This window comes from Diplotaxodon limnothrissa, linkage group LG6 (assembly GCF_057381915.1).
Source record: "Diplotaxodon limnothrissa isolate DT_005_m linkage group LG6, D_limnothrissa_male_GT1.1, whole genome shotgun sequence".
Classification (NCBI taxonomy): Eukaryota; Metazoa; Chordata; class Actinopteri; order Cichliformes; family Cichlidae; genus Diplotaxodon; species Diplotaxodon limnothrissa.
Window position 1 is genome coordinate 10,404,688 of NC_140601.1, and position 64,462 is coordinate 10,469,149.

At 40.3% G+C, this 64,462-nt stretch overlaps 2 protein-coding genes and 1 pseudogene across 2 annotated transcripts; all 3 read left to right on the forward strand.

Annotated features, from left to right (window-relative positions):
* The first annotated feature begins 22,907 nt into the window (after positions 1-22,907).
* Positions 22,908-26,069, forward strand: LOC146630117 (uncharacterized). Its single transcript, XM_085356779.1, has 2 exons — positions 22,908-22,959; positions 24,850-26,069. Exons 1-2 carry the CDS (start codon positions 22,908-22,910, stop codon positions 26,067-26,069), a joined length of 1,272 nt encoding a protein of 423 aa, XP_085212905.1.
* Positions 26,070-38,008: 11,939 nt separating this feature from the next.
* On the forward strand, positions 38,009-42,263 carry LOC146630118 (ras-related C3 botulinum toxin substrate 2-like; annotated as a pseudogene).
* A 13,932-nt stretch (positions 42,264-56,195) lies between these two features.
* LOC146630119 (uncharacterized) lies at positions 56,196-58,900 on the forward strand. Its single transcript, XM_085356531.1, has 2 exons — positions 56,196-56,247; positions 57,711-58,900. Exons 1-2 carry the CDS (start codon positions 56,196-56,198, stop codon positions 58,898-58,900), a joined length of 1,242 nt encoding a protein of 413 aa, XP_085212657.1.
* Positions 58,901-64,462: the final 5,562 nt, after the last annotated feature.

The following is a 64,462-nucleotide window of genomic DNA, read 5'->3' on the forward strand; positions in this document are numbered from 1 at the left end:
AGCAAGATTTAAATAAAATGAAAGATTCAATATTGACGCTGAGGAAGACTACTAAGGTGTACGACGTGCTCTGCCTTAAATCTTCAGCAGCGTTGAGACATGAAAACCTGAAGGATGGGGGGAGCGTGCCAAGCTCCATCGACAGCGCAGAGGGAATCTAAGGATGACATCATGATTCTGTGAAAAGCACAGGAACCAGAAGCTATGGTGGTGATAACGGCAGTTTCCTATGAGGTCTGCAGCTTTGGAAATAGCTGAGACCTATGTTGACAAACAACAAAACTAACTGGTATGTTTGAATGTTTATTCTACATACATTTGGACTCTGGTCCTATGGACAATGATGGAAACAACTGGAAGAGACATTTATGACGCCCTGCAGAACTCAAACCACTCTGGAGAGAGACATGTGATTTGCACACCCGGAGGAAGCATCACCAAGCTGAGATGTTTTTGAAAATGTTACTTTTTATTTTCACTATTAAATTAACAATTTCTTTGTTTGCTTGTAGGATGCAGGTTGCCATTGGATGAGATTAATGAGGAATGGGATAACTGCTAATACATTTGTTAAACTGTGTACTTTTACAGTAATTTAGGGTAATTTGACATATGCTGAGTATAAAAATGTTTGCATTAAAACTGTCAGTCATGAGGTATTCATAACTGGGAATTCTTCTAGCATAAAGGTCAATAAGGGGGGAAATGTTAGATTTGTATTGTTGATTGTCATTTATGCTTAGAAACATTTACCCACATATGCTTAGAAGTGTATAATCATTTGTAGATTGAAAGAATGTCTCATCCTAGGAGGTCTGTAACAGCTCTGAGTAGCATGAAGGGGGAGGGCGTTCACTCCCTCTACAGAGTGTTCTGGCATAGATCACACACCTCCTAGGAGAGGTCGTATCTTCTCTTGCTGATATATGGTATAGCAAACACACGTATATCTGTTTAAGTATAAGAGTCTTTTGTTCAGATGGACCCGCTCCTGGCACCAGCGTTTGGGGAGTCTTCACAGGGTCACACCTTGATCTCACACACACACACACACACACACACACACACACACACACACACACACACACACACACACAGTATTCTTTGTTCACATGTATACCTATGTAAGATGTCATATGTTAATGACCCTATGCATATTCATGTAACCACAATAAAAGGAGTGCTATGGGGAGCCTGGCTGAGACTGACGGGGGCTAGGTGGTGGGACGACACTTGGCCCCAGCCAGGTTTCCCTCATGCATGAGTAAACCAGCCTGCTTGTGTCTTGCTTTGCAGTGTAACTATATTGTCTTCAACGTTCCAGCGGATAGGTACAAGCTACAAACCTATCAAAAACAAAAAAAACCCTCACAGCAGCAGCTCAGGATCACTTCCTGAACAGTCTCTATGTGTGTGGGATTCATTCACAATTTCTTTTTACAACTTTACTCACTGAAAACACTTTAATGGAGCCACACGTGTGTGAGGTCAAGGCAACAGAACAAGACAGGACACTGTTTTCAATAGTGTCTACAACAGTGTACAAAATAGCATGTTTCCCCTCCTCTTCCCCCTGTTTTTATCTTAGCTCATCTCTGTCCTGACATCATCCCTCCTCCAACAGACTGATCAGAAACTGTCTGACTGAAACTTATCCATCCATCCATCCATCCATCCATCCATCCAACCAGCCAACCAAATAAATAAACTGGGTGGTTAGGAGCTGTCCCTGTATAGATGGATAAGCAGCATCGCACACAGTTCAACTTCATACATACTTAAATGATTGTATTCCCTTTTGCCTTTCTCTGTCTGATGCTTTGGTATAAATAAAGTTGCTATCACCATGTTTTTGGGTGTTCGTATGTCATGATGTTAATTTACATAATCATTTAAATGATTTAATTAACATTATATTACAAATTTTTATTTCTTACACACATTCTTGTCAAAAAAGCCATATTATACTCACAGTAACTCCATTCATAAAAATGATAAAAGAGCAAAACAAATTTACCATGAAAACAGGTTATAAATAAAGTAGATGTAAGATATCAAATAGGTCAATTTAATTACAATAGTTTATAAATTACTGCAACTAAAAACAAACAAATCAATCAGCCAACTAAGTGTGTTCATATTATTGTACAAACACCGCGTGTTACCCATGATCACTGCTGGAACATCTCCAGCTCCTAAACTCTGTTTCCTTCATAGCTCCTCTGGGATCACAGGCCTCGCTCCAGGCAGTAGATCTGTCAGAGTGAAAGTGTAAAGTATGGAAGGTGCAAGTAAATTACAGTATTACATTATAAACTACTTTTCCCATAAATATTATTCCCATAAATATTAAATAAATACATTATAGATAAATACATAAATAATATGTATTTTATTTTTAAATGCACATTCATTTATGTGTTAATGTTTCACAGCAAGACTGTGACTGAAGGGGACTCCAATAAAAAATGAAACAAATAAATAAATAAAAACTCTAGAAAGAATCAGCTGTGCTGCACATTAGCTGCAAGGCAGAGTCTGCTGTTGTTATCAGACACAAATATAAATGTGCCAAATTCTAAATGTTGCACACAGGAAATATTTCTAAACCCACAGGACATTAGGAAAGAAAATGGGGCACTCAACATGTTGGCTGGACTAAATAAATAAAGTTGAAGTCTTTAGAAGTCCAAGGAGCTTGGAAAGAAAAGCAACTGGAATTTTCTTAGGACATCTCACGTCTCATCCGAGAAACTTCTTCAGTTCTAGACCAAATTGTCATGATCTGAGTGAGTGGTGGGTGTGCCTTCAAGGCTGGCTGTGTTTTCCCAGGATGCACCTGGAGGCAGATCCCAGGAGAATCTGTTTCACCTGTGTCTCATCAGCTGCAATCAGTAGGCTGCATATAAACCCAGGTGTTGTCTTCTCTCCTTTGAGAGTCTGTCAGCTACTAATGGTGGTATCAGGCCACATACCTCAGGTGTTTTCTTTGGGTTCATGTGCATTTGTCTTAACTCATCTCCTTGTGTTCACAGTCCTGGTTTTACCACTCGCCCCGACAGTAGTCTGCTGCCTCCAGCACAACACCACATCAACCGTCTAGCCTCGCTGTCTGAATTTAGGATTCTCTTCACCTCAGCTGCCTGCCCTCCTGCTCTCCAGTCAGCTCTGGAAGTTCTCCACCTCAGGACAGACAAACTCACTGCACAGCCAGCTACTCACTCTGTTTGCGATTCCCTCCTCTAGCCGGAGAACATCCTCCACTGCAAAGAAGCAACCTCTTACTCTCAAACATGTCCCAGACTCTGGGACTCCACCACTAATCCTGTTTTCCCTGCTTTCTAGCCATTCTCTGCTCCAGCTCCGTGACAAGTCAGTTACTTCTCTTCAGTCCCAGTGTTCAGTCTACCTCACCCCATTCATTTCCCACACATTCTTAGTGTTGTAAATAGTGTGTTCAGTAAGGATTTGTGAATCTGATCGCTGTTCCTGCATTGGTGTCTGCACTTCTCAAGGTGGCCTTCGGGCCGTATGACACAAATGGTGGAGAGTCCCAGATTTTAAGATGTGAAAAAGGGTGTGGTTCATTATCAGCAGAGAGGTTTTGGGTGAAACCATTATGAGACCTTGCCTCACCCTATCATGTGACTTGCTGAGGTCAACTGAGACAAGATGTGAGTGGGTGTTAAGGTGCCTGGGTAGGGATCTCAAAACTGGATTATAAGTGGCAGACAGCTGGTGTTTTAGGCCACCCCCTCTGTTCTAAGATGGTCATTCACAGTGGACAAAAAAGGCTTGTTTCACTCCTTTTTTCAAACTATCTGCCTTCTCTGTCCAAAATGTGAACACTGGCACCCTTGAAAGAGTGACCCTCCTTCCGACACATCTTCACTCTAACATGGGCACACATTCAGTCGATTAGAAAAACTTTTTTTTCCCCTCAGGAAACATGCACACCACCAAAAGTTCTTGAAATACTCCTAAAATTGATGGATTTTGTGATATTGAAATATTGTTTTGCTGAAACTTTCCTGAAACATAGATGAGTTTAGACCTTTTGTGATATACAAAAACAAGATTTATGGTGTGCACATAGCTAATAATTACACCAGCTGCTTCTGTAAATGTGTCACGTGGTGAGAGGAGGACGACCCAAATGCAGACACTGAGGTGTGAGTGAGTTCGATCAGAAGGTGAGCCGTTTTTTTGGGCTGATAAAGAGTGATAAAGGTGTGGATACGAGGAAACCTGGAGACATGGCGTGAACATAAGAGATGACCTGACAATCACTGAATGATAGCTACACACAAATACACACGAGGGTGATGAGGGAAAAGGAAACACAGCTGGGATAAATGAGCGTAATGGGAAGGAGGAGGAAGCAAACTGGACACACTGAATATGGGACGCAAGACTGTCAAAATAAAACAGGAGACAATGGAACGCAAGACTGACACACGAGCTTGACACAGGAGTGGAGGAGAGGCAGACGAGAGGGAGCGAGGGGACACGAGAGAGAGAGGATGAAAGAGACAGGACGAGCTGGAGAAACATGGATGAAACCCACTGAGGGGAACACGGGAACAGAAGATGGAAAGCAAGACACAAGGAAATCCACAAGAACACACAGAGAGGGACGTAGAGGACAGAGACACAAGCAAACCCAATAAACAGGGAACTAAACAGAGAATAGAAACTCAGAAAGCTGGGTGAAAATGACCCAGAACCATGGCAAAATGTGTGTTCTTACATTGTTTGGATAAATAAAGAAATTAGCAAGTAAATGAAAAAAATAAACATTCATAATAAACAATCAGTTTACAGAAACAACAAGTGTGATATGTCCTGTTTAATGACCAACCAGGCACATTAGCCATTATATTCTGTTTGCAACCTCTGGCTTAGTGCGTCTTTTCTTTTTATTAAAAGTAACAGTGGAACAAACGAGTTCTGTACGAGAGCTCTGCTGCTGACAAACACCATGTGCACTAGCTGCATGTTAGCTGCATGCTGTGTGCTTTTGGTGCCCATAACAACAACTGTGGTTTTCTTGTTGTCCCTGCTAGCATATGTTGGAGCTTAAACTAATAACGCTCAATCAGTCATTTCGTTTTATGTCCACAGCTGGACTTCACATGGAACAGTCTCTGAAAAACGTTGCTGCCTCACATTGGTGAACCGTCGTCCTCTCAAAGTTCTCATAGTTTGGTTTCATGGGAGGCTAAGTCAGCCTCTGATTGTTGCTGTTTGGTTTTACTGAAAACACGAGGCTGAGGAGTAGCAAAAGATTGGGAACACGTTCCTACAGCTCACCGTCATTTTAACAAACTCCTTTAACAAATTTCCTGATGTATTTATTCTGCTCTGGATATCTTCAGACATCAGCTCCTCTTTCCTCTGTTCTGACATTCTTTTAGTGGTAAACTAGACATCTGTCCATTTTATGTAAATGACCTCTGAATAACTGCAGAATATTTCCTCTTTCTAAAAACGTCTTCTTACTTCTGCGTAATGTGTCTGTACTTTAGTTCTTGGTATTCTTCCTCCCCTGATATCACCTTCTTCAATCTGCAAGTCAAACAGCACATGTTCTCAAGCTCGCTGTAAACAAAATGGCCCAGGGCAGATTCAATACCAAGCTTCTGCAATAGCAATAGCTTTACAGCATATGGATCACATGCTGAACCAGGTGATCTATACTAGTGTCCACTCTGGTTTAGTTATAACATGGCAGTGGAAGTTATCAATACAATTGGTGAACTTACTGACAACCTTTTATTGCATTTCTCATTATTTGTTGGCATGTGTAAATATTTGAGTACATTTGGGTGATGACTCAGCAAAACCTTCTGCAATGAGAACAAACATCTGCTCAATGCCAACTTCTTCTGTGAGAGTGACTCTTTGTTCTTTGTTCTTCTTTTTCTTCATGTGAAATCTGTTTGTTCGATCTGCAAGTCAGGATGAAGAGTCAAAACAGCACATTCTCTGTAAATCATCTTCATTGAAATAAAACAAAGGTTATTGTGATTCACTGTGACACACAAATACCTTGTTACTCATTAGGAGCAGCGGCAAAAAACAGAGCGAACGACCATTTTAGCTAACAGTAACAGTGCTTGCTAACTAGCTAGTGATTCATTGTAGAAAACTATAGATTTATTTTTCATTTTTTGGAAGAAATTTTCTATATAACTTCAAGATGACTGCAGGTACATTAAAAATGAAACTGGATCTTTAAGTTAAAGGATGCTCTTAATGAGATGATGATGTTAGCAGTAAATCCTGCTGTTTTGAGAAACCGTTGGTTTCAGTAATTCAGTGTGGATTCTCATCATTCAGTAAATCTGTTTATTGATTAAAGCTGTTTACTGTTTTGTTGTGCCTTCCTTATTTAATAAGCTACAACAACTGAGTCATTGAAGGTTAAAGGGTGGTTTTGTCTGCTGCTACCTTCCTGTTACAGTCCATGCCCGTCTAGTCTTTTAGGTGAGGGATTTCAGCAAGAGCTGAAAAAATCAAAATGTCTGCTGTGTGAAATGTTTACGACTCTGAGTGATTTGGTGAAGAAGATGATGAAGATGAAGAAACATGTAATGTAATCATGTAATGATCGCTTATATCAAGCTGACATCATGCCCTCTATAACCTCTGCCAATGAGGTGATGTTTTTGGTAGCATAGCATCTGTGTCATTCTGCCTATAAACACGATAGCTGGAAAAGTTTTGATTGAATTCTGATAAAACCTTGTAGGGATGTAGAGTGGGCTGATGTTTACAATGCATTAAAATTTTCTTTGCTTCCACTGAGATTGTCAAGATCTACATGATCATTTATTGGTCACAAATGGACAAAAGCATCATAACTAAAAAAAACAGTGATTCTTACAGGTGTGGTGAGTATTGTCAATATGTCAATAAAGGTCATACAAAGTTTTAAAATGTCATGTCATCATAACAAACTCCATGGCATTTTTCCTGATGTATTTATTCTCCTCTGGATATCTTCAGACATCAGCTCCTCTTTACTCTGTTCTGACATTCTTTTAGTGGTAAACTAGACATCTGTCCATTTGATGTAAATGACCTCTGAATAACTGCAGAATATTTCCTCTTTCTAAAAACGTCTTCTTACTTCTGCGTAATGTGTCTGTACTTTAGTTCTTGGTATTCTTCCTCCCCTGATATCACCTTCTTCAATCTGCAAGTCAAACAGCACATGTTCTCAAGCTCGCTGTAAACAAAATGGCCCAGGGCAGATTCAATACCAAGCTTCTGCAATAGCAATAGCTTTAATATCTTTATTAAATGATCTGTGTTGCTGCTTAGGTGTAACAATTAAGTTTAACATTCAGGCATCCATGAAAACAGAATTTATGAAATTTAACGGAGTTAGAAGTTAGCAGGAAGTTAGCGTGCTAGTTTCTACCTAAACATGATATACCATGTTCTGACTGAGAGATTTCTGAAAAAAATAAAACGTACAGCTCTGCTATCACTTCCAACATAACCCATATGGAAAATATATGTATAAATCTTATAAATTTTGTATCTGTCTTGTGTGAAACTTGTATGAAAAGCACACAAGAGTGAAAATAGATATAAGATCCCTTGAAAAATTCTACAAATGAAACTGGTATGTTTTGGATACTTACTAAAACAATATATGAAAGTAATGAGAAAGTGGCCACTTTCATGAGTTAATCATATAAGCCTTATATGACTCACTATATAAAGTAGGCCAAATCTGATGCAAGTCTTTTATAAGTTTTTCCTATTTCTTTTCCATATGGGAAATGAAGACAGAACACTAAACAGCAGTGACTTTTGTAGGGTTACTGAAGTCTGACTAGCTGGTATATAATGATGTGCTACATGATTGCTAGCGACACAGCTTTGTTAGCATAGAAACACAGTGAAGCTGTAAAAGTTAGCATGAGGGTTTCTGGTGGTCAGGGACAAATGCAATCGCATGGCAGGATGCTGTAAACAGATCAAACTTCAGTCAGGAGAATAACTGAGATAATCCATCCACAAAACGAGGTAAGTCATTAATATACTACAACAACATGGGAATAGAGCAGCTGCGAGAGAATTCAGCATTAATTAATTAATTACAGTGTGATAATGGGGCCACATCCTGAGCATCAAATAAGTTTGTTTCTTATTTCGGTCCAATCCAATCTGTCTTTATTTATAAAGCACTTTAAAATACCCGGCACAGGATGAAAGTGCTGTACAGTAAATAAGTTAAGAACAATGGAATAAAACAAAACAGTAAAAAATAAAACATAATACATAAAAATTAAAACAGCCCTATATTTAAAAACAAGATAAAACAGCATTGAATCAACTAAAACAACTGAAGTAAAACTAAAACTAAAAACCAACATCTCACAAGGAGTGAAAGGCCAGGGTGAATAGATGGGTTTTCAGGAGTGATTTAAAAACAGGCAGAGAAGGGGCCTGTCTTATCTCTAAAGGCAGATCGTTCCACAGTTTCGGAGCTGCTACAGCCAAAGCACGATCTCCTCTAAGTTTACGCTCAGTCAGATGCATTTAGGAGCAGCTGATCAGCTGACCTGAGAGAGCGGGTGGGTGTATAAGGCTGCAGCAGCTCAGAGAGATAAGATGGGGCTAGGCCAGAGCTTCCCAAAGTGTGTGTGGGGGGGTGCAGAGCCATTGCAGGCTGCGGGGGGGGGTATGAAAAGGGGAAAAAACCAAAATCCTTGGACACTGCTAGCACGGGGCGCCTACACAAACGCAAAGCAGGAGATGAAGCATCGCTGAATATGTTTCCAAACCAACTTTATTCTAAGCCAAAGATGAGAAAATATGGTGAAGCATATCTTCCCTTTGGTTTCACCTGCACAAGTGCTGAGGTAGGTCTCCCCTGCAGAATTGGTTTTCCCTTCGTCGGGAGCAGCGCTGGGCTGTTCAAATCACGGACAAACAGTGTCCCACATTCTTGATTTTTAGTTCACAAACACTTGTAATGACTAACTACTCCTGACATTTTGGAGATGTTAGCTCTTTATACAGTAAAGTTAGAGTGCGATACAAAAAATATCAGGCTGATCCTGCCACGATTTGTTCCCCCGGTTCAAATCACGGAATAACACTATCCCACAGTTTATGTTTTTAATCCCATTTTGCACAGAGAAGCATTATTTGAATAATGTATTGATAGCAATGCTGAATATTATTACACAGTAAAAAAACAACTACATGTAAAATTACACCGTAGGGGTGTATGTCTAAGGAGCTCAATGAGGTAGCTTGGAGCTATATCGTTAATAATTCGGAAGGTGAGCGGCAGGATTTTGAATTGAATGCGATACTTAACGGGAAGCCAATGCAGGTCGGCAAGGACAGGGGTGATAGAGGCATTACATCGGTCTTTCCATCACATTTGTGGCTTCTTCTCCGCTGCTTCTAAGTGGAAATTGGTACATTTAACTTCCCACGTGTGGGACTAATAAAGGTTATCTTATCTTACTACAATTATCTGACATCTTTAGTTGTTTTTTTACAGATGAAGATTTGTGCTCATGAAACACATGAAATAAAATTTTGTTTCTGTAGTTGATCAATCAGTTATTTGACTTGCATGAATTTAGCAACTATTATTATATGTTCAATCTTTAAAAGTACTTACTGTTGATATTATTTTCTGTAAATTGTTCAAAATCATAAATGTGTGAGAAGCACTCAATCAGGGGCGACTCCAGCATCAAACCTTTAGGAGGGCTCAGCTCAGTCTTAATGTCATGCTTTTAGTGTTGCCTTCAAAAGAAATGTAATTTTTGGATGACCTACAGCAGTGTCTAAGAATAACAGATTTTAATATAATACATCAGCTTTACGGTGGTCACTTTAGTTTAAAACCCGATGCAATGGCACAGTCATGTTGACCAGTAAATTTCAAAAACAGTTTAAGAAAAAGCAGATCAGAGGAGAAACCTGCACGGCATTGTTTCAGTCTCTTAACCACATAGAGGCCAGTCCACCAAATCATCAAGTATTTAAAGTACCATTATACAATACAGACAGTTCAAAATCCCCCTGCGACTCCACCTGCACAAGAAGCAAACTGGTAATAGAGCTGGTTTTAAATGACAGCTTTTGAATTCATGCAAACCCAAACACTTTGTTGAGCAGACTCAGCACAGAGACTCGTGTACACCAATTCAGAGAGTGGAGAACAGATTTGTAGTCTGTCACATCAGTATAGTAGCATTCATCCTGTTCAAGTTTACAGTGATGTGAATGCTGCTAAATGCTATTATTCACATTAATAGCAGAGTGCTACTGAAAAGCACACAACGCATCCATTTAATGCATGTAGATTGTGTGAAAAATCCACCTGATCTCTGTTAGTTCCAGTCTCTCTGTCCGCGCTTCCTCTTTGTACTGACAATCACACACAAACATTTTATATTCAACTAAAACAATAACGAAAAATATATTCTTGTAATAATTATTTTAAGAGCATCGTTTGATAAGAGCATAGCACCCTGCTTAGTTATGAGCGATCACCATAGATGAATGTGGGCATATGTAATATCAGTTTGCTGCTGCTGGCGAGGGTGTTGCTAGGATCTTGAAGCATACAGGGCTTACAACAGCCCTGAAGTCTTTTGAATTTTCACTCAATAACAGCACCTTTTAAAGTTATTTGTTTTTATTTATTTAAACATATAGTAAAATTAATATAAAGTGGTAAATGTTATGCACTACCTAAAGTGTGAAGTCACAGAATGATACTATTTAGTGCAGTTTTTAATCATTACCAGTCTTCATCTTAGAGCTTGTGCTCTTATTGTGCCATGATGTCTCCTTTTAAACTGTGTGGATGTTCACCTCTTCTTCATCCTTCCTGTTCCTTTCACCAAACTGCTCACTCTTGTTCTCCTCTGATCTCACTTCCTGTTCTGGTTATAAGAAGAATGCAGTCAGCATGTGTCAAAGACACTCCCTCCAAATATATGATTTTTGATATGATGATTAGATATTTAACATTTTATTTATCAACTATTTTATGCACTAAATCAATTATTAAACAAATATCATATTGTAGAAAATCAAATAATAATGCACTAAGCAGTTTCATGCCACAAGAGCTAAATGGTCACGTCACTGTATTTATTTCCCACAAACTACTATACCTAGGATCTTCAGGTTTCCACTATATTTCATTAATCTGCAGCGACTGTAGAACATAAAGTATATTGACCTCTATTGTTTTCTTTATGACTTGGCCTGAATACACACACATACACATCTTTGAATAGCACAACAAATGAGGTAATTTTCCATGTGTTTTAATAGGTTTAAGTGATTTATGGGTTTTATGTATGTGTGTGTATTTTGGTCTTCGGTGTAAATTTATACAAACTGTAATTATTTCAGATGAAAGATCCGTTATTTAATGTTGCTTAATGTTGACTCTATGGAGAATAAAGCCTTACATGAGTGTTGCTATTTTTAATTGTGGAGTGGAAGACCTACTGTACTTGTTGTTTAGTCTGTGATCTGAATGATGAATTTAACCAAACTAATAATTATCATGTAACTGCAAGAAGACTTAATGAAACTGAAACAATGCACCCTAACACAGGCATTTGAACTGTACGCTATTGAGTGCATGAAGTGTACCTCTACAGCTGAAAAGAGTTTGACTGTATAATTTCTGGATCTACTGATTTGTTTCTGATGTATCTCTTCTTTTATTTAGCCTGTATTTGTATAGCGCTTTACTAGTCCCTAAGGTCCCCAAAGCGCTTTACACAACCAGTCATCCACCCATTCACACACTGGTGATGGCAAGCTACATTGTAGCCACAGCCACCCAGGGGCGCACTGACAGAGGCGAGGCTGCCGGACACTGGCGCCACCAGTAGGCAACGGGGGAAGTATCTTGCCCAAGGACACAACGACCGAGACTGTACAAGCCGGGGCTCGAACCAGCAACCTTCCAGTTACAAGGCAAACTCCCAACTCTTGAGCCACGATCGCCCCATTATGTACAGAAAGATGATGAAATCCTCTTTATTTGAGAAAGTGTCCTTAAACTATTTTTCCTCCTTCTTACTGAGTTTCCGAGCTACCTCTTTGTTAAGTGATATCATGGCATTTATGATGATACAGTGTGTGTGTGTGTGTGTGTGTGTGTGTGTGTGTGCGCGCGCGCGCGCGCGCGCGCTCGGCAGAGGGGAGGTCAAGACAGGAGCTCAGTTGACCTGGTACATCAAGTTTGGATTTCCCCAGTTGTTGATAAACAAAAAAGATTTAAAACTTAAAAGATTTTGAGTTCATGACACTGGAAAAAAATTCTCTTCATCACAATCATTTGTTTAAAAATATGGCTGTTTTACTGATCTATGGTTATTATTAAAGAGGAAGGAAAGAAGAAGAGGAAGCCTGAGCCCAGGTTCTGTCCATTTTCATAACAAGTGACAGCACAGACATCTGAGCTTTTTCGTCATAAAGATTGTGATGTGAAGCATCAGCAGGTAAAGTGTCGTTAAAGTGTCACTTCAATAATGCTGCTGGCAGAAAGAAGTGTTGACACATACTAGCTTTGAATAAAAGGCTTAAAACACAAACAGTCTAATCCTGGGTGTTGCTTTTAAGCTTAAAGAATATAATAAGTTCTAAGACAATTCAGTTTACTTCTTACTGTCCATGTTGTGTTGTGGTATTTACTTTATCATGAATGTACGCTACTTTGTTCGAGCGACTGTAAAAAATAATTGTATTCATGAAATAAACTAGACTTTCACAGTCTGCATCTTCCACAGTTTTTATGCTTTTGTTCACTCCAAATTTGACACAAACCCACAGACAACCAGAGTTAACTATGTGAAGCAATCACAGACACTGTAATGGCTGATTTTTCTAATAAACACAATCAGGTTAACATTAAGGTTTAACATTGAAGGAGATTTGTTCCATAGTCACAGTTATACTTGTATTTCCTTTACTTACATCCAACACTACTATGTTCTGTTTCAGTCCAGGTGCTGGCAGTTTATCCTTTGTTGTTTGGACAAATAAGCTTAAAGCTAAACCTTCATGTTTTTGATGGGAAAGTTTGTTAAACCATTGCTCAACTTATGTCTGCACAGAGCAGATAATTATGATGTACTTGTAAAAAGACTTGATAAGCAGGTCACAGCTGAATCAAGGGGTAATAAAAATAAGACCACGCGGTCTCAGCACGACTACACATGCAGTGGGTTATCGCACACATTTGAAAGACTCATTGTGTAACTCAGGATGTGACCCCTTATAAAGGAGACAGAGAAGTTCTGTTGTTCAGTCAAGTAAAACCTGGTGAAAGTGCAATTCTAAGACTCTGGTCGTTGCTTAAGTGTATAGATAAAAAATCTTTTTTTCATGCATTATTTTCTTACTATATTAGTATAATCGCCAAATCAATCATTTCATATTTATCTCCTGAAACGATCTACATTAACTTTTCTATCCCTAGAAATGTGTTTCCAGAGTCCCAGGTTTAGTGACTTCCTGTCCACCATCACATCAGCTGAGTAGTTGTCAAATTTGAGGGGAGCAGAGAAGATCAGACACCAGTCAGCAGGTCAGAGGCCATCTCTCATTTCACAAATCAATCACTTGATTTATAAATGGAACAAACACCCCATCAGACCAGGTAATGACCCATTATGAGACAACAGCCGTCTGAGAGGAGATGTTCTGTATCACAAAACATGGGAAACAAACAAACTCTAGGCATTCTGAAATATATAAAGCTCAACAAAAAAACAAAACCATATCAGATCCTGATGTAATTCATTTTGTTGTTGTCTTTATTAGTCATTTAAAAAGGTCTAGAAAAAGTGTCCAGGAAGAGATTCTACTATTTATGCAGCACTGCCCCCGTGTGGCCACAAAGACACACAACAGCTTCATTTCTCAGCCTGTTGCCTTCTTTTTCCTTCATGATGTAAACAGTGAATGAACTGAAAGAAGTCAACCCATAAACTGTTAAACTGATACAACAGTCATGATGATTATGTAACAAGTTGTAGTTGACTTTCTGGTGGTGGTTTTGGTATACAATTTAAAAGCCATTTTCTTTTATAAATACACCATACACTTTGTTCTTGACCATTTCTTTTCCTCATATCCTTAATGGACAGTGGAGGAACACTACATCTAGCTTCTGTTTAACATTTATCCAGGCGCCCCCTCACTGTACCTCTACAGAAACCAAGGGAGAGAGACAGACACACAAAGATTTCCACTTGAATCTTGATCTCAAAATAGAAAAAGTTTTATCACAAAATAATTACAAGAGCACAAATAAAAACCAAAGACAAATGAAATAAAAGGCAAGGCCCTGCGACTGAACACAGCACATCTTGCACCTTTAAAATTCACAAATTTCACTTTTCTTTGTCAGTCTGTGGTATTAAAAAAATCTCAACATGATGACCAACGTTTGACCTTTCACCTCTAGCATAGTTTTCTCTGGATTTCAATCTGGCCACTCCAGAAATGACATTTATCAGTGTATGTACAGCATCCATTTTTGGTTTAGACAGTCTGACACAGACCGTCTCCATGGCAACCTCCGAGACTCTTCTTTTCCTAAAAAAAAAAAAAAGTCTCTATATGACCACCAACAAACCTGTTACACCATATTTTTTTCACCAGCTCACCTTTGCTGAAGGTTCTCATACAAATCTAAACATCTTTTGAGAAAGTCCACATCACTCTGATCTGTAATGAAAACAGAAAAACAATGACAACACCAGCAGAGGCCTCCGACATAAACCTGGCAACATAAATCCAGATAACTTTGCTTATTTATCTCTTAAAACATTCAACAAAGATTACATTTCTAACAAATATACCAATATCAATATATATTCCAGAAACAGGACATTCCAGTTAGATCCTCTCCAAACTTACACTGGGCAGCTCAGCCCATCATCCACTTTTACAAAACAGAAAGCCGCCTGATACAACAGCCCCAAAAGTGACAAAAATCCACCTCCAAAAAGCAAAACTTCTCATAATGGAAAAACAAAAAAGATTGTCAGTCCTATCAAACACTTTCTCTTAATCTAAAGAAATTATTCCAACATCAAACTGTACAATTTACAAATAACTACCAAGTCTCTCATGAGAAAACTCTTGTTCACATTAGAGCTGTGTGGTACACAGTACGACTGATCTCTGTGAGTGATTCATTTCACAAAGTGTTTCGGCCTGGTGGCCAGTACCTTTGAAGGAAGTTAGTAATCTGTGCATAACAGAGCCACGTCTCCATTTCTAAGCAGAGACAAATCTCTGTTTTTTTAGGGAGAAGAGAGAGCCCCACACGATGACTCGATGCCAGTAACAGTCTTTTACAGAAGTCTGCAGGCAGCCCACCCTGTGCAGGAGCCAGCTGACCAGCAGCAGCACTAATCTCCTCCAAAGAAAAGTTAGCATCCAGGACAGCTCTGTCCTCAGAGCTCAGCTGAGGAAGCCCCTGCAGCAGCTTCTCCACGCAAGCTTTGTTACTTTACTCCATCCCTAACATGGTGGTGTAAAAGTCCACGGCATACTGACCTGCTCTGCATCCAGGAAAAACCACTAACGCCACATAAACTACACTAACAACACCATACACAATTACACTAACTCATCATCAGCCTCACAACACGCCACACATAAAAAAAACACAACTTTCAGCCAGACAAACCACACAGTCCACCAAACTTCCATCATTCACCAGAGAGAGGGAGAGATATAGAACGAGAGAGTTTAGTGGATGTGTGTTTGTGTGTGTGATACACACAATTTATGAATGTACTCTCCAATAAAGGTTATGTAGTTGATGAAAAGTGGGTTAGATTAAATGTTTACATTTCTTGTGCATGAAGTAAACTATAATATTTATATGTAAAATTCCACACCTACACCTGTGCGCCCTCACACTGCAGCACATTTTACTCCCCTGGTTGCAGAAACCGTTCTATATTTTGTCACAGCTGCAAAAGAAGCTCCACTCAAAGAAACTCAAAGATGATGGAGAGGAAGAGATTTCAGAACATGAGGCAGGAAGGTGGGGAGAGAGTGAGGCGGTATGGCACACAGGAAACGGTCGAGGGCAGACTCAAACCCAAGCTCCTGCAGTGGGAACTCTAACGTTTAGTACATGTGTCCCCACTCAGCCAGGTGAGATATAGCAGAACCATCAATTCAGAGTCTGACAGTAAGGGTGAAGACGAGCCTGACTGTTGGTCTGCTCCAAAACAAGCCCATAAGCAAGCTTTGAAATAATATGTTACAAAATTGTGAAACTGCGACATGAAATTTGATTTGAAAATGAAATTCATCCTGATCAGGAGCTGTTATGATCTAAATGGTGTTCTAGATCCAGTAAGCATTCATTCAACTTGTCTGCAGCAAAATTAAAAAATAAGTTACCACAAGTTGTTTTTTAAATTGGTAAATAATTGATAAAATGTTAAAAGTACTGGTTGTGTTTGACCTCATCACCAGGATGAGTTGGAAATACCTCAAATTCCCTCAGGTGGCCTTTTGCTGGTTGGATTGCCACTACAGTCTGTAAACTGTGGAGGTAATTTTGTGAGCTCATTGGATGAGCAGTTTCTGAAATACTCAGACCAGCCCATCTGGCACCAACAACCACGCAATCTCTTTCCCCCATTCTGATACTTGCTTTGACCTTCAGCAGGTCATCATGAACATGTCTGTATGCTTAAATACTTTAATTTGCTGACGTCTGATTGGTTCACTAGACATTTGTGTTTAACGAGCAGGTGAACAGGTGTACCTGGCAAAGTGTGTGTAACCCTCAGTGTTACTGACATGTTCCACACTGATGCACAACAATACTCTGTGCCCCACACTGTTTTATTAAGTATGTCTAATCACTGTGGACATTACATGTACCTTCTTAGAGGAGAGGTCAAAGGTCAGTTACCTTTATAGGTTCCTGCTATATGTTGTGACATATACACAGCACAGTTGTAGGAATGATAGTTTCTAAGTTCTAAAGCTTTTTGTCAATTTTCAACCAATAAATCATAAAGTTGACCTTGAAGACCACAAGTTTGAATGGATTGTTAACATGACCCCACTCTACAGCACTGCAACATTTTAACATGAGTTATTTAAGACTTTCCAGGTATCCTGGTTACAGAAAAAGATTGATGAGCAGAAAAAAAGAAACAAACTTTAATTGTTTCTGATTAGAAGCTGTACAATCCGGACTGACTTTAACAAATGTGCTATAGGCTCAGCTGGAAAATAGTGAGCTTTACAAGACTGATTTTGTTCCAAAGGCTTTCACAGACCTCAACCAATCCTAAGGCTAATTAGCACGGCTAGAATTTTAAAAACATTTGTTAAATGTTGTCATTGCTAACATATACCTGTTTTAGAGCATGCTGAGTAGCGAGAATGCAAAGTTATTGTTACCTCTAAAAAAAAAAGTGAAGATGTGATATTAGCATGTACGGAGCCCCTCTGATGACATGGTCCAAAAAATAAATAAATTGTGGCCACAAAATACTACTTCGTGGCCACGAAATGGGTATAACGTGCGCACGAAATGCTTATTTGTGAGCACGAAACACTTGACCAATAACCGTGATCCTTCCCAGGCCCTTGCAGTTGGTTGACAATAGAATCTATCCCAACGTCCGGGTCGTACTTACGTCTGCAATGCAACTGGGCTCTTAATATCCTGTTTAACTGTCTCTCCATAATAATGGTTCCTTTCAGTGCCAGGCTTTTCAAAATGCATGTGTAGCTCATTCCCAGCCTAAAATTGTCAGGGATCTGGGTCTGAGGGACCTAGACCTATTATTGTGTATTGTTTACTCCACTGTAAATAAACGCATTTTGGGTCCTCCTTCCCCACACACCCAAGGTCTGCCACGCAGACCATGACAAAAATAAAACTCAATCATACTGTCTCTGGCCATGTTGTACAGGTTTAGCCTACTCTTATGCTTATGTCTCTACACAGCTGTCCAATGTATCAATATGATGTGCGCACGTCATCTATTTGTTGCCACAAATGCGTAATTCGTTGCCACGTTATACCCAATTCGTGCCCACAAATTAGCATTTCGTGCGCACGTTATTTCGTGCCCTCGAAATAGTATTTTGTGGCCACAAATAAGTATTTCGTGGGCACTTATACTATTTCGAGGGCAGGAAGTAGTATTTTGTCGCCACAATCTATTTATTTTTTGGAGGATGTCATCAGAGGGGCTCCGTAAGCATGAGCTATATAGTATCTCCAAGAGAAAAGCGATCAGCTGATCATTGATCAGTTTCATGATTTAAGTAGCAACAGGAGAGAGAGGGAGAGAGAATGGGAGAAGAAGAGGCAGCTGGCCGCGTAAAGACACAGAAGAACTCCAGCTTTGTGTATTTTTTTTCCATTCAAGCTGAAGTCCGGGACAAATCGGGTTCCTTTTCAATACGAAGCGCGGCCGGTCCAGCGGCCACCACGGGTCTCTCCTCCTCCTTCCTCCCTTTTCCCTCATCCACCTGCTGTACTCAAAATTTGTACTCAAGTACAAGTACTGTTACACTGCTTAAATTGTACTCAATTACAAGTAAAAGGTACTGGTGTTAAAAAATACTTGAGTAAAAGTACAAAGTACTCTTCTCAAAAACTACTCAGAGTATTAATTACTTTTTAACAGACTGATGTTTTATTCTGTCGTCAATAGCAGGCATTCAACTCGATTCACCAGTATAAATATTTATGTTCAAAGCACATTTCTCAGATGAACAAGGTATAGAAAGGTAACTTGTTTTGTAAATAAATGTAGATATAAAAGAAGGAATTTTGTTTGTTAAAACAATGACAAATATGTTTCTGAACATGCGTAGAACCATTTAAACTTTTCCCCATACACTGAACAACAGGCAGGTGAGTGTCTTAAACTCTTAGCATTTCTGTCACACTTGAACCTTTTGTTCAGTTTCAGAAAGAGCTGGTTTTCTAAATTAACAGAGGCAATCCGACTTGGTTTGGCTGTGAAGAGTAGACCAGCACAGCTAAAAAGTCGTTCACACGCAGCAGAAGCAGGCAGAGCTGTGTTCAGTTTAAGAAAGAGGTTTTTGATACCTGAGAAGGAGTGCAGCAGCTCCATGGTGTCTGTGGCACAAGCAAGGTAACCATCAAGCTCAACTGCACTTTGCAGCCTTCTGGAGATTGGTCTGGAGAAGAATTCATCTTCATCAGATGACTCTCTTTGCTGATCCTCACTCTCATGCTCTGTCGTTTCAAGATGTTGTTTGATGTATGTCAAGGCTGTAATTGCAAGTAGATAACACAATTTTGTTATTTACATTTCAGTGATTATTCCTGAACACAAATTTAAAAACGGCAAATTCTCAAAAAGGATTGTTTAGTATTCAGGACAGACCATCAATAACTTACAATGTATTAGGTGAAATACTCACTTAAGCATGTGTTCAAATGTAAAAACACACAAAAATGGGATCACATGAATCCTTACCAGCCTCTGTTACATCTGCTCTGTCAGTCCAGGAAGTCTTGAACTTGGGTAAGAGGACTGCAGCTGCAGCCAACTCTGGATCCTCCATCATCGCTCCAAAACGCTTTTGAAGGCCATTTTGCAGGGCTCTGATGAGTGGCACGCATGTCTTGCTTGATGTCTCCAGCCTGCTAAGTTTGGACAGTAGTTGTTGGATTACTGGCAGGAGCCATCCCATAAAGGAAGTGGACTCAGACTGAAGAATGTTTGAAGCTTTCAGCAGAGGCTTCATGGTGGTACAGTACTCCCTAAGGAATGCAACTTCTGCAGGACTCAACCTGTAAGACACAACAACAAAACCCACCATGACTATAATAGGGATCTTCTGATTTAATATTAAGAGTCTGCTCACGTTTTTAACCATCCATTAAGGAAAATTCACAAAATTTGCAACCATATTGGTAGGTGTCCAATTTTACTCACATTTTCACCTTGAACTCCTCACAAATGCTCCTGATGGCATTTTCCCCCTTCTCATCAATGATGCGTATTATCCTTTCAATGGCAAGGTAGGTTGAATTCCATTGTGTTGCATTGTGACGAATGATCTGTAGTTCACACTTGTCCTCTACCACTTCATTAGCCAAATGAGTTTTGTTCCAAATGGCCTGGCATTTTGCAAAGGTTGCACGGGAGAGCCTCTTGTAGGTTTCATTCATGCTCTCTGCTAGGGCAGCATCAGATGTTGCCACAAGGTTTAGCAGGTGACATGCACATCGCTGATGAGGCGGGAGTTGATACTCCAAACCAGAGTCTTCATCAAGAATTGCACTTGCCTCATGGTAGTCAATATGGTCAGTCAGGTCAATAGTTTCTGGGTCTGCTTCATCTTCAGCTTCATCTGCATCATTTTGTGCCCCAAACATGTGGAAGGCCTTGACAAAGTTGGATCCACTAACAGTTGTGGTTCTTACAACTTTGCCTCTAATCTTGTATTGGCAATGGATATCATCAAGCGCACCAGCAAGCATGTCAAATGTGTGAGACCCTCTCAATCTTTTGCATGCTGGTGCTGCAGATCTTCTTTCCAGGGACTCTTCCTCCAATGGCATGTGACTCCAAGGTAACTTTTCTGATGAGCTGACCAACAATCAGTAGTGGTAGCAACCAATTTGACTTTATCCAATGCTGCAACCAAAGTCATCTTCATGTGATCAGCAGCTTCACAGATTCTGGCACGGACAGTGGGTCTGGAGATGACTTTGGCTTGAGGTTGTAATGTGGTAACCAATTCTTTGAAAGATGGCTGTTCTACCACTGGCTGTAGACCCTCACATATGAAATTGATGACAAGCATGTCAACAGTTGCTTGTGGAACATGTTTGTTTGCAGCTCTCAACATCAGGTCTGGTAACTTGGCTTGTGTATTTGCTGAGAGCTTGTTTGGTGTGGCTGTGGTCTTTCGCTGACGAGATGTTGATGCCACAGTGATATTGTACTGCTCAATCTTCGATGGATGTTTCCTCTGTAGAGATAAATATTATCATACGTCAGGTTCATACATTACTTCATAACATCACTGTGATTAACACTACAGGAAAACACATTTTTAAAACATCATTCAACTAGACATGAGCTAATCTTTGATTGTTTAGCATAGTATAAAAGAGTGGTGAATTTGGTCAAATCTTGCAGATATATTGCTGTATTTATTTACAAATGTAAACCAATTTTGAACGATCATTGCAAAAAACATGAATTTCTGTATACATTCTAAGTTCTGTAATCTGTATACTATTTATAAAAAGAGTATCGACCAATGTATCAGTATCTAAATTTTTAACTCCTTTTTATCAGTATCACCCTAAAGTTTTCAGTATTAGTCAGGTTCTAAAAATACTAAGAGAGCAAAATATGTGTATATAGCAAATGTAATTTAAGAAAAGGGATCACATACACAAAAATGCTGCCCATACAGCTAACAAATAAAAACAATCCACATTATGTTCTTTAAAAAAATATATCATATCGGGAAATATATAACCCTACTGATTAAGAGCCACGTCACTATGATAGACCTATATCAGGCCAATGATCCTGATCAACTGATCCATCAATCGGGCTCTGGTACATGTCAGCTGAGAGCTGGAAGATTCATTTGAGATGCAGCTCAGCACTGTGTTCAAGTTTTGTTTTTGTTTTTTATATAGGCCAGCTGATTGTAGGCCTGTGAGTTTTAAATGACTACAAATTTAATTTATTGTAATGACGGTGGTTATCCAAATAATAAGCTAAAACATTCCTACGAATTTAGCTGTTCAGTGATGACACACGAATCCTACTTCCGGGTCTAAAGTAGTCTGCGTTTAATATGGCTTTTGTATTGTTAACATGTTTAATGTTATGTATTTTCTTCTATTTGATCTCAAAAAGCTCCTAAAACAGTCAGTGATCACTGTTGACCTCCCTCGGCTTTTATTACCGCTAATCATTTATTTAAGCTCAGTTTTTAAAACCTTAGGATGTAACTACAGCCCAGCCCATGCAGCAGTATATGAATGACTAACCTCATATTGTGGATGGATTATCTCAGTTGTCCTCCTGGCTGAAGTTTGGTCCTTTTACAGCATCCTGCCATGCGATTACATTTGTTCCTGACCACCGAGAACACTCACATTAACTTTTATCGAGTGGAAAAAAGTTAGCTTGTTTATATTATGCTAACATAGCTGTGTCGCTAGCGGTCACGTAGCACATCATTATATACCAGCTAGCCCAACTTCAGTAACCCTACAAACGTCACTGCTGTTTAGTTTTCTGTCTTCATTTATGCTGGAAGTGATAACAGAGCTGTACGTTTGAATTTGTTTCCAAAACCTGCAGTCAGGACATGCTATATTGTATTTAGATAGAAGCTAGCGAGCTAACGCCCTGCTAACTTCTAACTCTGTTAAATGCCATAAATTCCGTTTTCATGGATGCCTGGATGTTAAACTCAATTGTTATGCCTGGTAGAGCAGAACGCTGATCATTTTATTAAAAATGAAAGACTTTAGACAGTTTTTCAACTCTCAGTAATGCCATAGTGATCGTTTGATATATGGACCTGCAGCGGAGTTTAGACCCAGACACGGCTAGTGAGGTCAGACTGGACAACCGGATAGTTCTATCCCGTGCACGTGTACACGTTGACAACCGTAACCATGGCCGCCGAGGGTATATAAATGCTGCACAAGGTTCCAAACGTCTGTTTACACTTGCTCGTGGACTTGTTTCGACCTGCTCCAACCTCAGCCTGTGGAAAGCTAAGTTTTGCAAACTATTTCACTAAAAGCGGATATAACTTGAGAGCAGAACAAGTACTTCATCGTTTGTACTTGTTTTTGTTTTTCAAGTTTGAAGATGGCTCGCCGTGGACCCGGACTCCCCGACTGTCACCTGGACTTCGCTGCAGGTAAGTGTGAAAATTTCTTTAAATGTAAATTACTGTAATAATTTAACAAGTTCCAGTGTGAATATCAAGTTTTAACGTGATCAAATATGTGTATTTCAAGTCTGTTTCCTGTAAATTGTTTGTATGTTTTAAATTTTCCGGGAGAGGTGTAGAAATTATTAACGACTGGTGTATGAATATGAAAAAAAGGTGTTACTTTGACTTGAAGGCTTCAAATTTGACACTTTTCTTTAAAATGAAATGGTTAAAAATAGCTTAATGGACTAAAATTTGTAAAATGCCCAAAAATCAGTTTCTGTGGTAACGGCATCTTCAAGATGTCACGGGTCAGAACACGCAGGCGTAAACACACAGATCCAGGTCCCCTCCTGACATCCTTTTCTTCTCCGGATCAAAGGCTTTATTGACATAAACTATATTTTTTCTCTGCTGTAAAACACAAAGATAAAAAAAATGCAAATAAAATAATATCAAAAGAATATGAAAACAGTAGTAATAATGGCATTAAGACCTATCTTCTGTTACGGTAATGCTTTTAACCTTATTAGATAGCAGAGAGAGATATTGTACACAGGGATATTTACACAGTGATAGCATGTTTACCACAGATTAGATGTACCTGTCCTTATGGCAGATACAGTCCTTGTGCACATTTCTAAAAATGTGGATTCTGGGTTAAGAGTTTCTGTTTGTTTGTTTTTCACTTGACCATCATTTTCAGACATACCTGCAGAGCTTTGTGTGTGCAATTTTTACTCTTGCCAAGGAGGTTGTGTTTTTATTAAAAAAAAAACAAATAAAAAAAACAAATATATATATATATATATATATATATATATATATATATATATATATATATATATATATATTTGTTTTTGTTTTTTTTATATTTAGGACATGCGATTGGTACATGTGGTCTAAATGTTACATTATGGTTTGCATCCACATATTTAACCTATGAGCTTTTTTCAAAATGTGTGACATCGTGAATTGTAAATAAAACAGGAGAATGAGCTGCATGGTTAGTTATAAATGTACTGTAGTATATTTATATAATAAGTTACTCATGTCCGGCTATTTACAAATCAATACCTATTATCCATTACCTATTCCAACATAGTGTTTGCATAAAGGCTTACAAAGAACAAATAAAACAAATTGAATGTACACAAAATACAGTGACATTTATAGTGTCAATATAGTGCAGGGGTGGGCAATCTCAGTCCACGAGGGCCGGTGTCCCTGCAAGTTTTAGATCTCACCTTGGGTCAACACACCTGAATCACATGATTAGTTCGTTACCAGGCCTCTGGAGAACTTCAGGACATGTTGAGGAGCTAATTTAGCCATTTAAATCAGCTGTGTTGGTTCGAGGACACATCTAAAACCTGCAGGGACACCGGCCCTCGTGGACTGAGATTGCCCACTCCTGATATAGTGTCACCTTAAAACAGGGGTGCCCAATCCCGGTCCTCGAGAGCTACCGTCCTGCAGCTTTTAGATGCATCCTTGTTCCCACACACCTGAATCAAATGAATGGCTTGTTATCAGGCCTTTGCCAAACATGATGGCATGCTGAAGAGATCAAACCATTTGATTCAGCTGTGTTGGAGTAGGGATGCATCTAAAAGCTGCAGGATAGTAGCTCTCGAGGACCGGGATTGGGCACCCCTGCCTTAAAAGTACACAGAGTGAGCTGCCTTGGTGGAGGTTTGGTGGTCTTCTATTAAAAAACTTGACTTAAAGATTGAACAAGTAGAAGTGTCATTCAGTCTGACATAAAATGCTTTTCTCTCATCCTCTGCTCAAACTAACAGATGTAGGTCTGTTGCTTTAACACTGGGTGTCTATTACATTCCTAATGTTATTTTAAAAATTGTTTCCTCACAGGGCGTCTTGACTATGTGGTTGAACGCCCTGCAGAAGAAGGCCTTCCTGAAGTCATCAGGATCCTGGATGACAGTCTCCAGAGCACCACCTCTTCTGGTGAAGCTCAGGACACTGATACCCAGCGTATCAGCGAAGGTGAGTATGGTGAGTATTTTATCCCTCTCTCATCCTCACCCTTATCTCATGAAGCACCAGATGCTGATGACGGTGAACAGCAAGGTGAGTATGGTAGGTATTTTATCCCTTTCTCACCCTCACCCTCTTCTCATGAAGCACCAGATGCTGATGACGGTGAACAGCAAGGTGAGTATGGTGAGTACCCCCCCTACCTACCTATAGACGATGAAGAGGTGAGTGAACAGACTGACAATTCATCTGACTGGAACGACTCAGAAGAGTGGGGGGATTGGCTTAGCGATGACTCTGGGTATGACACCATGGATGAGAGAGATGATTCCCCTCTCATCCGGGAGCACCCTCCAGAGCCGTTTTGGCACGATTGGCAACGTCCTATTGCTCCAGGTGCTGCCCCCATCCCCATGCCGCCTTTCGGCCAGGCCAATGCCCCATTCTTCCCTCGAGTTGTTGCCCAGGTTGGTGATCCGCCAGCTGCTCCTCCCCCAGCTGCTCCTCCCCCAGCTGCTCCTCCCCCAGCTGCTCCCTCTGCTGCTCCTTCCTCAGCTGCTCCCTCTGCTGCTTCTTCCTCAGCTGCTCCCTCTGCTGCTCCTTCATCAGCTGCTCTCTCTGCTGCTCCCTCCTCAGCTGCTTCCTCTGCTGCTTCTTCCTCAGCTGCTCCCTCTGCTGCTCCTCCCCCAGCTGCTCCCTCTGCTGCTCCTTCCTCAGCTGCTCCCTCTGCTGCTCCTTCCTCAGCTGCTCCCTCTGCTGCTCCTTCCTCAGCTGCTCCCTCTGCTGCTCCTTCCTCAGCTGCTCCCTCTGCTGCTCCTTCCTCAGCTGCTCCCTCTGCTGCTCCTTCCTCAGCCGCTCCCTCTGCTGCTCCTTTCTCAGCTGCTCTGTCATCTGCTTCCTCAGCTGATCTCTCTGCTGCTCCTTCCTCAGAAAAGAGAAGCAGAGAAGACATCTGCACCGAAGAGGTAAGTGCAAAGAGGTGCAAGGTGAGTGACCAGTTTGATGCCCCTTCAACATCCTCAGGTAGTTTTGGAGTCAGACGTTTCTGGGAGAGGCCTTTTAACCTTTCCATGGATGACAGTGACTCTGATTAGTTTATGTTAGAACGTGTTTTTAAACTTTGCCTTTGTGTTTTTGTTTTTACAGATATAAGAACATGTGACTCGCACATGTGAAATGTATTTCTTTTTTTCTTGATATGTGACATTAATATTAATATTACATTGTGAATTAAAGGTCGTTTTTTAGTTGTTATTACTTCCAGTTACGTCCAAGATGGAGCAAACACCCCACCCAGAAGACAGCCTTACCCCGACCAACCCGATGAGAAGGATGGATGACCAAGTGAAAAACGGGAGAGTGGTGCTGTGTTCCAACTATGTAAGTTATCACCTCACATTGACAACAAACTGTATTGAAGACAAAATTCTTCCAATAGTTGGTATAAATCATCATCCTATGTCAGCAGCACTGTAGGTTTAGCTTTATTTATATTTTTCATGTGTATACGTTGGGTTTAAAATTGCTTTTTAACAACATACTGCAGCTACCAACAATGAAAATGCTGTTTTGTGTTAAAATGACGTCTTTCTTGTGTTATTACTTTGCAGGGCAGCTGAGAGTGGACAGAGCTGCACAGAGGACCAAAGATCCACTCTCAGCACTTCATATCTGACTGGCCACAGCACCAACCCTCCTCACCCTGGGTGAGGAGGGTCCTGACCCCGCCTGCACAGAGGGAGTTGTGAACATGCACTTCTGTGTCGGTGGGTTTAGGATCCTCCTCACACTCACACTGATGAAGACTGTCACTGGAAGATGTCTCCATTGCATCAGCAGGACGTAAGCATTTGTAAAATATTACAGTTTGTGATGTTTTGTACATATTTTTATTGCATCATTTAAAACTATGAGATATAAAATAAACCAATTTTCATAACATTTCCTGTGTATTTAGTTGTTTTCTTAATAAGTTATTTGGAACATCATTGCAACCTGTCAGCTTTTTATTGAGGATTTAGAAAGTTGCTGGTGGCCCGAGTGTGTAGAGTGGGGTGTTGTTTTTGTCACATGGTGAAAGTGACCTCATGGGGAGCAAAGAGAACAACTGAACAATTTGGGGATTCACAGACTTTCGTAATCGCTAAAAACAATTAATAAAAATTGTTCTGTGTGAACTAAAAGCTCAAATATAAACCATCCTGACACTGACACAAATGATCTGCTGTTTATAAGCAGGACAGTGTTTTCATGAGCCTGGATGAAGCTAATTTGCATGAGTTTAACCTGCTGGTCAAAAACTTGCATGACTCTGATATCACTCTAACTTTCTTCTGTTTATTTATTCATTTTTGCTAATTGTAGTAGATTAATATGTTCACCAACTGATTGTTGGCCTGAATGTTTGAATGTTTGCAGTTTCAGGTCCTACTGATCAGTTTTAAGTATTGTAGAAAGTGAGCAGCAATTGAATCAAGTCCTGGGATGAAATGGGACAAAAGGGTAATGTGACAGCCACATTAGTTCCCTTCCCTCGTTTAACAATGTGTAAGCAGACTGCTTTAACCTGCAATTTACTGCATGTTGTTAGGCTGCATGGTACAACCACAGTCTGCTAACCACCCGTGGTGATCGAAGGTTTTGAGGTCTTGCTTGAGCTACTGATGAAGTTTTATCAAAGCTTGTTAAGTTTCCCAACCACATTTTATCCTGATGGTCCAAGGCTTACATCTTTATGCTCACAGACGTACTTCTGTAATTAATCAGTGACCGATTTATTACTTTAAGTTACGGTGTGAGGGGCATTAATGAACATAAATCAGATTTAACTGGATTATGTGTTTAGGTCAAGAGACACAGACCTTCATCTTTAAGAGGCTCTTCTTGAATATCTAATCACGATGTTTGCCATGCAAGTACACTGGGCGGTTGTTTTTAACAGAATCATTTGATGATTCTGATGAAATGAAGTATTGTTTCAATGAGCTGTGGCACCATTCTTGCTTTAGCAGTGAAAGGAGTCAGGTAGGGCTCCATCAGGAAGAGGGCCCCAGAGGTCCTATCCCCCCGCCCACTTCCCTGGGGCTTGAACATCAGTGGATTTCCACTTAAGCAAAGCCTCATCAAGTTCCTGCAAACAGCACCACACACACACTATCATGTACAGAGTGTGGATGCTGTGTCTAAGACCACGATCAATGTGTTTCCACCATCTGGTGCAAGCTTCATCTGTTTCACTGTGTTCTCCTAAAGGCCAAGACAGCAGGACAGTGAAATCAATCTCACTTATAGGTGCCAGAAATCAGAGGATGTGAGATGGTGGTAATCAGGTTATGCATTTGTTGTCTTCTCAGCAGGTGGGAAACATCTCTCTTTATTTGTTTATGTACATGTGTATCAGAAATCTATTTTCCTGTACAGCTCAGGATTAAGGAACAATGTTGATCTAATCTAATGAAGATCAGTGCCTTTTTAGAGTCAGTGAAAATACTGACATTAGTGACGTTAACCCTTGACTAAGAGTTTCTTAGTCAATTGTTAATGGGAAACACATTTCCACACCACCATCTTCTAAGCTGTGATGCTACATGTGCAGCAGCAAACGTCCAATTAGTACCGATCAGAAGGTTGGAGGTTCGATCGCAGCCTGATCTGATCTGTATCTCAAAGTATCCTTGGACACGATACTGAACCCCAAACTGCTCTTTCACGTGTCCATCAGAGTATGAATGTTAGATAGAAAGAACTTAGGTACAGAAAAGTGCTTGTATGAATGGGTGAATGAGGTGTATAAAGTACTTTGAGTGCTTGAGTAGAAAAGTGCTATTTAAGAACAAGGATGTGCAAGAATTTGCTAGACACGCTCTTCTTTTTCCAAAACTAAAAATGTTATTTCAAATTTGGCAGCCTGTGTGTCAAAGAGACTGAAGAGTAACTAAAGGGCAAAGTCCAGGAATACAGCCAAACTCAGGAGATCAGTTAGGAGCACAACTGAGCAAAGGTGATTCAAAAAAATGGAGAGAAACTCTGCCATGCAGTGCCATGCTGAGCAGACTGGTTTACAGCCACAAGAGAGACTCAGCGTTCACAGATCATAAAATCTTCAGGGAGCAAAGCTCTCAGAGAAGCTATAATGCAATCCACAGATAGAATACAGTCAATAAACTCCAAGTGAAATGTTAAACAGTGCATGGATAGCTTTTTGTTCAGCTTTTTCGTCGTATCCTTTTTCCCCCTTTCTAAAGTCTCTTCAGAGGCTTTGCAGTTTGTCAAACAGCAGCTGGTAAAAAGGCTTTTGCAGTGAGGCAGGGAGCCTGTTCAAACCAGATTATGCTTGATTTGATGACTGCAGAGAACTTGGGGCTGACAGCTCAGATTAGGATCGGTTCTCCCTTGAAAAGGCATTAGTGTGTTCTGTCATGGCAGGATTTCTGTTCAATGTGCAGGTAGATTGAAATCAAAGGGCACCAAAGACACCCAAACCTGAGGGATCATTACGTGACACCCAAAGCATCTGAGCAGTCTTATTCCTTCATCTGTACCAAATTACTCAGATTCACAGACGTCGTGCACAGCAGACCTGCAATACAACAATGAATAACAGGAGTTACGCCTGCGTTTGACAGGTCAAAATGTCACAGGGAGCAGTTCAGTTAAGTTTCATTCCCCTCCAGAAATCACTTCATGCATGATTATCAGGAACCTTTGAGTAATGACAGCACTTAAATGAGTGTTTCCTTACCATATTCCACTTTGTCACCAAGTTTTAGGATGAGAATGTTTTTTTTCTACTTCTATTTTTTTTATATCGTTGTTATTATTTCTGTTGTAATTTGTGTTTGTTTTTTGTTTGTTTGTTCAGTTTTTCAGCCCTGTTGCATTTTTTTCTATTTCCGTTGTGTTTTATTCAACTTCTGTTACATTTTGCAGGATTTTGCAGCTTTTTCTATTGACGGGTGTTTTCTTCAGGGACTCCATATTATTATCTTTAAAACTGCATTTGAAACTTAATGCTGAGTTTTTACTTTCTGCAGTTGAAGTTATCTAAAGAAACTGTGTGTGGGTGCAGCTGAAAAAACGTCTTTTGGCAAATAACACAGAAATTCTGAAATCCTCTACTGCTTATATCAAACAGAATAAAAGAAACCAAAGCTAAACTCTAAAAGATTATTTATTTCAGCTTGTTTACAGTTATCCACACCTCACAGCTTTTTATGGGTTGATAGTTTTCCTGATCCAATCTGCATACTCAGGATCACAGAGGTCCATGAAGGCAGCCGGTGCTCTGCATACAAAGTCTGGATCTCCCACAAAAGAAGAGACCCCATAAATCCTGCCATTATGAACCACTCCTCCACCAGAGTCTCCCTGCAAGACAGAAATACAGTTTCCCAGTTTTATAAAATCTTTCTGTATTTTGAATGTTTAATAAATGCAGCTGTGAGCTGAGGGATCATGCAAACTCACTCGACATATATCTTTCCCAGGACTTTGTCCACAGAACCAGTGCTGATAGCTCCTGACTCGGTGGACCTCGGGGAATTATTTCTGTAAAATATCATTGAGCTCTGTACAGCTGACAACCTCAGTCTCTGCACAGTGAAGAGAGGGTGATTCACCAGGTTCTAGAAATAAAGGGACAATTAGTTCAGCTTAAAGCACTTTTTTAAAAAATGATGCAGATTTGTATTTTATGCAGAAATGCAGCAGAAAGAAATAAAATGGTCTGAGCTCACAGGAAAAGCTTGTTTTTGCTTTGAACACATTAGAAATGAAGAAAAATACAATTTCAGTACAAATATCTGCAACATCTCTTTACTAATAAAGTAACAGTTTGGATGGTTTGTTTTCTTTTTTCTTAATACAACAAATTTGTTAAAAATCATCTTACTCCTTTTCTCATTAGCTAGTCCAGTGGTGGCACCATAACCTGCGACCTCAACTCTGGAATGACACAAGAAGTGTTTGGATGCTTTTCTCTCCTTTTTTTGTCAGTTACATACAAATACATATATTGATTGTTTTGCACGTTAACTTTGAAATGTTGCCCTGAGGCCTGTACTATGAAGCAGGATCTCATCTCTCCAGGTAACTTCAGAGTTCTATATGAAGGATTTTGACTTCTTACCAGAGAAAATTGTAAGAGTAACCCTGACCTGCTGTTATATTAGTTATGTCCTTTATAGAGTTTTAGTCACCACTTTATCATCACGCACCACACCTGGCTAGCATGCTTGCACTGTGCTTGCTCAGCGCATTGGGACACCATTCAAGCTCACTGCAGCACATGCTACTTCCTGTTTTAAAGGGCCTTGTAGCAGCCCTTGTTACATGCGTGGGCACGGAGCATGAAGCAGAAAGCACAGCTTAAAAGAGAAGTTGATATACCCGGCGGCGTGACACTGACTGGTGTTTTACGTTTTCTCAAGCCAGCTAACGCAAAGTAAGCCAAGCCTTGTTGAATTTTCTTTGTACTATATCCCTCTGGTTAAGTTCAAGCTTAGAGATCATTTGTCCAGAAAAGCAGCATCACCATTCCTGGAAGATCCCTTGAAACTTTCAACTTTAGACCCTCCTACTGTACTACATGGACAGTGGGAGGGGCTAAAATTCTTCAATAGCATTTTTTCGTAGACATTTTTCAGTTTGCAGCCTATGTTTAAATTCTGTTGTTATATTAAGTTTTATTTTCTCTTAAACTAATAAACAGCAGAAAGTTTGCAGCTGACAGAATAAAAGCTGAAACTGTCTTTCAAACATTAATTAAATGAAATACTTAATTATCCATCCATCAGATTCTCCTGTGTAATGATAGGTCGTGATGTCAGTCAGGATTTTTGCTGTCTTTTTTTTTTTTTTTTTTGCCTGTCCCATTTGGTTCTTTAGCCATCAGAATTGTTGTCTGAAGACCAACAAGGATACCCAATGGATTTACTTTGCCAAATGGATCATCGTGGCATTGCCGTATTGGTCCATTTGGTCGATCTTTGTTTTTATTATTTATTATATTTTATTTTCAGATTTTACAGACGGGACAGACATGAGTGAGGGATAGGAAAGGAAGAAAGAAAGAGGAAGGAAAGGAGAAACAGAAGGGGAGAGGGACAGTGAGAAAGGGGGGGGAGAAAAAAAATCTCCTGGATCACCTGTTGAGAGAAAAATAGAAAACAAGCAAAAAAAACAAAGCAACATACTAAACACAACACCATCGCATTAATCTAGCTAAGTGTAAACAGCAGTAAATACTAAATATTCAATGTTGTTGTGCAGCACGCAGGACAGATGTGCTTCGAAGTAGCGGCCAAGAAAGGTGTAATTTGGGTCTACGAGCAGTGAACACCTGTGTGCATACCTGTGTGGATCAGCGCGCTTGTATTCCAAAGGTTTCTCCATGTAACGATCTGCTAGGGAGTGTGTGGGGGGCCACAGCCCCGTCCTCCAGGGTGTGAAGCGGGTATGGAGGAGGTCAAAACTCCAGACATCCAGAGGCCCCCAGAACACAAGAGACCATGGAAGACCAACAGAGGGGCAGCCGCGCCACTGTCCCAGTAAGAGCTGAGGAGAGTCCCAGATGAGGGTTCACTCAGCAGCCGCGGAGCAGAAGCCAGGGGGAGTTGCAGTGACGCGCCCATGAGCTCCGCCGGCCCCCAGCTGCGCCTGAGTGACCGAGCCCCAGGCCGAGAGGCCGGGGGCACCCCACCTCCGAAGGGGCCCGAGCGAGCCCCAGGCTCCAGGCCCCGATAAGCGGCCACCAAGGAGTGAGCCGGTGTGTACCTGGACACCCACCCCCAGACACAAAGAACCACCAACGCACCGACACCTGAGGGAGTCCGCCACCGGCAGGGGAAGTGGTGGTGGGTGGAGATAGGCCTCCAAACCTTGGAGGACCTGAGGTGTCCCCAGAGAGGTGGTGTCTGATACCCAACCTGACATATAGACACAGACATACAGGCACACACAGACACAAACATCCATTCCCACCCTCATGCTCTCATGTGCACTTACTCCACACTCAACCAACGTGGAGACAGACATAAAGAGACGCTGTACACACGATCACACTCCCCAAGCGTACTCTACAAACCGGGTCTAGGTACCCTTGCCCCTGGAGGGGGGAATTGCACCCAGACCCAGGTGGTGTTACCCTTTTCCCTGCGGTGGGGAGAGGCAGACCACCCCGACTCCGTAGCAGCAGGGAGGCCCCACACCCCAGACCGCAGTCGGACGGCCAACTTCTCCTAGCCCTCCCGCTCCAGCAGGCCGCAGAGAATGGGGGTGGGAGAAGACTCCAAACCTCCCTCCACCCGCTCATTGTAGTGTTGATGCATGTGTGTTCTAAGGTGCAATTAAAACCCAGGAGGGCATAGAGCTACCTGCCAAGGAGCAGCAGGTAAGCGCATAGTCCCTCCTGATAGTCTTATTGAACAAAGCATCTGAAGTTCTTGCACATTCATATAGTGCTTTTACTACTAAGCAATTTTCCACTCACACACACACACACACACACACACACACACACACACACACACACACACACACACACACACACACACACACACACACACACACACACACACACAACACTGGTTTTTCTGCAGCAGCTGTTACTTTCAGTCTGTATTATGCATTTAAACCCTTCATATTTTTCTAATATTACAGTTTTATCTTCCTTTTTAAAACCTGCACTGCCAGTATAGTTTATCCACATCCATTAGGATTGAAAGCCCTGGTTAACTTGATAACCAGGGCTTTCAATTGATAAGCAGCTTCCTGTGAGTACTTATCCTGATTCCCACTGTTGGGATAAGATAAAGGAAATATATTCTACATATGCTGAACTCACTTCACAGCACAGAGCTCAGGTCAAGAAGAAACTTTAAGAAAAAAAACTTCAAAGCAAGAAACTTTGAGCCACAGGAACATCAAAGTATCATTTGAATCTAAAACTGACGTTAGCACGACGTGTCAGTATCTGTCAGAACACATGAACCTGAAGCAGAAACATCCACAACTCACAGTCAGGTAGTTTTATAGGTTGGACATCAGAGCTGCTAGTAGCTGCAGCAGCATGATGTCATGAACTCTGCCTGTGCTGGTGTCTTTGTCTGTATAGATCTCAGCTTCTGCTGTTATCTGCACTTCTTGTTCCGGACCCCCTTGATGCACACTTAGATTTGCAAACATGGTCCTGCATGTGCACAGCAAACATAAAACATGATTACTGATGGTCACCATATTTTATTTCTCATCTTGTCTGAATGTATTTTACTTTTTACTGAATAGCAAAAACATGGCTACTAGACATTCCTTGGGTTAACAAGTTTTAGTTGCTGCTCTGGTCTCCTCACCCTCCTGGCTTCAGACGGTGAGCTGCAGAATCCAGCGGTCGCTGATCAAAGAGCCTCCACACAAGCTGGAAGGTCCATGTGGATAAACTGCTCTGAGCTGTACATGATACTGTCGCTCACATTCATCACCTCCAATGACTCTCTTTTGCAGAGCGACCTCTGTGTTCGCCGTCACACCTGAAAGAGGAATCCCCCGCCCACCAGGTCACTGCCAGTTTTTCTTTGTACCTGTAAAATATCTGCTCTCAGAAGTAAGGCAGAAACACACAGTGAGGACCAGAGCCATTAAATATAGATACTGTAGCTGAACACTCGCTGATACAGAGAAAAGAGAAAAGGGCACCACACATAGTGTTGCTGCCATTCACTCTCTAATGACTGCATTTCAGTTTGAATATTGGACACTGCATAGTCACATAGTGTCATTATGAAGCTTTATCAACTGCAAAGCTGCAAAGCTCCACACATTTATGCAAAGTTACTTATCGTCTCTTTTTGCTTTTGGCTTTCATAAAGTTACAGAAGGGAAATGAAGGTAAAATATTTCTATAGAGAAAGTGCATCACAATAATAATCAATAAAAATAAATACAAACATTAAAAGACAATAATAATATCCACTACCTAAAATTAAGCCTGTACAAATAAGTAGAGCTGCTCTTTCAAATGTTCAGACCGCAGAGATCAAATGTAATATTAGTGCATTCCATAGATTATCAGCCAACAGCCTTGAAGACACACTTAGTCTCTTTTGGTTTTCAGCCTAGAACGAGGAACCACCAGCAGGTTTCTGTCAGAAGACCTCAGTGACCTGCACCTTATAGATGGAAGCAAATGAAGTTTGATCTCAGCTTCATGCTCTTGTTCTGCTCGTGCTCTGATTTGAATTACATGTTCTACACGCTTCACTGTATCTCACTGTCAGTTTGTCAATTTGTGACATTAATTCAGAGGAATGTGGTGTAAACCAATGATTTATAAACCTAAAACAGGCCATGATCACTAACCAATGCTAACTTTGAGAAGCAATGCAGAACATATTGTGCCCTCTGTGTGGCTAATGGAGCTCTTAAGAGTAGAAGAGCAAAACAAAAGAAAAAAAAAACCTCGCTCACGAGTCTGCGACTGCGTGCTGACAGAGAGCGAGTGGGTTACCTCTGTGTGACTTCAAGCTGCCGAGGGTAAGGCTCTGACTGTGGTCTGCATATATGTGCCGAGCAGCAATTCAGAATACCCACCGTGCACAGTTTCTGTGAGGTTTGGCATAACTCGATGCATTGAATCATTTTCATATTATACAGACAGAATTATGCAGTAAGAACCTGCAGTTAAATATAGAAACTGTTGTTGAATACTCACTGATACACAGAGGCAAGAGAAGAGGCAGCAGACACAGTGTTCCTGCCATTCACCCTCTAACAACTGCCTTTCTGTTGAGCAAACACTTTAGCGACAGTGGGAAGGAAAAACTCCCTTTTAACAGGAAGAAACCTCCAGCAGAACCAGGCTCAGGGAGGGGCGGGGCCATCTGCTGGGACCGGTTGGGGTGAGAGAAGGAAGACAGGATAAAGACATGCTGTGGAAGAGAGACAGATTAATAACAAGTATGATTCAGTGCAGAGAGGTCTATTAACACATAGTGAGTGAGAAAGGTGACTGAAGAAGAAATACTCAGTGCATCATGGGAATCCCCCAGCAGCCCACCGCATTGCAGCATAACTAAGGGAGGATTCAGGGTCACCTGGTCCAGCCCTAATTATATATTTTGGAAAGTTTTAAGCCTAATCTTAAAAGTAGAGATAGTGTCTGTCCAAACAGGAAGCTGGTTCCACAGAAGAGGGGCCTGAAAATTGAAGGCTGTCCCTCGTATTCTACTTCTAAATACTCTAGGAACAACAAGTAAGCCTGCAGTGTGAGAGTGAAGTGCTCTAATAGGGTGATATGGTACTACAAGGCTTTTCAGGGAGTTTTTAGGACATCCTGATAATAATGAATTACAGTAGTCCAACCTGGAAGTAATAACTGCAGCTTCACTCTGAGACAGGATATTTCTAATTTTAGAGATGTTGCTCAAATCGAGGAAAGCAGTCTTACATAGTTGTTTAATATGTGCATTGAAGGACATGTCCTCGTCAAAAATCACTCCAAGGTTCCTCACAGTGTTACTGGAGGCCAAGGTAACGCCATCCAGAGTAAGAATCTGGTTAGATGCCATATTTCTAAGATTTTAAGGGCCGAGTACAATAACCTCAGTTTTATCTGAATTTAAAAGCAGAAATTAGAGGTCATCCAGGTCTTTATGGCTTTGAGACATTCATGTAGTTTAACTAATTGGTCTGTGTTATTTGGCTTAGCTAAGCTAAGGTAGCAAATTCCTAAAAATACAGGGAGTGAATACAAGAGAGTGTGCTTCGGATGAAGCAAGTGAAGATTAAACTATGAAATAAGAAGTTATCTATAAGTTTTTAGTTATTTCGGCTATCCAGATAAGCTACACAAAAACACAACCATGTGTTGGAACAGGAAGTGATAGGAGGTGAGAAAAATAACCTTAGGACAGGTGAGATTGGTCAATGGTAGAGCTATTTTTCTGAAATTACACACGTTAGTAACGTGTGTAATTTCAGAAAAATAAAATAAAAATAAAAATAAATAAAATAAAAATAAAAAATAAATAAAAATAGGAAGACACAGTGCTGGTTCAACAAGACAAAGTGGACAAGTTTACAACACCATTCAACGCAACACCACACAAAGTTGTAAGCAGAACTGGAAACCAAGTCATTATTGAATCACCAACAGGAGCTCGCTATCACCGGAATACCACACATGTGAAGAAATACGAGACAAATGAGACCAGAGAAGGACACTATGACACAATACCTGAAAGGGAGGAAGGTGAAACACCCACAAAGACTGACACCTTCACTCCAACACCACAAGAGGGCTCCCAGGGGCCAGAGAGACCAAGTAGATCACAGAGGGCTAAAAAGATACCCGAGAGGTTTCGTGATTTTGTGGTGAAATGAACTATAATATGTTAAGGTGAAGAGGTAACTTACATTTGGCAAGTTTCAAGTTCATATGTGTATTTCGACATGTATATATTGAAAAAAGAAAGGTACATGTGTGGTGAGACATTTAGATTATATAATTGTTAGAAAGTAAGACAAGAAGAATGTTCAATGTTGGGGGGAAAAAAGACATCAAAGTTATTACAACTAAAGTTTGAATCTAAGGAAAAGGGGGGTGTCATGTATTGATATGGCTATGTCTTAATGTGATGACCTTTGAACCGGATGTGGTTGTCCGAAGGAAGCCCCGTTAAGTGGCTAGTTGTAAGATGGACAGTGTTCAATAAAGCAACATAAAGACCGTGCTTTATGTCCTGATTCAATTCAGAGTGCTCTGCCTAATTTAGTAATAAGGTGGGCACACAACAAGTGGGCTTGACTTTTGCGCCTATTGGCTGATCGTTTACTATCGACTAGTTTTCCTGGATACCTGCTCCGCGGACGGCTGCCACAGGTAGCAAAAACGTGCTAGGTCAAAGGTCAGGGAGGATGGCGGACTGGTGTGAACTTCAGTCAATTCTGCTCATTTTAGCAGATCAGATAGAGAGGGTAGATACATTTACCTGTAGATACTGTTTTGAGTCGTTTAGATGATGTTTCTGAAATGCTTGGGATGATAATTGCTCTTCAAGATGTTAGCATCGATGACAGCATTGTCGAAAGTTTAAGATCAATTCAGCACCGTGTTCGTTTGGAATACGCCGAGGAAGAACAGTCTTCAAATGTTGGTCGTCCACGTCTTGAAATCCCGGCTGCAGCACTCAGGACTTTAGTGCTGTCCTGGATAACCATCGGGGTAATTGCCGATATGTTTTCTGTGTCTCCGAGCACAATTAGGAGGAGAATGACGGAGGAAGGTCTAAGGTAAGTTTATGCTGTAATTTAACACCTGTGTGAGTCTGTACACAGCATTATTTAGATGTTGACCTTAATTATGACGTTTGATATTGAAATATTATCGCTTACTTTTTTATTGTGAATGTCTAAAATAAGCGGGGCAGCTACGGCTAGTATAATAACTATACTAACTATATTATATATGTCAAAAAATACACTCTGTTAATATCACTAATGGCACAGGAGGATGAGTGTACTTAAGTAGTATTTGCACAGACCTAATGGAAAAGCAGAGTGTGCCATGGTTAGCAGGTGTTTCTACATTTTGGGAGAAAAACAGCAATCAGACTGCGTGAATGTTGTTCTTCCAGCAATCTGAACTCTTAACTCTATAAATATGTTTAAACAACAAACAGAATCACGTATATCCTCCCTAACCACCAGCAGGATCTCAGATAGTGTTGACTGTTTGTCATAGTTGTTCTATGTTTGACAGTTTACGTTATTTCAGTGACTTTTCTATTTCAGGAAATCCATCCATCTTTTTAACTACTGGGTCATTAAGTAGGCTGAAGCCCATCCCAGCTGTCATTAGGCAAAGGGCGGGGTAGACCTCGGACAGGCCATAAAACAGGATTAATCTGGTACACTAGTCTCTTTCTTTCTGTAAAAAAAACATCTGTGTCTGCAAACATTTGTGTTATCAGTTTCATTTGAGCCTGAATACATTTGAATATGAATATGAAATTTCTCAAGTTTTTAAAAATGAGAAATTAAACTGTTATTCTACTATGAGACCACACGGGGGCAGCCCTGCCTTATTATGTATTATTCTCTCTTACTAGACATGGTTAGGATGGCTTTTGTGTCAAACTAACCAAAGTAATGTTGTTGGTTAATGTTTTTGTGAACAGTGGTATTTCAAGTATGGTCCTGTTTTTTTCTCCATTACAGGAGTTTCACTGGTTAAACAATCAGTGAATTGAAAGATTGTTGAATGAATGAATAACCAATGAAATGAAAGGTTGCCTATGACTTGTTGGCTGATCGCTGACCTTCTCTACTCTCCCCACAGATTCGACAAATATTCAGCTAATGTGATGGTGGACAGCAAGCCGGTCAACCTGGGCCTCTGGGATACAGCTGGACAGGAAGATTATGACAGGCTCCGCCCACTGTCCTAGCCACAGACGGTACAGAATCACACATACACACACAGGCACACACAGTAACTAATGGACATAAAGTTACACAGACAGAACTTATATAACATGTCAGCTAATTAAAACTGCAGCAGCTATTCTAATTCTTTGTCTCCTTGTCTCTCCATCCAGGATGTTTTCCTAATCTGCTTCTCCCTGGTTAGCCCGGCATCCTATGAGAACGTCAGAGCTAAGGTGAGTTTTGGCTGTTTTTTATGAGGCCTGTCTCTCAGCTGCCGAGGAACAAAATGTAAAAAAGAACAAACGGAACAAAAGCAGTAATTTATTATAGAGAAAAAAAATAGGTACTTGGATTACAAAATGGAGAAAAAGCCTAAACAGGTTTAATAATTGATGTGAATGAATGATTGATGCTGTGGGTGAAAGTTGGATGATGTATTTCTCTCATCTTTAATAGCTACAGCATATCATTTGTTTTTCATGCCTTCATCCACCTTTCTGTAACACCTGGCATCAGAGCTTCATCTCCCTCCACCTTTGATTCTGTTTTTTGCCTCTAACACGTTCCTTGATTTTGCGTGTTCCCCTTTCTTGCCTCTTATTTAGTTTTCCTTTACTCTGTATTCTGCCAGTGGTACCCTGAGGTCCGTCACCACTGCCCCTCCACGCCCATCATCCTGGTTGGCACTAAGCTGGATCTGAGGGATGAAAAGGATACCATTGAGAAACTGAAGGACAAGAAGCTGGCGCCTATCACCTATCCACAGGGCCTAGCTCTGGCTAAGGAGATAGGTCAGTCACTCTTACTTTATTTGCTTGAAAAGCACTTTAAGATTTGAAGCTCTCCTCACCAGTGAAGATATGAAACTAGCAGATGAAGATGCTAGAGAACTTTGTAGCCTGACTGCCTCTGCAAATTTTTGTTATTCCCCTCATTTCCTGGCATCACAGTAAAAGTATAGTAGCTGTAGTTGACTATAGTGTTCTTTGAAAGTTGAACTTATTCTTCTCCACTACCAGCAAACCTTTCTTCTCTTACTTTGTCTTTGTAGTTCTTTCTCTTCTTTTATTAACATATATGTGTCTTCGCATGTATAGATGCAGTCAAATACCTGGAGTGCTCAGCCTTGACCCAGCGTGGTCTGAAGACTGTGTTTGATGAGGCCATTCGTGCCGTCCTCTGCCCTCAGCCCGCCAAGGTCAAGAAGAAGCCCTGCTCGCTGCTGTAAACGGTACGACTGAATAAAACACAGAGGAAGAGGAGGAGGAGAGATTAGACGTTTGAGAGAAGAGAGAAACAAAGTGAACTCGCTCATTAAATCAACACATAAAGTAGAGTAGAGGTTTGAGGGCTTCTTTTCTTTTCTTTGAACATAAGTCTGAAGCTATTCAATCAAGCCTTTTATTTGTCACATGCAATGTTTACATCTGCAGTGAAATTGGACCCCCCGAACATACATACGTATCAGCTCCAGCCTTGAGACCACAGCTGACACCGATATGGTAGCTGCATGAAATGATGGTGGTTTTCCTTTAGTGCGAACAACTGCATGTCAATTTCACAGTTGGTCTAACTGGTCTCTCAGTCTCCCGTTGGAGAGCTTCTCTGAGATGTTATCAATCTTGTGCTCAGAGAGCGGAGACTGCCGTGAGCTTCTCCAAGATCTTATCCGTGCTGCGTTCAATGAGCCCATTTTGAGAAGTCACGACCCGTCCCATCATTTCCATCACAGCGGGCAGCCTTGTGGGGTTTTGGAAAGTCGATTCCGCTTTCCTTGATAAGCCAGGGCCAAGCCAACTCCGAACAGCAAGAACCCTGTTATCATGGTTCCGAAAAGGTAGATGTCTACAATGTCCTCGATTGACAGTCCCGCCAGGCACACGACCCTCCAGTTCCTCCACCCGTCCATTGTGTATCCAGAGGGGAACGTCCCTCTAGGACACTCGGACTTACTCAAGCCCAGGCTTCTCGTTGAGAAGAGCGTGTCAATTGCATTCAGGGACCAGTTGTTCAAATCCATAATTCCTCTTTTAGGTTGTAACAGACCGTGAGAGTCATCCAGGGCAAAAGTAGAAAAGTAGACGAGACTAGACAAGGACATTGAGAAGCCAAGCAGGAAAGAGAAGGAAGAGGGAGAGGAGAAAAGTGCGACTGCCTTCATCCAGAGCCAAACGAGAAAGGAAACTGTAGACACTTATCACTAAGAGGTGATTCAGAAGTTTGTTCTTGCACATATAATGGACAGAAACATTAAAGAGAAAAGAAAAGACATAAATGAACACAACACAAGACAGAAAAGTTTCACATGCTTTGTACTCAATTTCATTTTTTTGCAGAGGAAAAATAAATTTGTCCTGAATATTGTTGGAGTAATTTTGTCCCACAGGCATCAATTTAACCCCATGATTTATGTGACCTTTGTTTTAGATTCTCACAGGAGCACAGAAGAAGAGAAAAGGACTGCAGACCCTGAAGAATATATGCAAATCTGCCATGTCTCTAATGTATATCTACAACTTTAAACAAAACAAAAAACCAAACAATGTATGGTGTGCAGGTTTGCTATTGTTTTAGAAATGCCAACGAGCTCTTCAGTCCAAATCCAGACGCTGCCCAGACAGGATTTCTTTGTAAAATATATCAGTTTAGAGATTATAGACCCTTTGAGTTTAAGTGTAAGTCTGAGAGCAGCATGCTGCCTTCATCTAAAGTACTGCCAACAATATATATGTGTTTCATGAAACCTAAAATAAAAATAACTTTTGTAACTGAAATAAACACAGTGTTTCAGTATGATTTGTTCACTGTGCTGTTTTCAGGGTGATGAATGTAAGGAGCAGAAATGGTCGTTTGTGAGGAAGCAAGCAACAAGCAAACTTGTGTCTGAATAAGATTTATTAACAAATGTATTATTTGTTGTGCTATTAAAATAAAAATAAAACATTTGATTGCACAAAAGATTCACATTATTTCTCCACAACATGTGACCTTTTGGATTGAATGCCTATACTCAACTATGGGGGATATAAAATTCTCATTTTGATCCAGCTGCTGATATCGCCTATACTCTATCCTTATTTACATATTGTGGAGAACAGCATCTTTTTCTGGTGGTGAGTTGAAAATGTTCAGACTCAAACAGCACTTTCAGTTTTGCAGTTTAATGTTTGACCAGCTTTTTTTGCCAAAACACCTTCATGTCTGTGAAGGTTCTCAGTCATCCAGGTCATTGTAGTCAAAGGAGCTTGCAAAGAAAAGCGTCTGGACTTCTTTACAGTTTTTTACAGCCACTAGGACACATGTCTCAATACTTAGGTCACTTTTGCAAAACTCTTCACACAATTCTCCTAACTGACCCTCAGCGTGGCAAAGCAGTTCATTTCACATTCAAAATGCACTACAACTACCAAAACACTTCATTCAGGTCTCAAATAAACTCATTCTTCCAGAACACTAGCAAAGGTTGACAGCCGACAAACACACTTTGTCACCCACAAAACAATGACCTAAAAAACACTAACAACATGTAGCATTACACAGTGTTTTCCTGTGTAAAACAAGGACACATCTCTGTTTATAATTTCAATATATGTTACTGGAATGAATCAGACATCATGCAGAATTCATTAATATTTGTTTATGTATTTTTATTTTTCTGCACTAAGTAATCCCAAAATACAAGAATTTGTATACACACCATCCACTGATACTCATACAATAGTAATGCTAATCTACTCGGTCTTCTCCATTTGGCCACAGGTTCTCATCCACATCACATCTTATGTCATCTAGGGCAATACACCTAGGAAAGAATCTTCTGGCTGCCAGAATTGAAGGAGTTGAAAAATTGAAGGAGTAACACCTGTGTAGATGTTCATCTACAATGAGAATCAGCTGTGGCTGGTTAAACTGCATTTTTAGATTTAAAATATGTGTCAATAAAATATTGCTGTTGGATTTTGCTGTCTTTTCAAGTTTTGCATTGTGTTATTGTTTTGGCCATAAGTTTAACAGTTTTGAAAACAGTATGTAAGCACATGCAAAATGTCCTGCACGTACAAAGGTTTTTGGCAGTTGTTGTGTCTGAGTGAGAAGATAATTCATGAAATTTGAGAGATGTAGTCATTGAATGCATTTTGTGCCAAAACAATGATAACTGGTCCTCAGTTTAGCCCACATAGACTTCTGTTGTGCTCACTGTGTGAGGAGTTTTGCAAATGTGACCTAAGTATTGAGAAATGTGTCCTAGCGTCTGTAGAAAACTGTAAGTTACTTGAAGACGTTTCACCTCTCATCCGAGAAGCTTCTTCAGTTCTAAGGTCAAATGGTGGAGAGTCCCAGATATAGACCTAGTGGGAGTATCCCCCCCACAGAGGGACAAAAGGACCCCCTGATGATCCTCTAATCGCCTGAGCCAAGGTGTGAAACTGGGTGTGGGTCCCAATCAGCCAGAGTTTCGGGTGAGTTCATTGTGAAACCTGGCCCCACCTTATCATGCGAATTCCTGAGATCAGATGGCCCAGGATGTGAGTGGGCATTAAGGCGTCTGGGGAGGGAACTCGAAACTGGATTATAGATGGCAGAGAGTTGGTGTCGTAAACCCCCGCCTCTGTTCAAAGATGGTCGCTCACAGTGGACATAGATGGCTTCTTTCACTCCTCTTTCAAACCATCTGTCCTCTCTGTCCAAAATGTGAACATTGGCATCCTCGAAAGAGTGTCCTTTATCCTTAAGATGCAGATGGACTGCTGAGTCTTGTCCTGTGGAGGTGGCTCTTCTGTGTTGTGCCATGCACTTGTGAAGTGGCTGTTTGGTCTCTCCAATGTAGAGGTCTGGGCATTCCTCGCTGCACTGTACAGCATACACCACATTGTTAAGTCTGTGTTTTGGCGTTTTATCTTTCGGGTGAACCAGTTTCACTGGGGGACAGAAACGCGTCTTACAGAAGACGTTACAGGTCTGTGAGAGCCAGAGATTTTCCTTGTTTGAGGTGACCAAATACTTATTTTCCACCCTGATTTACGAATAAATTCTTTACAAATCCTACCATGTGAATTCATGGATTTTTTTTTCACATTCTGTCTCTCACAGTTGAAGTGTACCTCTGGTGCAAATTACTGACCTCTGTCATCATTTTAGGTGGGGGAACTTGCACAATCGGTGGCTGACTAAATACTTTTTTGCCCCACTGTATGTAGCCAGGTGGAAGGTCTTTATTATCGGACATGTCCCTGACTTTGACTTCATGTCCACTCTTAACTGTTTCTTATGTGTGCTGTGTTCCTCCATCTTTCTCCCTTTTCCTCCCCAGCCCTGAAGTCTTTTGAATTTTCACTCAATAACAGCACCTTTTAAAGTTATTTGTTTTTATTCATTTAAACATATAGTAAAATTAATATAAAGTGGTAAATGTTATGCACTACCTAAAGTGTGAAGTCACAGAATGATACTATTTAGTGCAGTTTTTAATCATTACCAGTCTTCATCTTAGAGCTTGTGCTCTTATTGTGCCATAATGTCTCCTTTTAAACTGTGTGGATGTTCACCTCTTCTTCATCCTTCCTGTTCCTTTCACCAAACTGCTCACTCTTGTTCTCCTCTGATCTCACTTCCTGTTCTGGTTATAAGAAGAATGCAGTCAGCATGTGTCAAAGACACTCCCTTAGATTAGATATTTGACATTTTATTTATCAACTATTTTATGCACTAAATTAATCAATTATTAAACAAATATCATATTGTAGAAAAGCAAATAATAATGCACTAAGCAGTTTCATGCCACAAGAGCTAAATGGTCACGTCACTGTATTTATTCCCCACAAACTACTATACCTAGGATCTTCAGGTTTCCACTATATTTCATTAATCTGCAGCGACTGTAGAACATAAAGTATATTGACCTCTATTGTTTTCTTTATGACTTGGCCTGAATACACACACATACACATCTTTGAATAGCACAACAAATGAGGTAATTTTCCATGTGTTTTAATAGGTTTTAGTGATTTATGGGTTTTATGTATGTGTGTGTATTTTGGTCTTCAGTGTAAATTTATACAAACTGTAATTTTTTCAGATGAAAGATCCGTTATTTAATGTTGCTTTATGTTGTGTGTGTGTGTGTGTGTGTGTGTGTGTGTGTGTGTGTGTGTGTGTGTGTACGCTCAGCAGAGGGGAGGTCAAGGCAGGAGCTGAGTTGACCTGGTACATCAAGTTTGGATTTGCCCAGTTGTTGGTAAACAAAAAAGATTTAAACTTAAAAGATTTTGAGTTCATGCACACTGGAAAAAAAATTCTCTTCATCACAATCATTTGTTTAAAAATATGGCTGTTTTACTGATCTATGGTTATTATTAAAGAGGAAGGAAAGAAGAAGAGGAAGCCTGAGCCCAGGTTCTGTCCATTTTCATAACAAGTGACAGCACAGACATCTGAGCTTTTTCGTCATAAAGATTGTGATGTGAAGCATCAGCAGGTAAAGTGTCGTTAAAGTGTCACTTCAATAATGCTGCTGGCAGAAAGAAGTGTTGACACATACTAGCTTTGAATAAAAGGCTTAAAACACAAACAGTCTAATCCTGGGTGTTGCTTTTAAGCTTAAAGAATATAATAAGTTCTAAGACAATTCAGTTTACTTCTTACTGTCCATGTTGTGTTGTGGTATTTACTTTATCATGAATGTATGCTACTTTGTTCGAGCGACTGTAAAAAATAATTGTATTCATGAAATAAACTAGACTTTCACAGTCTGCATCTTCCACAGTTTTCATGCTTTTGTTCACTCCAAGTTTGACACAAACCCACAGACAACCAGAGTTAACTATGTGAAGCAATCACAGACACTGTAATGGCTGATTTTTCTAATAAACACAATCAGGTTAACATTAAGGTTTAACATTGAAGGAGATTTGTTCCATAGTCACAGTTATACTTGTATTTCCTTTACTTACATCCAACACTACTATGTTCTGTTTCAGTCCAGGTGCTGGCAGTTTATCCTTTGTTGTTTGGACAAATAAGCTTAAAGCTAAACCTTCATGTTTTTGATGGGAAAGTTTGTTAAACCATTGCTCAACTTATGTCTGCACAGAGCAGATAATTATGATGTACTTGTAAAAAAGACTTGATAAGCAGGTCACAGCTGAATCAAGGGGTAATAAAAATAAGACCACGCGGTCTCAGCACGACTACACATGCAGTGGGTTATCGCACACATTTGAAAGACTCATTGTGTAACTCAGGATGTGACCCCTTATAAAGGAGACAGAGAAGTTCTGTTGTTCAGTCAAGTAAAACCTGGTGAAAGCGCAATTCTAAGACTCTGGTCGTTGCTTAAGTGTATAGATAAAAAATCTTTTTTTCATACATTATGTTCTTACTATATTAGTATAATCACCAAATCGATCATTTCATATTTATCTCCTGAAACGATCTACATTAACTTTTCTATCCCTAGAAATGTGTTTCCAGAGTCCCAGGTTTAGTGACTTCCTGTCCACCATCACATCAGCTGAGTAGTTGTCAAATTTGAGGGGAGCAGAGAAGATCAGACACCAGTCAGCAGGTCAGAGGCCATCTCTCATTTTACAAATCAATCACTTGATTTATAAATGGAACAAACACCCCATCAGACCAGGTAATGACCCATTATGAGACAACAGCCGTCTGAGAGGAGATGTTCTGTATCACAAAACATGGGAAACAAACAAACTCTAGGCATTCTGAAATAAATAAAGCTCAACAAAAAAACAAAACCATATCAGATCCTGATGTAATTCATTTTGTTGTCTTTATTAGTCATTTAAAAAGGTCTAGAAAAAGTGTCCAGGAAGAGATTCTACTATTTATGCAGCACTGCCCCCGTGTGGCCACAAACACACACAACAGCTTCATTTCTCAGCCTGTTGCCTTCTTTTTCCTTCATGATGTAAACAGTGAATGAACTGAAAGAAGTCAACCCATAAACTGTTAAACTGATACAACAGTCATGATGATTATGTAACAAGTTGTAGTTGACTTTCTGGTGGTGGTTTTGGTATACAATTTAAAAGCCATTTTCTTTTATAAATACACCATACACTTTGTTCTTGACCATTTCTTTTCCTCATATCCTTAATGGACAGTGGAGGAACACTACATCTAGCTTCTGTTTAACATTTATCCAGGCGCCCCCACACTGTACCTCTACAGAAACCAAGGGAGAGAGACAGACACACAAAGATTTCCACTTGAATCTTGGTCTCAAAATAGAAAAAGTTTTATCACAAAATAATTACAAGAGCACAAATAAAAACCAAAGACAAATGAAATAAAAGGCAAGGCCCTGCGACTGAACACAGCACATCTTGCACCTTTAAAATTCACAAATTTCACTTTTCTTTGTCAGTCTGTGGTATTAAAAAAATCTCAACATGATGACCAATGTTTGACCTTTCACCTCTAGCATGGTTTTCTCTGGATTTCAATCTGGCCACTCCTGAAATGACATTTATCAGTGTATGTACAGCATCCATTTTTGGTTTAGACAGTCTGACACAGACCGTCTCCATGGCAACCTCCAAGACTCTTCTTTTCCTAAAAAAAAAAAAAAAAAGTCTATATGACCACCAACAAACCTGTTACACCATATTTTTTCACCAGCTCACCTTTGCTGAAGGTTCTCATACAAATCTAAACATCTTTTGAGAAAGTCCACATCACTCTGATCTGTAATGAAAACAGAAAAACAATGACAACACCAGCAGAGGCCTCCGACATAAACCTGGCAACATAAATCCAGATAACTTTGCTTATTTATCTCTTAAAACATTCAACAAAGATTACATTTCTAACAAATATACCAATATCAATATATATTCCAGAAACAGGACATTCCAGTTAGATCCTCTCCAAACTTACACTGGGCAGCTCAGCCCATCATCCACTTTTACAAAACAGAAAGCCGCCTGATACAACAGCCCCAAAAGTGACAAAAATCCACCTCCAAAAAGCAAAACTTCTCATAATGGAAAAACAAAAAAGATTGTCAGTCCTATCAAACACTTTCTCTTAATCTAAAGAAATTATTCCAACATCAAACTGTACAATTTACAAATAACTACCAAGTCTCTCATGAGAAAACTCTTGTTCACATTAGAGCTGTGTGGTACACAGTACGACTGATCTCTGTGAGTGATTCATTTCACAAAGTGTTTCGGCCTGGTGGCCAGTACCTTTGAAGGAAGTTAGTAATCTGTGCATAACAGAGCCACGTCTCCAGTTCTAAGCAGAGACAAATCTCTGTTTTTTAGGGAGAAGAGAGAGCCCCACACGATGACTCGATGCCAGTAACAGTCTTTTACAGAAGTCTGCAGGCAGCCCACCCTGTGCAGGAGCCAGCTGACCAGCAGCAGCACTAATCTCCTCCAAAGAAAAGTTAGCATCCAGGACAGCTCTGTCCTCAGAGCTCAGCTGAGGAAGCCCCTGCAGCAGCTTCTCCACGCAAGCTTTGTTACTTTACTCCATCCCTAACATGGTGGTGTAAAAGTCCACGGCATACTGACCTGCTCTGCATCCAGGAAAAACCACTAACGCCACATAAACTACACTAACAACACCATACACAATTACACTAACTCATCATCAGCCTCACAACACGCCACACATAAAAAAAACACAACTTTCAGCCAGACAAACCACACAGTCCACCAAACTTCCATCATTCACCAGAGAGAGGGAGAGATATAGAACGAGAGAGTTTAGTGGATGTGTGTTTGTGTGTGTGATACACACAATTTATGAATGTACTCTCCAATAAAGGTTATGTAGTTGATGAAAAGTGGGTTAGATTAAATGTTTACATTTCTTGTGCATGAAGTAAACTATAATATTTATATGTAAAATTCCACACCTACACCTGTGCGCCCTCACACTGCAGCACATTTTACTCCCCTGGTTGCAGAAACCGTTCTATATTTTGTCACAGCTGCAAAAGAAGCTCCACTCAAAGAAACTCAAAGATGATGGAGAGGAAGAGATTTCAGAACATGAGGCAGGAAGGTGGGGAGAGAGTGAGGCGGTATGGCACACAGGAAACGGTCGAGGGCAGACTCAAACCCAAGCTCCTGCAGTGGGAACTCTAACGTTTAGTACATGTGTCCCCACTCAGCCAGGTGAGATATAGCAGAACCATCAATTCAGAGTCTGACAGTAAGGGTGAAGACGAGCCTGACTGTTGGTCTGCTCCAAAACAAGCCCATAAGCAAGCTTTGAAATAATATGTTACAAAATTGTGAAACTGCGACATGAAATTTGATTTGAAAATGAAATTCATCCTGATCAGGAGCTGTTATGATCTAAATGGTGTTCTAGATCCAGTAAGCATTCATTCAACTTGTCTGCAGCAAAATTAAAAAATAAGTTACCACAAGTTGTTTTTTAATTTGGTAAATAATTGATAAAGTGTTAAAAGTACTGGTTGTGTTTGACCTCATCACCAGGATGAGTTGGAAATACTTCAAATTCCCTCAGGTGGCCTTTTGCTGGTTGGATTGCCACTACAGTCTGTAAACTGTAGAGGTAATTTTGTGAGCTCATTGGATGAGCAGTTTCTGAAATACTCAGACCAGCCCATCTGGCACCAACAACCACGCAATCTCTTTCCCCCATTCTGATACTTGCTTTGACCTTCAGCAGGTCATCATGAACATGTCTGTATGCTAAAATACTTTAATTTGCTGACGTCTGATTGGTTCACTAGACATTTGTGTTTAACGAGCAGGTGAACAGGTGTACCTGGCAAAGTGTGTGTAACCCTCAGTGTTACTGACATGTTCCACACTGATGCACAACAATACTCTGTGCCCCACACTGTTTTATTAAGTATGTCTAATCACTGTGGACATTACATGTACCTTCTTAGAGGAGAGGTCAAAGGTCAGTTACCTTTATAGGTTCCTGCTATATGTTGTGACATATACACAGCACAGTTGTAGGAATGATAGTTTCTAAGTTCTAAAGCTTTTTGTCAATTTTCAACCAATAAATCATAAAGTTGACCTTGAAGACCACAAGTTTGAATGGATTGTTAACATGACCCCACTCTACAGCACTGCAACATTTTAACATGAGTTATTTAAGACTTTCCAGGTATCCTGGTTACAGAAAAAGATTGATGAGCAGAAAAAAAGAAACAAACTTTAATTGTTTCTGATTAGAAGCTGTACAATCCGGACTGACTTTAACAAATGTGCTATAGGCTCAGCTGGAAAATAGTGAGCTTTACAAGACTGATTTTGTTCCAAAGGCTTTCACAGACCTCAACCAATCCTAAGGCTAATTAGCACGGCTAGAATTTTAAAAACATTTGTTAAATGTTGTCATTGCTAACATATACCTGTTTTAGAGCATGCTGAGTAGCGAGAATGCAAAGTTATTGTTACCTCTAAAAAAAATGTGAAGATGTGATATTAGCATGTACGGAGCCCCTCTGATGACATGGTCCAAAAAATAAATAAATTGTGGCCACAAAATACTACTTCGTGGCCACGAAATGGGTATAACGTGCGCACGAAATGCTTATTTGTGAGCACGAAACACTTGACCAATAACCGTGATCCTTCCCAGGCCCTTGCAGTTGGTTGACAATAGAATCTATCCCAACGTCCGGGTCGTACTTACGTCTGCAATGCAACTGGGCTCTTAATATCCTGTTTAAATGTCTCTCCATAATAATGGTTCCTTTCAGTGCCAGGCTTTTCAAAATGCATGTGTAGCTCATTCCCAGCCTAAAATTGTCAGGGATCTGGGTCTGAGGGACCTAGACCTATTATTGTGTATTGTTTACTCCACTGTAAATAAACGCATTTTGGGTCCTCCTTCCCCACACACCCAAGGTCTGCCACGCAGACCATGACAAAAATAAAACTCAATCATACTGTCTCTGGCCATGTTGTACAGGTTTAGCCTACTCTTATGCTTATGTCTCTACACAGCTGTCCAATGTATCAATATGATGTGCGCACGTCATCTATTTGTTGCCACAAATGCGTAATTCGTTGCCACGTTATACCCAATTCGTGCCCACAAATTAGCATTTCGTGCGCACGTTATTTCGTGCCCTCGAAATAGTATTTTGTGGCCACAAATAAGTATTTCGTGGGCACTTATACTATTTCGAGGGCAGGAAGTAGTATTTTGTCGCCACAATCTATTTATTTTTTGGAGGATGTCATCAGAGGGGCTCCGTAAGCATGAGCTATATAGTATCTCCAAGAGAAAAGCGATCAGCTGATCATTGATCAGTTTCATGATTTAAGTAGCAACAGGAGAGAGAGGGAGAGAGAATGGGAGAAGAAGAGGCAGCTGGCCACGTAAAGACACAGAAGAACTCCAGCTTTGTGTATTTGTTTTTCCATTCAAGCTGAAGTCCGGGACAAATCGGGTTCCTTTTCAATACGAAGCGCGGCCGGTCCAGCGGCCACCACGGGTCTCTCCTCCTCCTTCCTCCCCTTTCCCTCATCCACCTGCTGTACTCAAAATTTGTACTCAAGTACAAGTACTGTTACACTGCTTAAATTGTACTCAATTACAAGTAAAAGTACTGGTGTTAAAAAATACTTGAGTAAAAGTACAAAGTACTCTTCTCAAAAACTACTCAGAGTATTAATTACTTTTTAACAGACTGATGTTTTATTCTGTCGTCAATAGCAGGCATTCAACTCGATTCACCAGTATAAATATTTATGTTCAAAGCACATTTCTCAGATGAACAAGGTATAGAAAGGTAACTTGTTTTGTAAATAAATGTAGATATAAAAGAAGGAATTTTGTTTGTTAAAACAATGACAAATATGTTTCTGAACATGCGTAGAACCATTTAAACTTTTCCCCATACACTGAACAACAGGCAGGTGAGTGTCTTAAACTCTTAGCATTTCTGTCACACTTGAACCTTTTGTTCAGTTTCAGCAAGAGCTGGTTTTCTAAATTAACAGAGGCAATCCGACTTGGTTTGGCTGTGAAGAGTAGACCAGCACAGCTAAAAAGTCGTTCACACGCAGCAGAAGCAGGCAGAGCTGTGTTCAGTTTAAGAAAGAGGTTTTTGATACCTGAGAAGGAGTGCAGCAGCTCCATGGTGTCTGTGGCACAAGCAAGGTAACCATCAAGCTCAACTGCACTTTGCAGCCTTCTGGAGATTGGTCTGGAGAAGAATTCATCTTCATCAGATGACTCTCTTTGCTGATCCTCACTCTCATGCTCTGTCGTTTCAAGATGTTGTTTGATGTATGTCAAGGCTGTAATTGCAAGTAGATAACACAATTTTGTTATTTACATTTCAGTGATTATTCCTGAACACAAATTTAAAAACGGCAAATTCTCAAAAAGGATTGTTTAGTATTCAGGACAGACCATCAATAACTTACAATGTATTAGGTGAAATACTCACTTAAGCATGTGTTCAAATGTAAAAACACACAAAAATGGGATCACATGAATCCTTACCAGCCTCTGTTACATCTGCTCTGTCAGTCCAGGAAGTCTTGAACTTGGGTAAGAGGACTGCAGCTGCAGCCAACTCTGGATCCTCCATCATCGCTCCAAAACGCTTTTGAAGGCCATTTTGCAGGGCTCTGATGAGTGGCACGCATGTCTTGCTTGATGTCTCCAGCCTGCTAAGTTTGGACAGTAGTTGTTGGATTACTGGCAGGAGCCATCCCATAAAGGAAGTGGACTCAGACTGAAGAATGTTTGAAGCTTTCACCAGTGGCTTCATGGTGGTACAGTACTCCCTAAGGAATGCAACTTCTGCAGGACTCAACCTGTAAGACACAACAACAAAACCCACCATGACTATAATAGGGATCTTCTGATTTAATATTAAGAGTCTGCTCACGTTTTTAACCATCCATTAAGGAAAATTCACAAAATTTGCAACCATATTGGTAGGTGTCCAATTTTACTCACATTTTCACCTTGAACTCCTCACAAATGCTCCTGATGGCATTTTCCCCCTTCTCATCAATGATGCGTATTATCCTTTCAATGGCAAGGTAGGTTGAATTCCATTGTGTTGCATTGTGACGAATGATCTGTAGTTCACACTTGTCCTCTACCACTTCATTAGCCAAATGAGTTTTGTTCCAAATGGCCTGGCATTTTGCAAAGCTTGCACAGGAGAGCCTCTTGTAGGTTTCATTCATGCTCTCTGCTAGGGCAGCATCAGATGTTGCCACAAGGTTTAGCAGGTGACATGCACATCGCTGATGAGGCGGGAGTTGATACTCCAAACCAGAGTCTTCATCAAGAATTGCACTTGCCTCATGGTAGTCAATATGGTCAGTCAGGTCAATAGTTTCTGGGTCTGCTTCATCTTCAGCTTCATCTGCATCATTTTGTGCCCCAAACATGTGGAAGGCCTTGACAAAGTTGGATCCACTATCAGTTGTGGTTCTTACAACTTTGCCTCTAATCTTGTATTGGCAATGGATATCATCAAGCGCACCAGCAAGCATGTCAAATGTGTGAGACCCTCTCAATCTTTTGCATGCTGGTGCTGCAGATCTTCTTTCCAGGGACTCTTCCTCCAATGGCATGTGACTCCAAGGTAACTTTTCTGATGAGCTGACCAACAATCAGTAGTGGTAGCAACAAATTTGACTTTATCCAATGCTGCAACCAAAGTCATCTTCATGTGATCAGCAGCTTCACAGATTCTGGCACGGACAGTGGGTCTGGAGATGACTTTGGCTTGAGGTTGTAATGTGGTAACCAATTCTTTGAAAGATGGCTGTTCTAGCACTGCAAATGGCTGTAGACCCTCACATATGAAATTGATGACAAGCATGTCAACAGTTGCTTGTGGAACATGTTTGTTTGCAGCTCTCAACATCAGGTCTGGTAACTTGGCTTGTGTATTTGCTGAGAGCTTGTTTGGTGTGGCTGTGGTCTTTCGCTGACGAGATGTTGATGCCACAGTGATATTGTACTGCTCAATCTTCGATGGATGTTTCCTCTGTAGAGATAAATATTATCATACGTCAGGTTCATACATTACTTCATAACATCACTGTGATTAACACTACAGGAAAACACATTTTTAAAACATCATTCAACTAGACATGAGCTAATCTTTGATTGTTTAGCATAGTATAAAAGAGTGGTGAATTTGGTCAAATCTTGCAGATATATTGCTGTATTTATTTACAAATGTAAACCAATTTTGAACGATCATTGCAAAAAACATGAATTTCTGTATACATTCTAAGTTCTGTAATCTGTATACTATCTGTAAAAAGAGTATCGACCAATGTATCAGTATCTAAATTTTTAACTCCTTTTTATCAGTATCACCCTAAAGTTTTCAATATTAGTCGGGTTCTAAAAATACTAAGAGAGCAAAATATGTGTATATAGCAAATGTAATTTAAGAAAAGGGATCACATACACAAAAATGCTGCCCATACAGCTAACAAATAAAAACAATCCACATTATGTTCTTTAAAAAAAAAAATCATATTGGGAAACATATAACCCTACTGATTAAGAGCCATGTCACTATGATAGACCTATATCAGGCCAATGATCCTGATCAACTGATCCATCAATCGGGCTCTGGTACATGTCAGCTGAGAGCTGGAAGATTCATTTGAGATGCAGCTCAGCACTGTGTTCAAGTTTTGTTTTTATTTTTTATATAGGCCAGCTGATTGTAGGCCTGTGAGTTTTAAATGACTACAAATTTAATTTATTGTAATGACGGTGGTTATCCAAATAATAAGCTAAAACATTCCTACGAATTTAGCTCAATTATGCACACACACGCACATTAGCTAGCTCCGTCTTATTTTAATATCAGGCTAACCAATGGCGGTGACAATATCTTAGCCAAACTAATAACCTTAACACACATGAAAAATAAGAAGGCAATATTGTACACGTATAGTTGTAAAACCTCTTACCTCAATGTGTTTTTTTAAGATTAGACGCTGAAGTCTTGTAAGCTGAAATGACTGTAGAGGTCAAACAAAGTTTGCACTGCATCTGGACGCTGTCTCCTTTTCTCCCTCTGCACATGAAAAATTCCTCCAGGTATGGCCACGGGCACGCGTCCTCCGTCTTTTCTACGTCGTTTTCATGGTTGACAGTGTTGTCCTCTGTCTCCATTTTGGCTTCTTTGTCTCCAAATCTTCCGTCTATAAAGTAGTTTGTACTCCACCATGTAGCACCTCCAGACACCTGTGCCTGCTGCTGCAGCAGAGTTTATCTTTGCTTATGTCTTAAATTGGCCGGTCGGGATTGCACGGCCTTATTGGCTGCAAAAATGCAGACGAAAGGTTTGAATATTAATTCAAATTGTGGGCGTACTCAGTAGTACTCAGTAGATTACATGGTGTAAGTTGTACTCAAGTATGAGTAAAATTACACACTTGAAAAATTACTCATAAAAGTACAAGTACCCAAAAAAATCTACTTAATTACAGTAACGTGAGTATTTGTAATTCATTACTTCCACCCTGACAGTAAATGACCATAAATTAACTGTAATTACACTGTGGTGAGCTCCATTCCTATAGTTCTATCACGTGCACCTGTACACGTTGACAACCGTAACCATGGCCGCCGAGGGTATATAAATGCTGCACAAGGTTCCAAACGTCCGTTTACACTTGCTCGTGGACTTGTTTCGACCTGCTCCAACCTCAGCCTGTGGAAAGCTAAGTTTTGCAAACCATTTTACTAAAAGCGGATATAACTTGAACGCATAACAAGTACTTCATCTGTGGATCGTTTGTACTTGTTTTTGTTTTTCAAGTTTGAAGATGGCTCGCCGTGGACCCGGACTCCCCGACTGTCACCTGGACTTCGCTGCAGGTAAGTGTGAAAATTTCTTTAAATGTAAATTACTGTAATAATTTAACAAGTTCCAGTGTGAATATCAAGTTTTAACGTGATCAAATATGTGTATTCAAGATTGTTTCCTGTAAATTGTTTGTATGTTTAAAATTTTCTGGGAGAGGTGTAGAAATTATTAACGACTGGTGTATGAATATGAAAAAAAGGTGTTACTTTGATTTGAAGGCTTCAAATTTGACACTTTTCTTTAAAATGAAATGGTTAAAAATAGCTTAATGGACTAAAATTTGTAAAATGCCCAAAAATCAGTTTCTGTGGTAACGGCATCTTCAAGATGTCATGGCCTCAGAACACGCAGGCGTAAACACACAGATCCAGGTCCCCTCCTGACATCCTTTTCTTCTCCGGATCAAAGGCTTTATTGACATAAACTATATTTTTTCTCTGCTGCAAAACACAAAGATAAAAAAATACAAATAAAATAATATCAAAAGAATATGAAAACAGTAGTAATAATGGCATTAAGACCTATCTTCTGTTACGGTAATGCTTTTAACCTTATTAGATAGCAGAGAGAGATATTGTACACAGGGATATTTACACAGGGATAGCATGTTTACCACAGATTAGATGTACCTGTCCTTATGGCAGATACAGTCCTTGTGCACATTTCTAAAAATGTGGATTCTGAGTTAAGAGTTTCTGTTTGTTTGTTTGTTTGTTTGCTTGTTTGTTTGTTTGTTTTTCACTTGACCATCATTTTCAGACATACCTGCAGAGCTTTGTGTGTGCAATTCTTGCCAACTCTTGCCAAGAAGGTTGTGTTTTTATTTAAAAAAAAAAATATATATATATATATAATATATATATATATATATATATATATATATATATATATATATATATATATATATATATATATATATATATATATATATATATATATATTTAGGACATGCAATTGGTACATGTGGTCTAAATGTTACATTATGGTTTGCATCCACATATTTAACCTATGAGCTTTTTTCAAAATGTGTGACATCGTGAATTGTAAATAAAACAGGAGAATGAGCTGCATGGTTAGTTATAAATGTACTGTAGTATATTTATATAATAAGTTACTCATGTCCGGCTATTTACAAATCAATACCTATTATCCATTACCTATTCCAACATAGTGTTTGCATAAAGGCTTACAAAGAACAAATAAAACAAATTGAATGTACACAAAATACAGTGTCATATATAGTGTCAATATAGTGTCACCTTAAAAGTACACAGAGTGAGCTGCCTTGGTGGAGGTTTGGTGGTCTTCTATTAAAAAACTTGACTTAAAGATTGAACAAGTAGAAGTGTCATTCAGTCTGACATAAAATGCTTTTCTCTCATCCTCTGCTCAAACTAACAGATGTAGGTCTGTTGCTTTAACACTGGGTGTCTATTACATTCCTAATGTTATTTTAAAAATTGTTTCCTCACAGGGCGTCTTGACTATGTGGTTGAACGCCCTGCAGAAGAAGGCCTTCCTGAAGTCATCAGGATCCTGGATGACAGTCTCCAGAGCACCACCTCTTCTGGTGAAGCTCAGGACACTGATACCCAGCGTATCAGCGAAGGTGAGTATGGTGAGTATTTTATCCCTCTCTCACCCTCACCCTCTTCTGATGAAGCACCAGATGCTGATGACGGTGAAGAGCAAGGTGAGTATGGTAGGTATTTTATCCCTCTCTCACCCTCACCCTCTTCTGATGAAGCACCAGATGCTGATGTCGGTGAACAGCAAGGTGAGTATGGTGAGTACCCCCCCTACCTACCTGTAGACGATGAAGAGTTTAGTGAACAGACTGACAATTCATCTGACTGGAACGACTCAGAAGAGTGGGGGGATTGGCTTAGCGATGACTCTGGGTATGACACCATGGATGAGAGAGATGATTCCCCTCTCATCCGGGAGCACCCTCCAGAGCCGTTTTGGCACGATTGGCAACGTCCTATTGCTCCAGGTGCTGCCCCCATCGCCATGCCGCCTTTCGGCCAGGCCAATGCCCCACTCTTCCCTCGAGTTGTTGCCCCAGTTGGTGATCCGCCAGCTGCTCCTCCCTCAGCTGCTCCCTCAGCTGCTCCCTCTGCTGCTCCCTCTGCTGCTCCCTCTGCTGCTCCTCCCTCAGCTGCTCCCTCTGCTGCTCCTTCCTCAGCTGCTCCCTCTGCTGCTTCTTCCTCAGCTGCTCCTTCCTCAGTTGCTCTCTCTGCTGCTCCCTCTGCTGCTCCTTCCTCAGCTGCTCCCTCTGCTGCTCCTTCTTCAGCTGCTCCCTCTGCTGCTCCTTCCTCAGCTGCTCCCTCTGCTGCTCCTTCTTCAGCTGCTCCCTCTGCTGCTTCTTCCTCAGCTGCTCCCTCTGCTGCTTCTTCCTCAGCTGCTCTCTCTGCTGCTTCTTCCTCAGCTGCTCCTCCCTCAGCTGCTCCCTCTGCTGCTTCTTCCTCAGCTGATCTCTCTGCTGCTCCTTCCTCAGAAAAGAGAAGCAGAGAAGACATCTGCACCGAAGAGGTAAGTGCAAAGAGGTGCAAGGTGAGTGACCAGTTTGATGCCCCTTCAACATCCTCAGGTAGTTTTGGAGTCAGACGTTTCTGGGAGAGGCCTTTTAGCCTTTCCATGGATGACAGTGACTCTGATTAGTTTATGTTAGAACGTGTTTTTAAACTTTGTTTTTACAGATATAAGAACATGTGACTCGCACATGTGAAATGTATTGCTTTTTTTGTTGATATGTGACATTAATATTAATATTACATTGTGAATTAAAGGTCGTTTTTTAGTTGTTATTACTTCCAGTTACGTCCAAGATGGAGCAAACACCCCACCCAGAAGACAGCCTTACCCCAACCAACCCGATGAGAAGGATGGATGACCAAGTGAAAAACGGGAGAGTGGTGCTGTGTTCCAACTATGTAAGTTATCACCTCACATTGACAACAAACTGTATTGAAGACAAAATTCTTCCAATAGTTGGTATAAATCATCATCCTATGTCAGCAGCACTGTAGGTTTAGCTTTATTTATATTTTTCATGTGTATACGTTGGGTTTAAAATTGCTTTTTAACAACATACTGCAGCTACCAACAATGAAAATGCTGTTTTGTGTTAAAATGACGTCTTTCTTGTGTTATTACTTTGCAGGGCAGCTGAGAGTGGACAGAGCTGCACAGAGGACCAAAGATCCACTCTCAGCACTTCATACCTGACTGGCCACAGCACCAACCCTCCTCACCCTGGGTGAGGAGGGTCCTGACCCCGCCTGCACAGAGGGAGTTGTGAACATGCACTTCTGTGTTGGTGGGTTTAGGATCCTCCTCACACTCACACTGATGAAGACTGTCACTGGAAGATGTCTCCATTGCATCAGCAGGACGTAAGCATTTGTAAAATATTACAGTTTGTGATGTTTTGTACATATTTTTATTGCATCATTTAAAACTATGAGATATAAAATAAACCAATTTTCATAACATTTTCTGTGTATTTAGTTGTTTTCTTAATAAGTTATTTGGAACATCATTGCAACCTGTCAGCTTTTTATTGAGGATTTAGAAAGTTGCTGGTGGCCCGAGTGTGTAGAGTGGGGTGTTGTTTTTGTCACATGGTGAAAGTGACCTCATGGGGAGCAAAGAGAACAACTGAACAATTTGGGGATTCACAGACTTTCGTAATCGCTAAAAACAATTAATAAAAATTGTTCTGTGTGAACTAAAAGCTCAAATATAAACCATCCTGACACTGACACAAATGATCTGCTGTTTATAAGCAGGACAGTGTTTTCATGAGCCTGGATGAAGCTAATTTGCATGAGTTTAACCTGCTGGTCAAAAACTTGCATGACTCTGATATCACTCTAACTTTCTTCTGTTTATTTATTCATTTTTGCTAATTGTAGTAGATTAATATGTTCACCAACTGATTGTTGGCCTGAATGTTTGAATGTTTGCAGTTTCAGGTCCTACTGATCAGTTTTAAGTATTGTAGAAAGTGAGCAGCAATTGAATCAAGTCCTGGGATGAAATGGGACAAAAGGGTAATGTGACGGCCACATTAGTTCCCTTCCCTCGTTTAACAATGTGTAAGCAGACTGCTTTAACCTGCAATTTACTGCATGTTGTTAGGCTGCATGGTACAACCACAGTCTGCTAACCACCCGTGGTGATCGAAGGTTTTGAGGTCTTGCTTGAGCTACTGATGAAGTTTTATCAAAGCTTGTTAAGTTTCCCAACCACATTTTATCCTGATGGTCCAAGGCTTACATCTTTATGCTCACAGACGTACTTCTGTAATTAATCAGTGACCGATTTATTACTTTAAGTTACAGTGTGAGGGGCATTAATGAACATAAATCAGATTTAACTGGATTATGTGTTTAGGTCAAGAGACACAGACCTTCATCTTTAAGAGGCTCTTCTTGAATATCTAATCACGATGTTTGCCATGCAAGTACACTGGACGGTTGTTTTTAACAGAATCATTTGATGATTCTGATGAAATGAAGTATTGTTTCAATGAGCTGTGGCACCATTCTTGCTTTAGCAGTGAAAGGAGTCAAGTAGGGCTCCATCAGGAAGAGGGCCCCAGAGGTCCTATCCCCCCCGCCCACTTCCCTGGGGCTTGAACATCAGTGGATTTCCACTTAAGCAAAGCCTCATCAAGTTCCTGCAAACAGCACCACACACACACTATCATGTACAGAGTGTGGATGCTGTGTCTAAGACCACGATCATTGTGTTCCCACCATCTGGTGCAAGCTTCATCTGTTTCACTGTGTTCTCCTAAAGGCCAAGACAGCAGGACAGTGAACTCAATCTCACTTATAGGTGCCAGAAATCAGTGGATGTGAGATTAATGGTGGTAATCAGGTTATGCATTTGTTGTCTTCTCAGCAGGTGGGAAACATCTCTCTTTATTTGTTTATGTACATGTGTATCAGAAATCTATTTTCCTGTACAGCTCAGGTTTAAGGCACAATGTTTATCTAATCTAATGAAGATCAGTGAAAATACTGACATTAGTGACGTTAACCCTTGACTAAGAGTTTCTTAGTCAATTGTTAATGGGAAACACATTTCCACACCACCATCTTCTAAGCTGTGATGCTACATGTGCAGCAGCAAACGTCCAATTAGTACCGATCAGAAGGTTGGAGGTTCGATCGCTGCCTGATCTGATCTGTATCTCAAAGTATCCTTGGACACGATACTGAACCCCAAACTGCTCTTTCACGTGTCCATCAGAGTATGAATGTTAGATAGAAAGAACTTAGGTACAGAAAAGTGCTTGTATGAATGGGTGAATGAGGTGTATAAAGTACTTTGAGTGCTTGAGTAGAAAAGTGCTATTTAAGAACAAGGATGTGCAAGAATTTGCTAGACACGCTCTTCTTTTTCCAAAACTAAAAATGTTATTTCAAATTTGGCAGCCTGTGTGTCAAAGAGACTGAAGAGTAACTAAAGGGCAAAGTCCAGGAATACAGCCAAACTCAGGAGACCAGTTAGGAGCACAACTGAGCAAAGGTGATTCAAAAAAATGGAGAGAAACTCTGCCATGCAGTGCCATGCTGAGCAGACTGGTTTACAGCCACAAGAGAGACTCAGCGTTCACAGATCATAAAATCTTCAGGGAGCAAAGCTCTCAGAGAAGCTATAATGCAATCCACAGATAGAATACAGTCAATAAACTCCAAGTGAAATGTTAAACAGTGCATGGATAGCTTTTTGTTCAGCTTTTTCTTCGTATCCTTTTTCCCCCTTTCTAAAGTCTCTTCAGAGGCTTTGCAATTTGTCAAACAGCAGCTGGTAAAAAGGCTTTTGCAGTGAGGCAGGGAGCCTGTTCAAACCAGATTATGCTTGATTTGATGACTGCAGAGAACTTGGGGCTGACAGCTCCGATTCGGATCGGTTCTCCCTTGAAAAGGCATTAGTGTGTTCTGTCATGGCAGGATTTCTGTTCAATGTGCAGGTAGATTGAAATCAAAGGGCACCAAAGACACCCAAACCTGAGGGATCATTACGTGACACCCAAAGCATCTGAGCAGTCTTATTCCTTCATCTGTACCAAATTACTCAGATTCACAGACGTCGTGCACAGCAGACCTGCAATACAACGATGAATAACAGGAGTTACGCCTGCGTTTGACAGGTCAAAATGTCACAGGGAGCAGTTCAGTTAAGTTTCATTCCCCTCCAGAAATCACTTCATGCATGATTATCAGGAACCTTTGAGTAATGACAGCACTTAAGTGAGTGTTTCCTTACCATATTCCACTTTGTCACCAAGTTTTAGGATGAGAACGTTTTTTTCTATTTCTGTTGTGTTTTATTCAACTTTTAATAAAACACAACTTTTATTCATCCGTCAATAGAAAAAACTTTTGCAGTTTCAGTATTCAGGGACACCATATTATCATTATCTTTAAAACTGCATTTGAAACTTAATGCTGAGTTTTTACTTTCTGCAGTTGAAGTTATCTAAAGAAACTGTGTGTGGGTGCAGCTGAAAAAACGTCTTTTGGCAAATAACACAGAAATTCTGAAATCCTCTACTGCTTATATCAAACAGAATAAAAGAAACCAAAGCTAAACTCTAAAAGATTATTTATTTCAGCTTGTTTACAGTTATCCACACCTCACAGCTTTTTATGGGTTGATAGTTTTCCTGATCCAATCTGCATACTCAGGATCACAGAGGTCCATGAAGGCAGCCGGTGCTCTGCATACAAAGTCCGGATCTCCCACAAAAGAAGAGATCCCATAAATCCTGCCATTATGAACCACTCCTCCACCAGAGTCTCCCTGCAAGACAGAAATACAGTTTCCCAGTTTTATAAAATCTTTCTGTATTTTGAATGTTTAATAAATGCAGCTGTGAGCTGAGGGATCATGCAAACTCACTCGACATATATCTTTCCCAGGACTTTGTCCACAGAACCAGTGCTGATAGCTCCTGACTCGGTGGACCTCGGGGAATTATTTCTGTAAAATATCATTGAGCTCTGTACAGCTGACAACCTCAGTCTCTGCACAGTGAAGAGAGGGTGATTCACCAGGTTCTAGAAATAAAGGGACAATTAGTTCAGCTTAAAGCACTTTTTAAAAAATGATGCAGATTTGTATTTTATGCAGAAATGCAGCAGAAAGAAATAAAATGGTCTGAGCTCACAGGAAAAGCTTGTTTTTACTTTGAACACATTAGAAATGAAGAAAAATACAATTTCAGTACAAATATCTGCAACATCTCTTTACTAATAAAGTAACAGTTTGGATGGTTTGTTTTCTTTTTTCTTAATACAACAAATTTGTTAAAAATCATCTTACTCCTTTTCTCATTAGCTAGTCCAGTGGTGGCACCATAACCTGCGACCTCAACTCTGGAATGACACAAGAAGTGTTTGGACGCTTTTCTCTCCTTTTTTTTGTCAGTTACATACAAATACATATATTGATTGTTTTGCACGTTAACTTTGAAATGTTGCCCTGAGGCCTGTACTATGAAGCAGGATCTCATCTCTCCAGGTAACTTCAGAGTTCTATATGAAGGATTTTGACTTCTTACCAGAGAAAATTGTAAGAGTAACCCTGACCTGCTGTTATATTAGTTATGTCCTTTATAGAGTTTTAGTCACCACTTTATCATCACGCACCACACCTGGCTAGCATGCTTGCACTGTGCTTGCTCAACGCATTGGGAAACCATTCAAGCTCACTGCAGCACATGCTACTTCCTGTTTTAAAGGGCCTTGTAGCAGCCCTTGTTACATGCGTGGGCACGGAGCGTGAAGCAGAAAGCACAGCTTAAAAGAGAAGTTGATATACCCGGCGGCGTGACACTGACTGGTGTTTTACGTTTTCTCAAGCCAGCTAACACAAAGTAAGCCAAGCCTTGTTGAATTTTCTTTGTACTATATCCCTCTGGTTAAGTTCAAGCTTAGAGATCATTTGTCCAGAAAAGCAGCATCACCATTCCTGGAAAATCCCTTGAAACTTTCAACTTTAGACCCTCCTACTGTACTACATGGTCAGTGGGAGGGGCTAAAATTCTTCAATAGCATTTTTTCATAGACATTTTTCAGTTTGCAGCCTATGTTTAAATTCTGTTGTTATATTAAGTTTTATTTTCTCTTAAACTAATAAACAGCAGAAAGTTTGTAGCTGACAGAATAAAAGCTGAAACTGTCTTTCAAACATTAATTAAATGAA

Coding starts and splice junctions, on each gene's coding strand:
- LOC146630117 (XM_085356779.1), top strand. CDS start 22,908: ATGGCTCGCCGTGGACCCGGACTCCCCGACTGTCACCTGGACTTCGCT. Junction 22,960..24,849: donor TCACCTGGACTTCGCTGCAG/GTAAGTGTGAAA, acceptor GTTTCCTCACAG/GGCGTCTTGACTATGTGGTT.
- LOC146630119 (XM_085356531.1), top strand. CDS start 56,196: ATGGCTCGCCGTGGACCCGGACTCCCCGACTGTCACCTGGACTTCGCT. Junction 56,248..57,710: donor TCACCTGGACTTCGCTGCAG/GTAAGTGTGAAA, acceptor GTTTCCTCACAG/GGCGTCTTGACTATGTGGTT.